We start from the raw sequence: 72089 nt of genomic DNA on the forward strand, positions 1-72089 counted from the left end.
TTTCCCGGAAACGGTGTCGATAAAACACCGAAATGTTCAACTTTCCTTAGCGAAGTCATGGAAAGCGAAATATACAAGTAAAAACTCATTCTTTAACCGTGGTAAGAACAGGTGGTTTCAACATTCACATCGATCAGATTCTGTATTCTCATGAAAGCTCAATGGTTTCTCGTTCTGACTGAATTATTTAATTAAACTATCTGGTATCACAACAACAAAGGTCATCGACACCGAAAAACGTGTTAGAAAAATCGAATATTTTATCCTATAAAATGGTAATAAAATACATCTCATGTTCAATCAAAGTATTTGGTAGAGCTGCATGATAACTTAATAAGTTATTATCATTTACAAAACACCATATACAATATATGTATGTATATAATATATATATATATATATATATATATATATATATATATATATATATATATATATATATATATATATATAATGCAGATACATTCAGAAGTTCCATGAACTGAGGTTTGATGTTACGTTAACGAAGTAGTTCGAAAAGTGCGCTACATAATGGGACTCCATCAAGTACAGTCTATCCTTTTTGCTGTGTGTATGTGCGTAAACTATATAATATAAATAATATATATCATATACGATACAATATATATTACATATGTGTATGCATTTACACATCCATAAATTATAAAAAATTCACGCATAACAGCAAAATAAACAAAATCAAATTAAAACAAATGAATGAGTCTTAAAACATAAGCCAATTAACGTCTCCCACATGTGCCACGAGATCACAAGAAGATTCCAAAGCCTAAAATACCACAAGGTTTGAAATGAAATCGAGACACAATGCTACATAACTAAAAATTCTGACCAGCTCAATTCCTTTACAATCATTCCTTATATCGCATCTATACATGTCTTGCTTCTGAAGTTTCTTGTTTTATAAATCTCATAAAATGAAAATGAATTAACTCACTCGACAAAAACTAACTAAAAATACTGTTCACTATGCGACGATGATGTCAACTATATTAGCTGTAGCAGTTCACAATTCCACCACAAAGTGCAACAAGAATAACACACTTACCTTTGGAAGGCGTTCACATCTGTGGGAGAAATAAATAGGAATCAGACACTGTTGTGATGAGTGACTACTGCACTATATAATATCAATGAGGGTGTTATTTTAATAAACCTTTTTATTATAGTTACAACTATGTACACTATACTTAAAACTTCAATTTGAGGTTAGCTCGAACTAAAATTTAGCATTTGACTGTCAAATTACCTGAAACAAGACTATTATTTCTGATTTAAAAGGCTACCGGAATTACCAGGTAATTTTGATAACAAGAAACGACATCTGAAGAAGTAAAAATCCAAATATGGAAAAAAATTTTATCAAATTGCACAAAATATTTAGTGGTGCATAAGGAAATACTTTGTATACTGGCCCAAATTTTCTCTCTTAATACATTAATCTAAGAGACGTGACTTTGCAACATTTGAATTATGCATTTTAGAAATTACTGTACAAACACATGGCACTGACACGGCCAGAAAAACGTGTCGTACTTCAACCGTACATCATTCACGGTGCGAATTACCGTCAGAATAAATTCACAGAATACAATTAGCATTAAGTTTCCACAAAATCCAAAATAAATTCGTACAGATTTTTCTATTCGACCGTCTCAGGATGAATGGAGAAAAAATAGTATCTCTACAATAATAATTTTTACGGATATTTATTCTCGGGAAAATTCCGTTCGGGGAGTTTTCATATAAATTACTCTTGCTAACCCCGAGACTACTCATCACAAAACGTTCACTGTGAGAAAGAAATCGCTCGAACAGGTGCATTAGAACTCAACTTATGTTTATGTTGACACAAAAAAAAAGCATTCCCTTTAAAAAATTTTGCTGAACCTAAGACCTAACAATTCTTCAGGCTTTAAGGAGCTTCCTCCACATTACGTTCCTGCCGTGTTGCAATTTTGAGGCCAACTTGGAAATTCAGCCATTCTATTTAAGTAAAATTCCGAAAAAGAGATGAAAAACGCTGTTTTTATAATAAAAAAAACTAATGATTATTAAATCGAGGAACACATGATTCTATTGCTTGCAGTATTGAAACTTCATCTTCGAAACTGTTGTTGTAAAAATGTACTGAACAACAATTTCAATCAAGTACCGGTAAATAGTTACAGTAAAACAATTATGAAAAGGGCAACCCATCTGTGCTCATAATAACCGTACAACTCGGTACTACAATTTCGAAATTAACAAGGTAACGGCTTTAATGAAGGAACAACCAAAAGGTATACTGAGTAAAATGGCTGTATAGCTAAAATGATCAGACATCTGCAAGTACTCCGTATCATGAATCATCATCAATCTGGTTTAATGGGATATAGCAGTGAAAATCACTCGTTAGTTCTCCATTTAAAACGTTCGCTATGTATTGCATGGAAAGTGTATTTCTACAGTAGCGTTTTCATGTTCGATCACTACGGTTTTTCGATAAAAGTACTGTGAATGGGAGGTTCCCTCTGTGCGATGCGAATCGATATGGAGTCTGTTGTCGCTTTTATTTATTCCTCCATTCGAAGACCCCCAAAACAGAATATAGCGCCTTTTCTCCCGTCTCCTCCATTTCAAAACATGAATGGGCATGTCATTAAAATACCGATAGCCACTAACTGGATGCAAATTATCACAACACCAGCTCACCGGTAAAATAAAAATAAAAATAAATCGGGGAGAAGCTAATCCAGATTTATTTGACTTCTGCATAATTACAAGCTGCATTGAAATCTCCGCATTAAGCCTTAAACTCCAGAAATCATATTCAAACAACGGCAGGCCTTTGAAAAGAAACCACAAAATTATAATTCCCGTAGCAGTTACGAAATATATTTTAAGACCACATAAATATTGAGCAGTCCGAGTCACAATGTGTAGGAAGAGAATGTATTCCAAAATAAGAAAACAAGCTAATAATATTTAAATAGAAAACCGGGGAGTTGACATTTGCAGATATTTCTCAAAAGGCTAAACAATACCGGTAAGAAATTTCAGAAGGATATTTTTTTACGTAAATGCTTAACTAAAACAAAAGAAAGAGGGACAGCAAGTAAAATAACTAATGAGAGAAATAGTAGAAATTAGCTTTCATGTACGACAAAATCCAAGTAACAAGATTAAAATTATACATGACAATCGATACATGAGAGAGAAGAGAGAGAGAGAGAGAGAGAGAGAGAGAGAGAGAGAGAGAGAGAGAGAGAGAGAGAGAGAGAGAGAGAGAGAGAGAGAGAGATTCCGTACAGATAATCATCTGGAAGAGATTAACTGATTTATGAAATTTAGGCTGTCAGTGCTTGGGACAGTGAGAAGAGGGAGTTGCAGGGGTTGGACAGCAACGTAAAGAGATAAAATAACAAAGAAAAGGAAGTGCAAAGCTCTAAAGATGTAACTGGGAGAAAACTCTACACTTGCACAAAACTCTACACTTACACAAAACTCTACACTTGCACTAAGAAGTAACAGATGCTGGACAGCAAGACTGAAGAAAGGAAGCAGGAATGGAAGTAACGTACAAGGCTAAAGGTGGATGAAGCCGGGGGCCGAAAAGACACTGCAAACACCCTTTAGTAACACCTCTGTGAAGTGCACTGGCGGCACTAAACCGTCCCCCCAACCGCCACCCGAAGAAGAAAAGCTTAAAACATCCAACTTGCAACAGCCTTCGTATTTTATAAAATATTAATGTAAAAATATCTAATTATTATATATATGAATAGATAAACTTTACATTAAACCATATACAAGAGGAAACTGACTTACCACATCAAGGAGTCTTGGGATCCACATCCATTTCGACAGAAGCACAATTATTTAACATTCACAAAAATAAACACACTAACCGTACGACGCACCTGTCAATTAAAAAAATGGCAATTAGTTAAAAATCAGGAGGACTTTCAGCATAGGTTAGATATTGTGTTTTAATATAAGGGTTGTAAGACAGGTTAAATAACAGGTGTTAATGCAAGGACTGTACGGGTAAAAAGAGAGTGCACCGGTCCCGGGTGAAAGGTCCTAGGCATTTCTGTACGGTCCTGGAACAAACAAGTGCGATAGAGAAAGTTTTGGGGAGTTTGAATCGATTTTCCAATCTTCCTTTCCTCTGCCTTCTCTTCTTAGTCTTGCTTCCAAGAATTACTATTAAAAATAACTATTAAAATAATACCATTTTGGCATTAGCACTAATGAACAATATGAAAAATCCCCTCTTCCTGGCGTCTGAAAAACTGTCATTACTTATACCGTACCAGCAAGTGCCCGTTAATCTTGACAAAAAGTGCACAAAACGTTTACAAACGGCTCATCATTATTTTTTCCACTTACGCGCACTCAACCACTTACCTCCACTGCACACATACGTTTACGCTTGCTGGATATAAAAACCCTCATGTTCCAACACCTCTGTCACAGATCTCCAAATGACATAGCCTACTCTTTTCTTATTTCATACTTTCCCTCTGACCAAATCACCTTAAAACACTCCGATCCATTTATCCTTGTGTAGAACATGTTTTGCACAACTTTGTAAGTTTGCAATATATTTACATTCCTATCCCTCTCAAGTCATATTACTTAATTATCATAAGTAAGCTAATTATCTCAACAGCTACCATCATTCACATTGATAAAAACAAGTAAAAAATGCGCCGAAGTTTCTTCGGTGCAGTCGAGTTTTCTGTACAGCGTATAATGCTGTATGAAACTCTCAGCCGCGGCCCATGAAACTTTCAGCGATGGTTCGGTGATGGCCTGTGTTGTTGGCACCTATAGCGATGACAGACGCACGATCACAGCTAACTTTAACCTTAAATAAAAACTACTAATGCTAGAGGGCTGCAATTTGGTATGTTGGATGACTGTAAGGTGGATGACCCACATACAAATATGCAGCCCTCTAACTTCACTGGTTTTCAAGATCTAAGGGCGGACCGACGAACAAAGCCTGACACCTTACAACTAACCAAGATACAACCATTCTGCTTGGGAGCAGACTGTGCTTTCACTTTCACCTAACTGGATGCCAAACTCAAATGACTTATTCTTCAACACAGGAAAAAATCTAAAAATTAAGTCTTATTAGTAATTTTCATTTATAAATTTTTCCTAAAAGCAGTGCTGGGTATGGCGTTGCAAATATTTATGTATGTATACATACATATAGGCCTACACACAGTATAATACACACACATATATATATATAAAATATAGTTATATACTTATATGTATATATACACATTATATACATATGAGTGTATATATATATAAATATATATATATATATATATATATATATATATATATATATATATATATATATATATATATATATATATAGTATAATGCGTATATAAATATTATAAATATAGAAAAGATTTGTATATTTATATATATTCATATATATATATATATATATATATATATATATATATGTATTAAATATATTATGCAAATATATATACATCTATTTATATACAAAATTACATATATATATAAATATATATATACACATATATATTTATATATATACAAAAATCTTTTGTATATTTTATCTTTATATACGTATATATATTGTATTGTACACACACACACACACATATATATATATATATATATATATATATATATATATATATATATATATATATATATATATATATATATATATATAATGTGTGTATGTGTATAGCTACTTGAATCTTTCTAAAGTATATTATATGTACATATGCAGTCTATGTATATTATTATACTCACACATCTGTCTGTCTATGTAAAATCGTAATAAGTAACTGGGATATATTATACAGTGTGATTTGAATTATAATGACCACATAATTTGGGCAAGAAGTAAATTTTACGCTAATTCAGCATGATCCTGAGAAAATTCTAATTTTGCAGATAAAGAGGTGAAGATATTTCTCTTTGAACAATACACGGCTGGGGAATGCGGTACGGTGGTTCGTACTCAATGAACATACAGAAGTTTTGGTGCCGGCTACCATAAGGCAGTCAAAAAGATTTTAAACCTCTAATATCATGAGAGCAACCATTATCCTTTTCAAGAGGCACAGGTTTAAACTATCTAGCATATTACAAATAAATCTAAGATTATGTCAGCCTTGCGGTTGCTAAACAACCCATGTGATTTCATTCAAAAAGATTTGATGCTTTTTTCATATATCTTTTTTAAGGAAGTTTACGGAATTTTAAAAAATATTTTATGATACAGATCCTTTATTTTACAATTAAAAAGATGCTATTTTAGCTAGAGTTTGTTTTGTTCAAAATAAGGTAAAGCACATGAGTGAATTTTATCATGTATATACGTAATTAATCTAATCATAGTTATGTTGTATATTATGCAATAACTTCTGTTGGCTGTCAAGGCTATTACAAGTTTCCTTCTGACGTATCTAAAATGAAGAACGTAAATTTTAGAAAGTTAATATGGCTGGAATGTTCTGGAAGTTTTGAGTAACATCCGGTTTGTTTATTTGTTTTTTGCGTTATGAAGATATATGCACCAGGGTAATTATTCATGAATTTTTTGTTTAAACATGTATATTCCAACTTGAGTGTATATCACCAAGATTTTTTATCTATGTATCTTAGATAAGAAATAAAGATGAACTGAACTGAGCTGAACTGTCTATCTAAATATATATATAATTAAATAAAAATAAATATTATATATATATATATATATATATATATATATATATATATATATATATATATATATATATATGGTATGTAATATGTGAGCGCGCGTGCATGCAATTTGCAATCAATTAATCCCAAAGAAGACAGCAATAAGAAGTTAAAAAAAGCAATACTTGTGGTACGATTGCTTTTAGCGGTAATTGATTTCTTAATGTTAGTAAAACTTTGATCCAAAACTGTCCACTTTATTAGACGAACGTACCAGCACGGTTTTGTTTTATATAGTCAATAACATAAAGAGGCAAAAGGGATGGTACGTTAGTTTCCTTCAAAAAAGATTTTGTTAATCTAAGTGGACTGAAAAAAAAACATTAAAAAATGCTGACAGAGAGATCTATTTCTAAATAATGTTAAATCTTAAAAGATTATGCATCAATTAGTGGGCCTTGTGCCTTAAGTGTTGTCGTTATATCCACCGTCAACTATATAACCCAACAAAGTTCATTATCATCAAAAACTCTGAAACAAAAGCTTCTTACCAAAAAAGTAATTTCATTCTTCAAATGAAAGTTGTTTACTTTGAAAAAAGAAATTCATAGTGAAAGTGCATAAACTAAAGTATTATCTTTTGTTATTTGAAAAAATCTCTGTACTGCAGCTTATTCTGAAGTTGACGGGGGAACGCAAAAAGAACATTTGACCGCAAGGATGACTAATCATCAATACAAATATAATTATCAAGCCAAGTAACGAACTAAGCAACAAAGTATACGACCTGCAGCGCAACTACTGCTATTCAATTTTGGTTACACCCTCTAAAACATACTTCTTTCAGCCCTTTATGTTACGTAGGAAAAACTACTATTTCCTCGGAATTATCCTTACTATTCGGGACCAGGTAAACGGATAGGGTCGAGGCCGGTGCTTGTCAGGATATGAGCGTGCAAACTAATAATTATTACACATCATGTTCTAGGTGGACCCTTGGTAGCAACTCCTCATTCCGCCAACCACCCAAAATGAGATACTTGCATGTATTAACACAATTTTGTCCAAACCACGCCTTCTGTGCGAAGGGAAGAGCCGAGGCCTCAGAAAGACGCGCATTCCATTTAGTCTAACGTAACGTATGGCATGCCGTATGGTTTAAAACACTTAACAAGTTCCCTTACTTATTCCTTGAGCTAGTAGTGGAGGATGCGTATACTAATCTACAACACGTACAGGACAGAAGGCCGAGATGACAGAACAGTAAAAGCAGTGATATGGTCAATACTCATTAAATATAAAAAATAAAAAAAAAGTGGAAAAAAACACACAAGAAAGAAATTTACATTTTGAAAAAAGTCCATTCTCAAACTACTTACATGAAATCACCACATATATAGATGACTACTCAACTAAAAAAATTATCCCCATAAAAAATGTATCATATATAGGCCTACACATCGATAACGTTTAATAAATGCAAGGAAAAATACAAAATAGCAATCAAACAAAAAGAATTTTCTTATGCAATCTCGACAGAATGCCGAATACTTCCCACTAGAGGGAAATGCATCTAAGACACCCAGCTCCCTACTGTTGGACTAATCATTTCCTTGTTTTTTCGCACAAGAAGTGAGAGGTTGGAGGAGGGAAAATGTGCAAAGTAATCGGATTCAACTAAAAATGAATTTCTTAAAAATTACGTTTTAATATAAATAGCCTATTTTTAATTTACATTGTGCATGAACAGCTACTCACGAGGGAAAGCTTCTTATCATATAGTAAATTGTAACCAAGCGCGCATGAACCCGAGTGAAGGGGTTATGATTTTGGAAAGGTATTTTATTGTTAGATCACACTTACCCAACCAACAAAATGTAGGTGTTCGTACCCCTGAGAACACCTAAATTTTACCTTGAAGGGTAAAATGTATGAGAAGGATAAGGTAAACTGCTGAAACTCAAATTCCCAAACATCAGTTAATTGCACTTAATTGCTCAACAATTAACTTGTCGAGTTACCCCTGGATCATCGACAAGTCGGTTGTTCAAAAGTTAATTGTTCCATTGTCTGTTTTCAGCATTTAACACCAAGAACTAAAATTCAGTTGTTCTGCTTATAGCACAAAGAATAAAGTCAGTTGTTTGACAAATAAGTACTCCCTAAGAAGGAACTCCTCCACTTAATGTTTCATTTTATTGCTCATCTGAAGTACAACCATCAAGATGAATTATCATAATGATTTTTCTAAAATCAATTTTTTAGGTACTTACCCTCCATCATTAGCTTTATCTGCGGCTACTTGGCTCTGGTTCGATAAGTGTTAAAATTGAAGCAATCTTTAACGAGCGAAACGCTCCCAATAATAATGGAGGGTAAGTAACTAAAAAGTTTATTTAATCATAAAAATCATTATTTTTGAGGTGACACTCTCCATCATTTGCTAACTCCAACATTGTGTGCTGGAGGGCCAGAAATTTCCCTATAATCAGATATTAAAAATATCCTTATTGCTGCTTACCTGATGCATATGATCCCATGGCAAGTTCTTGCCAGAGAGGATCTTCATCAGGTGAGGTCCACTATTGCAAGGAGGTGGAACGTGGACCCTGAATATAACCACTGATTGAGAATGTGAAATGCAAAATGGCAAGTTTGGCCTCTGTGCCTCAGGCTGGAGAGTTAATGGGAACTAAAACCAAAATTAAGCATGATCCCCTACCTGAGTTTCTGTGGCATCTCACAACCAAATGAACACCACCAATTTCTTCCTGAAAAAGGTGGCTCTAGAGGAGCTCAGGGTGGCTTTCTCCAATGAGGAGTAATGGCTCTGCAACAGAAGTCCAACATTATTTACTCTGATGAAGTTCGTTTGTTCCTACCTATGAGAAACTGAGCAATTACAATAAAGCACAATCCTGCAGTTAAAACAAAGTAGAGTATGATATTACCATGTACAAACTCCAATACATAAGATTCCTCACTTACCCAGGATGGGATCAACAGAAAACCTATACCTGTTTGTAATATAAAAGGGGAAGACTAGTAAAAATCTTCCCTGTCACAACTATAGATGCTAGTGTACAGCAGCCCCTGCTGGGTAAAGATGACTCTCAAGCAGTTAGAAGAGAACAGAGAGTTACACCTCCACTGTGCAGCCAAGACTTGACAGTCGAGAGAGAGAAAGTAGTTGTCGTTCGGACATTGCACTTTAACCAACAAAACAATTCTCTGGAAACAATGCACAGTGTGCTTCCAGGATTAAGGATTAATAAAGAAAACCATGGTATCGAAGACCTAGGAACCTAAGGATTTTTGATGGTGCAAAATAGGTTCTTACACTTCTTCCTTAATGGCTAAGATGGGATGTATAAATCCCTATAGCCCTGACAGAGCATCAAAGAAACTCCTTTTCCAGGAGGCAGGGTCTCTAAAGCTGGGATACAGAAAACTCATCATCTTAGCATGAAAGGATGCCTAAAAAAATAGTTCTGTTCCAGTAAGTGAACAACCTACCAACGAATAAATCGCATGTAACCCCCCAGAATGCATGTTCTATGAAAGAGCCTTAAGAGAAGCCTTTCTCTGGGGTAGAAAGGAGGGCCGCTAAGGAGTCTTAAGCCAAAGACTAGGTTCCATAAAAGCCACTTAGCAGAATTTCCAGCAATCCAGCTGAAAAGCAAGAACAGTTTTGTTCAAGTCAGCACAGATTATAGCCTAGGTGTAGGAAACGGACAATCCTTTGTTATTTCTCAAGAAGTGCAGACCTTAAAACATTGTTAATCTTGTTAATATAGATACAGCTCCAGCTACACTGAACAAGAAATTATTATACTTATCTTTTTGTCAGAGAAAAAGAACCTAGATGACTAATAAAAGTCTCTGGCGCTCAGAAGCTAGACAACAGTTCCGTGAGGTTAGTTAAAGCATTTCGATATTTCCGCAAGGCTTTCCCCTACCCCGCCTGATGAAGCAGATTACTATGGAGGTAATGCCTAGGAACTCTACTGAAGTGTGGAGGGACTGGGAACCAATGCATCCTCTGCCACCAAAGTGCAATTAGAAACCTGGTGGAGTTCCTGGTAGTCCTCAACCCTGGTCTTTCCATTCATTGAAGAATAAGTTTGTATAAAGCTTGGAGCACATGGGCTTGGAGTTTGGAATGGCTAACAACCAGCACTTCCGAGGTCTTTGAGTTTTGAGCATATCTAGTTGCCATGGCCTCTGAGGAAAGATAAACGCAGGAAGTACCTCTCCCGGATGACAACATGTCTGAGCATACAGTCAGCCAGAAACAACTAGACATAAGTACAATATTCCTCTTCACTATACAGAGGCTAAAGATCTGATGATGACTCCCAAGGTGCCAAAATTATGCCCCATGCCTTCTAATATAAGCTAGAGAAGGCAAGCCTAAGGGGACAAATTACTTAAATCCCTTCTGACTAACCAACAACTCCTTAATGAGAAGACTCGTTTCAACTGGCAGCAACACCTTGAAGCAACCAGTTCCTGATAACCAGAACCCCCTCCTCACCTGAGGCAGCTACATACGGTGAGAGGTCTGGGTTCGAGGGACCTAGGGACTTCCCTGAGGGAAGCAAAACTGAGGTTAACGACCAATGAGGAGGAGAATACTCTCATGATTAACATAAGATCGTCTACTCAAGCTTGTGTCCGAAAACCTTGAACAGAACAGAATCAATCCCCATGCCAAGGTAGGTCATTCTTTGCGTAGGTTAGAGAGATGACCTCAGACCTTTTAGTAAGCATAGGGCCTTGCCAAGCCCAGTACAGACTCTCTTGCCCTCAAGCAAACCCTCTGGACATCACAAAGATACTGAAGTAACTTTACTCCTAATAAGAAAATATACATGAAGGGTATAGCACCCCAGCAAATACTTGGGGCAAGGAACTGAGCCCGAAAGCAAGAGCTCGACATTGATACGTCTTTCACCCAAAGAAGTTGGTGAACGAAGGCATGGAAGTGTGCATCGTTCATGTACCCCATAAGCATTCAAGTCCTTTCTCCAAAGAGGCTAAAGACCATGGAGGTTGACAACATGGAAAAAAGAGAAACAGTAGGCCACAGTGGTTGAGCCTGTACAAGTCTAGGACCATTAAAGACCATGGAGGTTGACAACATGGAAAAAAGAGAAACAGTAGGCCACAGTGGTTGAGCCTGTACAAGTCTAGGACCATCAACCAAACTCCTATGCCTGGCACTAGGAATAGCCTGTGTAAAAAGCTGTTACTTCCTCTAATGCTGCCTTCGGTATTATTTTATTTATGGACATTAATAATGTAGCGTATTTTAACTTAGTTCACTATGTTAAGGAAGTGTTTTGTAGTATTTCTGTATAATATTATCTGTCGCAAATGCCTAGTTCTTATAAAAATCAAGAAAATGCTAGTAGTTCACCTGAAAAAGTTTAAAGTCAAATGTTATTCTTTTTCATGGGCACGGCAGCTCTGTAAAATCATTTCTACTAGGTAGTGCTTCGTAAATCTCATTCTAGTAGGTGGTAAATTTATCTTCTCAATACGTCTATATAGAACCAATCTGTTTTGGTTGTTGTCCACCTTTCAACTTCTGTTATTGGAAGTAATTTTATGACATCTTAATATTTGCCTTCTACACCAATCATCAGTATCCTGAGTTTTTTCATTTGTTTATTTGTTATCGACCACCACCAAATCACCTGTTTCATCTCTTGTCGCTTAACTCTTATTGATTTTCAGCCAATAACAAACGTTTTTGGAATTACGTAATACTTTTGACGTTTTGCCATTCGAAGACAGGTGCTTCAGGCCACTGTTTCGACAATTAGCCAATCTACAACTGCCATCTACAGATACCCGATTCTCTCCAAAATACTATGGTTTGCTGGTCCTCAAAGAGATGATGACGTCAATTGTCACACTTTATGTAACTGGCTGTCAATTTATGACGTTTTCATTGTTAACCAATCAGAAACAATACGGTTCCAACAGACCAGGATTTTCTTTTCCGCCATCAGTTTAAAGGTATGGATAGTGAAATTCAGTTGTGTGACTCTTGTGAGCTCAATTATTTTGGGTAATAGGCAAATATCATGGTGGTATATCCTGAACATGCAAAATATGCATATGATTTTTTCCGTCAACATTCTGTGTTACCTTGGAGTGTTCAGTGTCCTAAGTGTCAGAAACCATTACTTTTTAGGAAGATAGCTTATTTGGGTATTGTAGTTCTACTGTGGTGATTGCTAAAACAAAGAAACGCCGGCGATGTGGGTATCAAGTTCAGATTATAAAGGTACCTTTTTTAGATGGTACTCATCTTCCTGCTTGGAAACTATTATTATTTATTAATCATTGGGTCAATAATTGTAGGAACCATCATACTGTAATAGATTCTCTAAAATTAGTAGAGCAACCAGTGTTGATTGGCATAGTTTTTGTTGTGTTGCTGAATATTATTTTGATAATCAAGAACCAATTGGTGGTGATGGTGTTATAATAGAAATAGATGAATCTCATTTGGCAAACGTAAATTTGACAGGGGCCGTCCTCTCAGTGATATTTGGGTTTTTGGGGGATTGAGAGGGAATCCAAGAAATTTTATACTGCCTTTAGTGGAGCTTTTGCCTTGAGAACGCTCAGCTGAAAATCTTTATCTCCTTTAATTCAAATATATTAGAGTGGCTCGTGTATTAATAGCGACAAGTGGCATCGTATAATAAGCTGTCATCTCTTTAAGGTTATATACATAACACGTGAATCATTCGGAAAACTTTGTAGACCCTGATAATTCATTGGTGCATAATGCATAAAATGTTTGAAAGATTGGAGGGGATCTCAAAGAGTGGATCAGGGCCTGGAAATCGCTCACAATATTTTAAGCAATATATATCTCGCTATTTATTTCTAAAAAAATACCTGAAAATCAGCGAATACATTATTTTTGTAAAGCTGCTGCATTGCCAGCCCCTCCTCAAGGAGAGAGGCAACGGCCCAAGAGGCCACAGGAAGAGGAGGAGGAGGAGGAGGACCAGCAGCCCCATTGTTCAGGCTTGTAAGACTGAGAGTAATGGTGAGTATAATATTTATTTCTGTAATATTAGGTACCGATCCATCAGGTATTATTTTAGTTATGGACATTAATAAGGTAACCTAGTTCTTATACAACCAAGAAAACATTAGGTTAGGTTAGTTAGGTTAGGTTAGGGGGTGGGGGGCCTTGCTTTCCTTTTGTGGCGAAGCCCCATACATCCAGGTGCAGATATATTCAGTGACAGGGTTAGGGTCAGAAAAATTAAGGTTAGTTTAGTGTACAACTACAATGTGACAGGCAATAACTAGTCATACTAGTACATTTGTATGCCATTTCTCATCATGTAAAATTCTTGGCTGTAGTTTCCATTTCCAGTGTTTTATGTATTTCCAATTCAGTGTATAGCTGCATACCGGTCCATTTTTATATGTTTGAGTGTTATATTTAGGTTTTTTCCTCCATTTTGCCTCCTGTTTTTATTTCATACTTTGTCTCCCCACCCAAACCTCGCTTCCTAAGGAGTGGTCCCCAGATTGTTATCTCTAGGGGAGTGGGTAGAAGGATAAGTATTCATTTGCGATGGAAATAAATTCCCAAAATCATTCAAATCACATCATAATACAACAGAAAACCTATATTTTATGTTGAAAGCAATTAATGTCCATAAGTAAAATAATACCCTTGTCTTCTAATGGAAAAAAGACTTACTGATCAACACCTGTCTCTTCTCTAGGATGCTCTATATGACTGAAAGGTCAAATAGGCAGTGAATTCCTGAAAGGAATGCAAAACAACCTTCCAAAAAACTTCCTTCACCAGGGAGTTCACAACAAGTATTCCCTCACTTGAGCGAAGAGGTCCAATCTGGAACCACTAGCACAAGGGCTCAATGAGCTAATCAGATTTAGGAAATGTGATATAGCCTAGTTGAGGAAATGCACAACCCCCTTTGGTAGAAGAAAACTGGATCCTCTCTGCCAAAAAGGACACTTTTTCCCTCTTGAACCCAGAAGGAAGACTGAGGAAGGAGGTAGAATTGCCCAGAGTGCGCTTATAGAAAGAAGAGGTGGTGACTTCCCTCAGTGGACTGGGAAAGGAAGAGAAAAGTCTGCAGTGTCTCCCTGCCTGTCCCTGTAGCTATCGAAAACAGATAGCTTGTTGTCTATTACTTCCCATAGGATAAGCTGAGGCATGAGCTGGTTCATCTATCCCATCCCAAAAAAGACCCTGTTAAGGAAACAAAAACCTTTAGGACTTATCAAGGAGGGAGTCCACCAAACTCTTACAAACACTAACAGTATCCAGCACAAAGCACTGAAGAGAATAGCTTCAATGGCGTTAGCCAAATTTAACACATATTCTTGGGCTCCTGAAATGAGGAAAGCAGCTTAGCAGACACAACCGCACCTCTCTCGGCTGGAAAAACAAGGACCCTAACAGCTGGATCAGGAAAACGGAGACAAAAAAAAAAAAAAACCCAACTCGAACACCATAGTCCTCCTAGCAGACGGCAATGGAGACCAGACAGGCCTTTCAAAAGGAGAATCTTTGGCCAAACATTCCCACTGAGTCCCGTCTCCTAAGTACAGAAACAGATAAATTAAAGGAAGGAATGAGGAACTTTTATAAGCACAACTGAATTAATTCCTTAAAACTGACGGGATAGACTAAATGTTCCCCTTCCTGAAAAGGAGGCAAAGGAGAATGCTAACAGGAAGGGCAAGGACAAAAGTAGCCCTAGAAATAAATGGTCTCCCAAGATCAGGAGCTGAAATTCTCCTAATCCAGCTGACAGAGAATTAAAGTCAAAAGCTCTCTCATTTATAGGTCTCACACACTCCTTATACAGACTCGCTGAAGCATCACGTGGATTCAATGAAGCTTCGGACTAGCTAATGCCCATGCGGAGTCGCTGACATAAGTGAGGACTTGCAGGCAACCGTTAGAACTCGTTGGAAGCCATTCAGACTTGCAACCAACCATGCGAACCAGCTGACACCCGAGCAGACTCTCTGCAAGCTAAGAGGCACCTGCTGACTCGCAGACAACCGTGCGGATTCGCCTGACAACTTTGTGGACTTGCCGCCAGCCATGTGGACTCCTGAGGACTCTCAGAAAACCACCAGGATTCACCACCAGCCATACGGACACTCGTTGACTCACAGACAACTGTGCGGACTCGCCACATGCCACCCAGACTCACGCAGACTCGCATACAACCATGCGGACTTGCCACTGTCCCTTCAGACTTGTTTGGACTCCCAGACACCCATGCTAACTCTCACTGTTTGTCGGAAACTCAAGGACTAATGAGCAAAAACTAATAACTGGCACACTTAGCCTAAGCTTGAAAACTAACATAACAGTGGCCATGTCAAAACAAACTTGGACCATCGGTGATAAAAGGGGAGAACTAGCACGAACACTGACTCTGATAGCTAACTACAGACTCAGGACTGCTAGCAACGGAAGCCTGCGCAATGCCATGGGCGCTAGCAGGAGCGAAGCCTTGCGCTAGCTGGCATGGCGCCTTGCACCCTGGTAGGTGCGGCGCCTTGCACCCTGGCAGGTGCAGTGCCCCTTGTATCCTGGCAGGCAAGGCACCTCACATGCTGGCAGGAGTGGTGCCTTGCATGCTGGCAGTACTCACAACGGATCGCGATCGGTTATCTGGCTCATACGAATCACTAGAATATCCGGTGGACAATGGGGTCAAACACAAGATCTAGACCTATAATAACTGTCCAATGCAACCACGATCTAACTCTGTCCATGGAGGACTGAAACCAAAGGCAGGAGACAGAGGGCACAGTCCGAGAACATCCTGGGATGTTAGTCCTCATCTGGAAACACCCGGGACTACCAGGTCTGTTGGCAGATGGAGCCAATGGGACAGGGCAAGGTTGCATCCGCCGAATGGCCAAAGGAACAAGGGGACACTGTCCCTACCAATGCAATGGACACATACATGTAACAACTCATATAGTTATATACAATTCAATTCTGGATTAAACCAATCAATCTAATTGCATTAAATCTAGCCTACTACCTGAGCTGATATTTGGGTGTAGACGGATCAATATCTGCTAAAGAAGAAACTATAGACTTCTCTCTCTTCTTGACCAGGAGTTAATTCTGAAGAAAACCTAGATTCAGGACTATTCTTTTACTCTCTCCTAAATCTATTTTTCTCTTCTAATTTCGCAATTTATTATCTTTAACCAAAGACCAATACATGCAATGATCATGAAGGTTGTCAGAATTGTAAATTATCTCTCGATGATCATGCAAGTTCGTGCATATGTCAATTAATAAATACACACGTCAATTACCGATCTTGCAATGATCATGAAGGTTGTCAGAATCGTATAAAACTTCTCAATGATCCATACAAGTTCATGTTATGTACATCAATTACCAATCTGGCCTTGTAACTTACTTTACAAAATCTAACAGATTTTGAAAAGGAAGACAGAGAAGAAGAATCCACATTGCCAAATACAGACCAAAACCATACGATCCATTGTTAACCCAGAAGACAAACACAAAGTTTAGAACACTTGTCCAAACTACTGGCCTCATTCACTGACAAGAGACGACTGATGCGCCAAAACACTCACTGTCTCTCCCCCTCCCCCTAAAGGGTGGGGAATAACTATTGGGAGAGTTCGCTTGTTAATGACTGTTTCAATTTTAACACTTGCTGAACTGCGCCATGTAGCTGCAGATAAAGCTAATGATTGAGGGTAAGTTTCACCTCAAAAATACAGCTAGTAAAACAGGCAAGAAGAAACTGTTTGGAATGGTTCCTGTATATTAAAGACAAACAATAAGATCTACTGAAAATTTTAGATATGTGAAATGTTGTTTAGCATCTGTGGCTGGAATGGAATAATAAATACGTACAACAGCAAAATAGTAGTGATATCATGCAGGAGATGCAGCAAATGTTGGGGCTCCATAACTGTCCCCGAAGATGAGAGAACAAGCAAAGACTAATCGCAGCACAGCACAATAAAAGAAATTTAATTGGGTATCCCTGAAAAAATGGCAATGCTGCAGCAGTGAAACTCCATGACAAGACAAGAATCATAAACATTATATCCACCAACTAAAATGTTGAACCTGCCCTCCCAGTTATTCCCTATGATCTACTATGAGATTCAGGGCCTCTGTAACAGTTTTTTGGACTTTGCTCCTTATCAAAGCATCGGATGTAGCTGAGAGTTGACATATGTATATTTTACAACCACACACAAATTTTGTCAGCATTATCAATAACCTAAACCCGATAGTTTTAATTTTTATAGAGTAAAAATTATCTAGCCGACGCCACGGCCAATGATTACGAGCCAAGAGTCGAAAAACATTCATTATGTAAGCAAGGTAAACAATGTTTGACGAAATGTTGCCCCACCCATCCACCAGACAGAAACTCATTCACCTTGTTCCATCGGCTCTGAAACCCATAGCAGTCAAGAATGGCTAACAGGATTTGGAATTACTGTATCCCCGTGGATTTAAAACTGCATTTGTCTTACGACTTGCAACTTTATACAGTCAAGATAAAGCCCGTGGCCATACTTACTATAGCCTGAATAGGTAATTATTCAGTTTCTAGTTTAAATCCAATGTTTATGGTCTGATTTGTATTTAGCGTAACGTGATTATAATACTTGTAATGTCATTCAGGATTTTGAACATTTCCATTAACTATTCACTATGCCACCAAGAGAGAGAGAAAGAGAGAGATTGTATGTAAACAGTCTTTATATAACTATTTTTGTTAAAATAAGATTTTTATCCAAAGTAAATACAAGCTTATATGTGCCAAAATCTCCAGCAGACCAACGGATCATCCGATATAATTTTTTTTCTTTATCTTCAGCTTCAACATCGGCAATAACATACCCAGTTGCCATAATTTGTTAGCTTAATGAAATAACCTATCATCTAATGTTAAACTTAATTTCTGAGGAGGCCATGGCTTATTGCACAGTGAAAAACATGACAAAGACGTTGCGAATGGCGGAACGATACATAGATGTGGGTATCTGTGCTAGCGTAGTAATACTACTGTAGCAGCAGTGCCGCAACAGTAGTAATAGCAGCAATATACATGAATTAAACGTTTAGGCTAACTGCTGGGATCCTTGAGGATCATTTAGCACTTCTTACAACTACTCAAGAAATGAGTTTTTATAGCCAGAAGTTAAATTTTCTAATCCAACAACGCCCATGATAGCCTTCAGTGTTATCCTGAATTATAACGAGGCCAAAGCGGGTGGAGTTCTCATGAAGTCATCATTCTGACGATAATTATTGGTGGAAGGTTTAAAGCCAAAATACAGTACCGGCTATTTTGTTTTTTCAGCAAATAGGTAGATAGCTAATAAATAAAAATTGCTTGACATTGATATAGTAGTTATCAAACCAAGCTTGTCTACTATGGTTTTGAAAATTACCAACTATTCCCTACATCTTGTTAATCTGATTGTGACCTTAAAGTAGACTGTAATTTTTAGAAACTTATTTTTGGGAGTTAGACTAATAATCGAAGTATTTTTTGTATTTATTAACATATTTTGTTGGTTTGTTCATTATGACAATTACCAGTGGAAAGGTTTCAGAGCTCATAAAGGTGTACTGCTTTGCTTGTATTTCAATTTTTGTCATTGTTGCCAGAGGTCTATCCTTCGTTATGTATAGTCAATCATCCACCGAAAAAGTGGGAAGAAATGTTGTCATAAGTTACGCAACGAGTGCCGAAACCTTTTCTGAGTATGTTGGCCTGTCTTTCAAAAAAAGTCACTTTTACATTACAAGTACCAAATTTATTCAACCTACGTAATGCAGAATACAGTCAAAATTTATGAGTAGATATAATGTGTATTCTGAATAAGCGTTATATTTATGAAATGCATAGATAAAAAGTTATTGCGAAAAAACCGAGTTACAGAGGCCCTGAATCTCATAGTAGTCATCCCTAATTGCAGAAAACAGTCAAAAGGAAATGAACATGCACAATCTGGGATCACACACATGATGAACAAGAAGGTAGCACCTACTCTTTTCTGCACACAACAGCAGAGGTAGGAACAGGGGAAGAGCTCAAGACCAGCCTTGTGTTTCAGATGTAAAAGGGCAGAAACTAGTTTACAAGCAAACTCCCACCCACAGGTGTGCAAATGACATTATCAACCTCCAAAGAAGGAAAGGGTTCACTCAAAGTCTGATTGAATTTCTTGTGAGAGGGCTTCCAAGAATTCTTCCACCCCTGAAAGAAGGGCCAGAAGATATCAGACGATATGCACTTGCATTTTTTACCTTTGTCTGAGAGTTTTACTCTTCTCTACTAATGTATAAGACATCACAGCATGAGGCAGCATTGGACTTTTTCCCATACCCACCTATCTCTTCTGCAAACCTAATCAGGAGTATAAATGTGAAGTCTGGAATAATCTTTGTGGCTTGGCAGTAAACTGAGACACTGAACCACAGGTACACTCAGAGAATGCTATCAAGTCAAGAAACGGTCTGGAGAGCCATCATAATCACAGTCTCCAACACAGCTCCTCAGCTGTGATGAAGGTAGCACCCTCCTGTTATAAGCTCTCCAATGAAAGGTAGTTAGTCAGTCCACAGACTGACACATCCAGCGCCATAGAGTAACCTCCGTGTCTTCTGGCACATAATATCTCATCTGGAATGAAAGCAACTGGCAAGGAGTTTACATGATCTGCTTCTGGTGGAGGTGAGGAAACTTCCTGACCCACAGATAAGGGCATTAACCTCCTCCAAAACACCACCTGTCAACTGTGACCATGGTAACGAGACTGAGGGTCATGCCTCTTAAGTACTCCTGAAGGTTATCTGTCTACTACACTGTCAACTGTATGAAGCCGTAGTCGCCTCACCCAGGTTATTTCATGAAAAATGGGCAAAATCATATCTGAAAACTGCTGCTCTAACTCTGCTGGAAGAGGTTCAAAAGGAGGAGGACTGTCCAGTCCCATTACATCCCCTTGGGCATGAGCTCAAGGAGGAGGAAGTCAAATCCAACAATGAGGACAAGGAAGATGATGATGAAGGGTAAGACTGACGCCGGCACCTCTTCCCTTCTCCCCACTGGTCACACTTGCTTTACACACCATAGGGCTGGTTCAGACAAGAAATGTAGTCAAAATCTTACCCACCTGAGGGTCCACTACAGGGAGAACCACCACAATATGAAGATCCCCTACCTTCACAGTGGGTGAAGAAGGTGAAACACCCATGGACCCATCAGAACTACCTCTGCCAAGGGCTCAGGTGTTTTGACTCTCCTCTTCTCCACCAGGTTGTCCAGAAAGCAGTGAGAGATGGACTACCCAGGATGTTCAAGGTAGGCCAAACTTTCACAGGTATATTTCAATGAAGATGTTTTCCTATGGACACTGGGAGCAACAAAGTTATGATCACAGATATCAGAGGGTTACACTGCTGATGGAGTATCTCCCTCATCAGCTGCTATATCCTCAGGCAAATGGTGATGGTCAGGTTTTTCAGGCTTTGTACTACCCACCCTCACAGGAGTTGCACTTAAAAAGGGAAGAGGGATGGAAGAAGGGGTAAGAAGGAACTAAAAGGTTCATAGGCATCCCCAGAGGGGGGTTTCCTATCAAGGAAGACAGCAAGAGCACCTTTTATCGTCCTTCTCTTCCCAACCCTAATTCACTGTGATGAAACCCAGTAACTACATTCCTTGCAAGGAGAAGCCCTTGAGCACGACTTTCTCCAGCAAGAAGCACATACAGAGTAAGGATACATCATTACAGCAACTAGCCTATGTCCTTTGCAGCAACATTCATGTTTTTTATACATTTAAGTATAAAACAAGAAACAAGAAAAAGGCACCAAAGGAACACAACAACACACACAAAAAAGACAACGGGCAAAATACTCATCCACTCCAAGCTTTCAACCACCAGTCAGACAGAAGAGTAAAGCAAGTATTCCATAACAGGCCAAAGACAACTGAGTGCAACATTCAGTGACTCAACCCCATCACAGGCTGACCACCTGGTTAACTTCTGTACCTTGTTGCCAAGTTCTGACCAGCTTCCAGTTTGTACTGAAAGATATTCCTAGATAAAAGGACCTGGTTTGTATTCCCATATGCCAAAAAATCACACTGAAGCTGGCCACTTGGAATGGTCTAAGCATCTCTTAAACACATCATTTCATAGCTAACACTACTTAGGCTCTGTGTCCATTTGCTGTGAAACTGTAGTTTTCTATGTGTTTTCTCAGATAAGTAGTGCTATTTTGTTTTACAAGTGGCAAGCGACGATCTGTTTGCAGTAGTAATGGAAATGGTGTCAAGTTCCCAAAAATCAATTTCTTTGGAAGTTGAGTTAGAAGTGATGAAGCATGGTGAGAGCACTGCATGGTTCGTTACTTTAGGTCTTTATGACAGCTATGTCATACAATTTGCGGCAGCAGTAAAAAATTAAATCGTGTCTGGTGTCCCTTTAATGCTGCTAAACATCCTATATAAAATATTTTCATAATAAAATAAAGTTTCGTATATATTTACCAAGTAATTACATAGGTATAGTTTCTAACTCGCACAGCAGCCTTTATTTAAAAAATCGTGGAACCACTTTGATATTTTAAGTGTAGGTGACAAGCCCCGCCCACTAACAGGAGTATGGAAATGACTTAGCAGAAAACCTCAATCCTTTTGTGCCCTAATGTCCATGAGAAGGGAGGAGGGTAGGCTCCAATTCTGTAATTGCTTGGTAAGTATAAATGAAAGTTAATTTTTATTATGGAAATATCATTTTCATATAAGTAACTCACCAAGTAATTATATAGCTGAATCTCACACAGAATAGGGGTAGGATACATGGAAATATTCTAATCCAGAACATGAATACTGCATTGCCTCTGGTTGGTGCACATCTTAACCTGTAGTGACATGATGGTAAAGCCAAGGGATGCCTCTACTTAAGTGGGAGCTTTGCAGTGAAGGATAGGGACGATGGCTAGCAAAGCATATATAAGTGCCCTTGCCTTGCCCTGGGCACAGTATACCAATATAAAAAACAACCAGACTACACTGTTACCTACACTGAAAAACACTGGGACTGATGGGTACTCCAGGTACACTGTACCACCTGGCTCCCAAACATTCAACACCTTACTTCAAAGGTGAAGAGATAGTGGGAGAAAAAGAGAGATTCCTATGCTTCCTTCCTCAATACCATGCCAGCCACTGAAAATGGCCCCAAGGTACTGCAATTTGCAAACACTGTTATAATTTCTTTCAAATAGTGAGACGCGAAGATCAGTAATACCTTAAACCCCTAGCAAGACAAAGAACTCTTTCTTCTTTCTCACAGCCAAATTATCCGTTAAGGTCTTAATGGAGAAAGAACAGGGCCAGGGCTTGGAAGGATCCTCGTTCTTGGCTAAAAATCCAAGGGTAAAGTAGCAAACTGCTTCTCCTTGTAAAAAACCTACCCTTTATCAATGGCTTGGATCTCACTAATGCGCTAGCAGTAGCCAAGGCCACTAGGAAGAGAATCTTCTGAGTAAGGTTTCTGAGAAGAGAATCATAAACAGAAGAGGACCTGGTCAGCCACTTAAAAACTATGACCAAGTTCCAGGAGGCCAAGTCTTCCTTTTTGCTAGACGTGTCAAAGGGCTTGACAAGGTCATTAAGATCTGGAACTGATGCAAAATTCAGGGCCCCTGTGTTTGTACACTGAGCTAAACACAGCTCAACATCCCTTAATGGTGGACGATGAGAGATTCCTAGATCTCCTCGGACAAAGAAGGAAAAGAGCAATTTGGGTCACAGATGTCTCAGAAGAGACACTGAGTCTGAGACACCACCTTCGGAAGATCACCCACTCAGCCTGGAAGACGTGGCTAGGAAAACAAAGCCTGCATCTTGCAATAGCCTCTGGAGGTGTCTTGAAAACCATTAGGCTCTGACAAGATTCCAGACAGTCTGAAGCCTGTCAGGGCAAGAGCAGACAACTCTTTGGTATCTCTTAAAGTGAGGTTCTGAGTAGACACGGTTTTTTAAGGGAAAGTGTCTTGGAAAGTCCACCCGCAACTGTAACAGGTCCTGGAACCATTCTTTCATGTGCCAGAAAGGGGCTAGGTCTGGGGCCCGAGAACAAAAGAGAGGAAGGCGATGGTTCCTGGAGGTGGCCAACAGGTCCAAAGTCAGCTTGCCCTACAGTATCGCAGATTCCGATAGACCAGGGGTTCCAAGGTGTGAAAGACCTACTTTTCGACGGCTCAGTTTGTCCACCCTAATACTTTGTTTGCCTAGTTTGCCCTGAATAAATCGAGTGACTAGACTCACTTGATTTGATCTGTCCACAGTAGAAAGTCTCTTGCTGTCTGGCAGAGAGAAATTGAGTGAGTACCATCTCGCTTTTGTATGTACGTTAGGGCTGTGGTATTGTCTGAATGGGCTACCAGTCTTGTTGTGAACTAGGGTCAAGAAGCACTGAAGCCCTAAGTGAATTGCTTTCAGCTCTCTGACGTTGATGTGAAGGTTCTGTTCTTCTGGTGACCCCGTCCCTGAAATAGAACCAAGGAGTCTGAATAAAAGTCTAGTTCTAGGCTCAGAGGATGAAGGGCTCTCCTTCCGAAAGTCTACATTTGGACCACCACCACTGCTGGTCCGACTTGATCTCCGGGTTTATGGGAAAAGCATAGGTGTTTGGCTGTGTTTCCCTGTCCCAGTTGGCCTTGAGGAAGAATGCAAAACTCTCCTCAGGAGTATGCCTAACGTGACAAATGTCTTGATGGACGACAAAGTCCCCAGTAGGCTCATCAACTGATGGGCCGAGCAAGACGAAGGGGTTAGAAACCATGCTTCTGCTGACTTAGAAGCTGTGCTGCATCATATCCTGCAGTCCCAAAGATGATCACTGAGGTGGGGCGTAATGAAGCCAGATAATAGACTCTGATGAGACGGGCCTTTACTGGAAAAAGAAGCTAAACAGACTTACATCTTAAATAAAGAGAAATGGCATTGGGATTTATGGCAATGAAGGATTGAATACTGTTGATGTTTTGGGTCAACAGAGCAGAACATCATTTGAAACCTGTGGCAGTATATCGCACCTTAACAAACAGACCTTGAAGGAGATGCACCAAAATTACATATCTCTGCATCAAACTGCAAACACAAGAGGTTGTATGGCATCAGGGATGTCATACAACCTCTTGCAAGGTGTACGATGAACTAGAAAAATACTGCATCTCAAAGGGCATCCCTTCTGTATTCACATAGCCCTGAACAACGATGCTAGCAATCCACCAAACCTTGCTGACCATAGCTCCAACTTCAAGGTATGGTTCTTGCCTCCCAACACAATGTCCCTCATTCAACCACTGGATCAATGTGTCATAAAGTCCCAGTTTTGGCAGGAGGTGTCAGTGCAGTATGCAAAGTCTTCATGGAAGAACCTTTGTTCTGATATAGCCCAAACTTTTCCTAGCTTCAATCCTACGGAGTCCACTTAATAAAAAAAAATAAAATAAAATAAGCAAAAATAATCCATCCAAGGCCTATATGTCTGCACCAAAGGAACCATGACTAAGAACTGAAGCCAGTTTTTTCAAGCAACCCCTGAATTAAAAAATCCTTCCTGACTGGTGAAACTTGGAACAAATGAATCTATAACGTTTCAGCATTTTCCATGTACCCACATTTCCACAAGAAAAGGACAAAATACATTCCAAATATGCTAGCCATCCTGTCCCACAATGCACTAGGGCATAAAAACATGATTGGGAACCCCAGTCAATGAAAGTCGAAACAAAGTACTTACGAGAGCCCAAATGGGTAACAACTATTGTAGTTCCAAATGGATAACAACTTTTGTAGTTCCAAATGGGTCACAACTTTTGTAAGTAAATATCTTAGTAACAGTAAATTTCTGATAGAACTGAATATGATTTTTGTATAAGGTATATTACTGAGACTTAAGAATAGAGCAAAAAACTCCAATATCAATAACTGGTGTTAAAGTAAAATAATATCCTAGATTCTTTTAGCATAGTCAAGGAAGAAGTTACCTGTGATTGGGCATGAATTTAAAATGTTTTCCAATAGTTTTTATGCAGTTTTGATGAATTTAAAATGTTTTCCAATAGTTTTTATGCAGTTTTGATAAATCTGACTTTCATTTCCATTAGAAACAATTAGCTAATCCATTCCAATCACATCTTTGGTATAAAATAAATGGATATCCTGAGTGAGTAACCTAGGATTTGTGAAACACAGGTATGCACACTCACTTAACCTTTCAAAGAGCAACTCAACCTGGGTAACATGTCCTCCAACTTGTGCATGGAGGGTTTGTTCTGGTTTTATTGTACTTTAATGTCAGCTTCAGATATTGAGTTTATTTTTTCTTTGTCATTAAGTCTCCTTGATATGCTTAAAATGGGAAGCATACTGAAATCCACTACAAATTTAATGTTATCGATATACTAGCCAATAAATGTTGTTGCTTACATAACTTTTTTTAAGTCTTTTGTTTACTTACTGAACATTTTTTGAAATGACAACACACACTTTCGTGAGTAAGAACCCGGTGACCTTGGCTATGTTAGTCTGAGGGTGAATCCCCACAGCCAGGTAAGCGCCTGGTGTCCTATGTTACATCAGGTTAATTTGCAGCCCTGCAAATTTTAACTGACAGTGGTCTGAGGTTACGTGGGTGAGGGGTCCAGAAGTGAAACTCTCCCCACCCCACACAAGTAAGGACTCAGCATCCATTAGGTTATTTATTTGAATTTCCAATGCCCTAGATTAGGTTAGGTGGGGTGGTGGGTCCAAGACAGTTTTCACCCTCTCCTGCCCAGAAAGAACCCAAAGCTCTAGGTTAGGTTAGGTTAAGTACACTCTTGTAATTACCCATTTCTTGTTTTCCCCGACCCAAAAAATCCCTACTTTCCCACAGTGGTCCTTCATAATTGTAAGATATAAGGGTGGTCCTGTCTATATAAACTACTTGTTTGTAATGAAATGAACATCAGGAATGTTCAAAGGACACAATAAAACATAGGAAAATCATATTTTCAATTCTAGAAGGCAATTGTGGTTTCAAGTAGATATTTACAGTCTTGATAATATTTTTTAACCATTTCATTATGGATTTAAAGGATTTAAAGGTATTATTTTACTTTAAGCCATTGCTTGAGGTTGGAGTTTTTTATGTTGTGATCTTAAGCCTCTTTAATATCCTTAATACAAAACTGAAGCTCACAACATTTGCAAATTTACTGTTACTGGAGTTTTTTCAGCCAATGTTTTCTTACCTGGATTTTTAAAGTTTTTTGTTTATACTGACACTGTCATGGGGATGGAGCTCTTGATCTAATTTTGTTTGCCCACGTGCATTGTGGGTAAGAATGGATTACTTATCAGGAATGTCTTCTCTTGGAACTGTGGGCCCATGATAAACAGCTGTAACATGATTGGCTGTCTTGTTTTAGGTTTCTGAAATTATGTTGGATTTTGAAAATCATGGATGCTTATGAAAATCCACCCTCAGTTCACAGTCATGGCACCTCTGGTTCAGCTGCGTACTACTTGCTCTAATTCAGAATAAGGGAAGTTTATGGAATGTTTTCAGAGTAATACTATGTACTAGGCTATGGACCTGGTGCCATAAGTTAAGAAGTGTGGTTGGTTAGGTTGTAACATCATTATTCATTTTCAGTACCCTTGGATAGGTTAGGTAGGAGAGTCCAGGGGAAAGCGAAGCCCCTCGGCTAGGTAAGGACACGACCCAAGGTTAGGTTAGGTAGGGGTCTTACCCTAGGTTAGATTAGGTGGACAAGTCTGAATGTTACAAATATTTAGAGTGCACAGTAAATCATGGGAAAGTAATATTTTCAAGTCTAAAATGCAATAATAGTTTAAAGCATAATTTTACCATTTTAAGTCATATTATTTAGACATAAAACATTAGCAGAATATACAATTTAGGCTGAAGGCCAAGTGCTGGGACCTATGAGGTCAATCAGCACTAAAAGGATAATTGAGGGTAAAAAGGTTGAAAGCTGTAGGAATACCTCTCAGTTGCACCATGAAACAACTGTTAAAAGAGGGCGGAAAATAAAATCGAAGGAAAATATGAATGGAGGTACAGTAAAAGGAATGAAAGGGGTTGCAGCTAGGGGCCGAAGGGATGCTACAAATAACCTCTAACTATTGTCTACAGTGCACTGTGCTTTAGGTGCACCGTCGGCCCTAATCCCCTACGGGGTTAAAACACTAGTAACCCAAATTAATAGTCTAACTCTAGCCCGGGGTAGACGACCCAACATACTTAACTCGTTAGCCTAACCAAGAGATGCCAGTTAGTATGCCCAACTGGTCAACTACACCTATACTTTTGTATGGATTTAATAACTTTGGTATCTCTTAAAAAAAAAAATATTCAATATACGCTTTGTGAGGGGCTAATCTAGTATTGTATAAGCGTTGTTTCTGGGTCTCTGGCTTCCTGGCGTTTAGTTCCAATTCTTTAGTCACGCTAAATTTCGCTGTCATAGACCACCTAAACCAATACTCTTGGTTACTTGCAATGACTGACGTAAACACGCAAAGATGACTGTGCGTTCGTACATCGAGAATTTCTACTTAAATACTGGGCTAAACCGAACGCCCTTCGACATTTAATGGTTGGTCCCTTCTGCCAGCAAATGTAACGAAGATGGCCGTACGAAGATAACGTTTATCAATAGAATTTTTTGGCTAAACAATATCGAAAAGGCCGTACCTAAAGCAGTACGGGTGGAATCATTTGAGAAATTTACCGAAATAATGAAAAATTCGCCCTCTTTTGTTAACTTTTATTTTTTTATCCTGGCCGGGGTGGTACTAGGCTATATACGGTGTCTAGCGGTGCGTCCTACATACTTTTTTTATTATGCCCTCTTGAGATGCACTAAAATAAAAAAGACGGCAAATTTCTCATACCTTGAAAATTTCTTACATTATCTCACCTGTGCTGCATTATACACACCCTTTTCGATACAGTTTAGCCAAAAATATTGTATCACACGGTATCTTCGTCCGGACGTTTCCTTAACTTCTACCCAGGTCAGGTGTTCCTATGCCTAGGCCCTAGACCTATCGGCAAACTTGCATTGCTGCCGTAAGTTACAATCGCTGACAGAATTTTCGTAGTCCAATCTTATAACTACATTGGGCGACGAAAGTCAAAATTATGAAAGGGATAATCACCGCATAACTCACCAATAACATATGTCGTTGCAGTGCACGTTATTCGCATTAGTTCACCGAAAGTATTGAAAAAAAAAGTAACACGCGAAAGAAAGAAAGATTTTCACGAGGTCAAGAATGTTTACACTGATTCAGGGGTGCCAACCAAAGAAATGTAGCTTATGTTGCCAGACTGTCGCGGATAAGAAAAATTTAATGGTCTTGTGATGTAACATGTGATGTGTGGACTTTCAAGAAAAGATAGAATCAGAATTTGATTTATTAGAGGAACAGTTAAGGTTGGGGAAGTATCGAAGAAGGCCCAATTAATACTACAGTGGTTAGGTCATGTTATGCAGAGATATAATGTGTAAAAAGGGTTATGAGCATGGGGATGGAGGGAAGGAGAAGAGTAGGGAGGCCAAAGTTCTGATGGAGGGACGAAATAGCAAATAACATAAGAGAGAAAATTTTAAGCAGTCAGGATGCACTGGACAGTGGAGAAGGCTGATAGGAAACAGCCACTTTATATGGAAAAAGGCAAAGAAGAAGATGTAACATCGGCATCGGTAAGGTTGGTGCCTCTGAAATCTAAAGCGAGTTGTAACTTGGTTGTGTGCGCACGATATCGTATTAATCTGTGATTTTATAGTGATTCCATTTCAGTGGTGGAAACCTTTGGAGCATGAGCAAGGCAAACGGTGATTTAGATCACAAAGTAACGGTAACTATGAAATTTGTATATTTTAAAGATAATATGAATAACATTTCAGGAGCCTAGACTGCTCCAGTTTGCCAAGTGATGAATTATGGTGACATGCAGTATAGGCCTAGCTGCACAAGTTTTTCGTAGTTGGCTACACATCTTTGCTCAGCCGTAACAAGTATACTAGAATTTCTTATATATGAAGGTAGTGATATTAGAAACCAATGGTAGGCAGAACAGTAGTATAATACCAATTGGCCTTGCCACTGGAGACAGACATGTAGGTCATTGTGCCGTAAATATAAGTAAGTGTGCTATAATCGTTTTGAACTGCGTTTAGGGAGGAAAACCTAATTATACTTAATAAAATTCCAAGAAAAATAAACTTGATGCCTGGTAGGTTTGTTTCATGTGTATTGTGGGTACAAGAAGCAAATAATTTTGTAATAATATGAACTATCCTAAGCTTATACCTGATTTGAGTTATGTTTGATGAATAGCCAAGTAGGCTATCAGGATTGCCATTGAGAAGACATTTATTTCCATAGGCCGGCACATCTTCATGCGGTAATTCTAAGCCGGCTGTCCGCGGTGAGCTAGACTGTGGCAATTGGCGTTTTTCTATGTTATTTTACTTGCTTTTGAAGAATTTAAAGTCATATTTTGTCGGTCGGCTAAAATAGTATTGGATTCCTTTGAAGACTACATGATTTATAATTAATCGCTGGTAGAATTAAGCAGATCACGACATGCCTCATTCCTCCTCCATATTACGCAAAAATTGCAACCAGCAAACACCCCAGGGCAATGCTAGGTTGGTATTTTTATGGGGGCTTACTGGTTACAATTTGCCGTATTAGCTATGGAGGGTGGGGGCCGCGAATGCCGCCTAGACCTACCCCACGCAGTAGGTAATACAAGTCGTAGCCTCAAAGGTCAATGACAGCTTAGTTACAGCCGGCCGACAAAATATTACTTTAAATTCCTCAGCACAAAATAAATATAGAAAACACATCACAGTAGTCTAGCTCACTGCGACAGCCGGCTTAGAATTACCGTCGACGTCAATCTGTGCTCCTGCAGTCACACACGTTCTCTCCTCACTGAGGTTGCTGTCAAACAAACGTAAACAACCCGCCTCAGCCAGACGGGCGTTATAAATTCAAATACGAATTTTTAATAGAAACCAATCAGTACAGTGGGGCCGTATGTTAAATGCACGATAATACACAGGATGAAGACATCTGCAAAAAAAAACGTCTTTGGGTCTGGATCCTGGTTAAAAACGACGGGAAACGAGGTTTTATTACAGATTAGTAATTCGAACTGAGCTGCCAAGACGAACCAACCATGAAGAACTGATTAGATTGACGAAAAGAACAGATAAACTCATCTGTTGAAGTTAAGACATTTCACATTGAAAAAGCTGATACTAAAATGAGGAAAGTTGTTCTGCAGAGCGATTGCCCCTCACTCTTTCGTTATTTAGCAACAGGTAGGCTATGTTACTTTGAATTGTATATGCCTAGACTAGGCTAATCCATTCCAGACTTGGTGTATTAATTAGGTTATACATGAAAGATGCTGATCATTTTGTATCTGTACACTGTTCGCTTATGGGTTGCTATTCATGTTTGATAGATCCTTGTAGAAAAAAAGTAAGCTTAGTCTACGCTGATGTACACTGATTAGGAAAATGGACAAACAAAACAATACACACACATACACATACATGACATATATATATATATATATATATATATATATATATAATTTTTATAAATATTACTGTTGTTTGCCCCTGTAACATTTGATTGTAAATTGCATCAGCTAGAGCATCTTTCTTCAGTTCAAACTTTAACGTCCGTTGGAGAACGGGATAGAAACATTAGGCCTTTCACCCATAGAAAATTCCATATCAGCCTAAAAAATAGGTGGTCCTAAGGTCCTTTTTTCCTTTCTACCTGTCTCTCTGGTGAATGTTTAACAGAACGTAGACTTTAGGGCATGGCAGTCTGTTTTTGACCCAGGCCGTCAGGGAACAAGCAGAGAGAACCAAGCTAAGAGACAACACGCTCGGTTGGACCTCTTCCCTTTTCTTTGTCTATTATTCTATTAGTGAAGTGAAGAAGAATTGCAAGGACCTCGTTTGTCGTTGGAAAGACAGCGTTCATTCCAAGGTAAAGTCGCTTTTTGTTCAAAACTTCACCATTCTTTTATCTTTTTTCTGTATTTCGTATTTGTTTCCCTTTCAGCCCCCACTGACGGTATGTGTTCACGAAGTTCAGATTAAGCCAAATTATTATATTGTTAGCTTCAACCTTGTTATTCCAGTAAAATACCGAGTTAGCAAGCAAATCAGTTTGTCTCGATGCTTGTATGCCTAGCGTGCTCGAACGTTTGGGAGAGCCGTTGCGTTTTGAAATCTAACTAACATCTTAACGAATAGAGATTCTTGTATGCGCTCCACAGTTGGAGTGATCGTTCATCATAAAGTCTTTATTCCTTGAATATTTTTTTGTTAAGGTTAATTACCTCAACTGTGACCCTTACACTAACGTACTGTCTTTGAGGTTAACTTCTTGGCTTCAAGTGGCAGGTTACGGTAATCTTGGTTTGCAGGGCCGTGAAAAATTACGTAAATTGAATAATAATGATCAGCCAAGACCCTACACGAACACATGACCTTATGTAGAATCTAAAGTTTTTAGAGAAAGAATTGGAGAAAAGGAAATTAAATTACATTAATCAAAAAGATAAAAGTCAGATATTGAATTCCATTTCACTCTTCCAAACAAAGAACCTGTAGGCATGGTAATACAGGTGCAAAGAGAATAGTTATAAATGAAAGTATAGTGAGAAGTAGCGTAGGTAGAAAGGGTCCGTCGAGAACAGAGCGAGTCACAAATTGTACGTTTAAGACAAGGGCATTTTACTTCGGCTGAAAAGGGAGCCCATTTCCTGTACACAAAGTAATTTAGTAATCAATGGTACTCCATCCGATCGCTATTGTTTGCATATATGGGAATCAGTTAAACCGTGTCAGTGAAATAGCAAAACGAACTGAAATAGTAATTTTACAATAAAGGTACCATTCAGCAAACGTAAATTTACGCAGGTCGGCCAGCATTGCTTTTTTTCATTTTGTTTAATGTCCGGGTGAGAAGTACGATAACAAAAGACAACGTTGTTTGGTACTTGCTTTCCATCCTTAACGTAAAACGCCGCTATGCATGATTGGTGTATATTTAAAGTAAAATCTGGATACCTGCATTTGTTCTTATTCGTTGTTGAATTTGGTGCAAAGGAAATACCCGCCATTTGGAATCCTCCGCTGTGTTCGTGCGGGTATTCAGAATTGTTGAACTGTTGGGTGAGAGGAACCGCCATTTGACGCCCCAAGCTGCCCAAGGTTTGAAATTTAGGCCTAACGGACTTAATTGCCATTTTAAGACCTTTGTTATTGTGACAGACTCGGTTCCAGCAACTCTTGGGTCATTTTTTTCCGTTGGCGTAGCCGACCCACCTCGCAATATCTTAGCTAGACAGACTTCGATAGACAAAACCAAAAAGATAATTTAGGCAGGGAAAGATAGGCCTTAGTTAGGATTAAAACAATAACAAGTTCCTATACAAATACATGATGTAGAAATCATATAAAAAGAATTTAAAATTGTACGCTTAAAAGTTCAGACGTCGGCTCCCAGGAAGATTAAGATAAAGTAACCTTTGAAGCCAAGACGACGATATATCTGAGTTTATTAAGATCCATGCCATTGTGCATTTATAAAACTCAAATAAAAGAAACACCCTGTCCCACAGTAGATGAGGACAAGGTAAGAGTAATTACAATACAGTGATAAACTGTTTGTCACGAGGAGGCCTCATCCAGACCGAAGCAACAGTAGTTTTCTACCTCTGAAAGAAGAAGGGGTTAGCACTGGGTACTGGGACCAGCCACTCACGAGGATCTTTAAAGAAAAAAAAAAACCCAAATTGTACTTTATTCCACAGTGCCACAATTTGCTGCACTGTCATCACTTGAATAGCTTACTTCTCTCCCTCTCTTTACCTCCTTTCTCTCATCCAGTTGTTAGCACTCTGCAGAGGTGTAGAGTGCCTTTCCTCCCATATAGCCTAGTTGGGACTCAGTAGAGGGTCCCTAGGAACACATTACACCAGAAGTGCCACTCACAAGCATATAGGCAATAAATAAACGAAAACAAAAGGGGAACACAGAGAAAAGTTCTTCTGAACCTAACCTGCACCAGTGCCTAGGATACTGAGTGCCACCAGTGTGACCTGTACACGGCACACTCAACCCAGTGCCACCTTTGAAAGGGTGCCCACGTCACTGAAGAGACACTTCCTCGCTGCCCAAGTACGCCTGTTGACCTGTTACGCCTTCCCACCAGAACCATGGCAGCAGAAAATTATAAACCTTTCCTGGGGCTGGGACATGATGGTGGTCTCACCCGCTTGAACTTACCACTCCAAGTTAAGGAGCAAGTGGACGACTTGGCCAAGGGAGAAGGAAGAAAGACTCTGATGCAGAGGAGGTATGAAGAAGAACGTAGGGTGTATGAAGCCGAGCAGAGGGAGGTATGAAGAAGAACGGAGGGCGAAGGAGCAAAGGCAATTAGAAGAGGAAAGAGAAGAAAGAAGAAGACAGCATGAGTTAGCCTTCATGGAGAAAGAGCTCGAGCTGGAAAGAACGTAAAATGGAGAATGGCCGAAGCATGGCTAGACAGCAAACCTCCAGTCCTACACCTGCTGCATCAAACGCCCACTTTCGAGCACCAATTTAGTCCCCAAGGGACTGAGGATTTACCAGAAGCATGGCTGAGGAGATCGAGGCTCTTTGATAACTACAGCACCACGGAGACGAGAGAGCCTTAATACCAGCCAAGCATATGGAGGGAAAAGCTACAGCGTCAGCTCACTGGAGAAGAGCCAGAGAGCAACATGGCGGAAGTTCAGAGAGTCATTAACAAGGCCTCCATGAAATAACCCCAGAAAATGGAGACAACGGTCCGGAGGTCTTGCCAAGGAAGTCGGCTGGTCTTGGACGAATGGGCATGTCACAAAACCCAGTCAAGCACACGCTGGTTTGACTCTGGCCCGTAATGACGTTTGGAGGATCTTTTCAATCGGACCATGCTAGAAGACCTTTTCAATGTGTGCCTAGGCCCCTTGCTGCATATCTTAACGATAAACAGCCCTCCACACTTATGGAAGCTTGTCGCATGGCTGATTCGTGGAAACTCAATCAGTCGACAGCACCTTCAGAAGCGACCATCCTCCCGCCTACCTCTCAACTCCATCACCAAGAATGGACTGTCGAGCAAGACCATGTGCACCTATTGCAAGAAGGGGGCTACGCCAGTTGAGGCCGATATAAACTGCACTTAATAAGCAGCCTAACCCTACCAGCCAGAACTCCGCTCCTGATTCATCCGCCAGCCCTCTCCTTCAACAGTTACTGCAGGCCACCGAGCCCATCCAAGAGGCCCTGCAGAAACCTGTGGGGCTGCTAGCCACTACAATGTTGGATCCCTGGCCTGTCCACATCATGTCCCCACCACCAAATTTGTCAACCTCATCAGCACTTCATTCTCTGCGGCCGGTCCGCACTGATCCTTTACCCCCGAGCACTGGAAACCCAGTTCATCTCGGTGGGCTCCTCTTCAGAGCACTAGCCTGCCAGTGACCTTCCGGTCACAGTAGACACTGCGGCAGACATTAGCCTGATCACTAGGGCCCAAGTGCCGCCGATGCCATGGTTGACGAAGAAACCCGTGGAAATGAAGTGGACAGAGGGCCACCATTACCGTTCCTACTGGTCCAACTCCAGGTTATGACACCTTGGGGCACGATAACCCACCGCCGGCGTGGTAGGTGGAATTGGCCCGGAGTGGCTTTCTTGTTGGGTCGGGATCTTCTTCTGGAAGCCCGCTATAACGCCACTGCAGCCGCTACCTCCCCTCTCCACGGAGGCCCCATCTAAAACTCGGATAAGGTCATCAAACCTCCACCTTCCGGCCCCAAAGTGGTCCGGGAAGGGCCACAAACCAAACTGTTTCAGGCCCAGCCCTCCAATCACGAAGGGCTGCCCATCAAGAGTCCTCCTCCTCCCGAAGAGATATTCAGGAGGAGCCGTCGCTGCAGGACGCAAGCGGACAGACCACCCACAAATTGGGAGGGCTGCCCAACCAAGCAACGCCTTCAGCGGACGCCCCGAACAAAACTCGAGAGGCTACGATCTCCTGCTGGGGCAGGAATCTCTGCCGCAACCAGTCCCAAGTCGTCCGCGCAGGGTATTGCACCCTCCGACCCCTTGTCGTGAATGCCCTGGACTCAACTGCTGCCAGTGCCACTTGCGGTACCGAGCAGTGCCAGGCCCGGGCCCGCTGGACGCGAGCTACCAATTGAGAAGGCCCCTATGCCGGGTCTAATCGGGAGGCTAATCCTCCTCCGGGAGACCAGGACTCCCTATGCAGTTGATCATCGCGACTGAGAGCCTCCAGCACCCGAAACTTCTTTTGCCAAATCTCTGACTCCAGGGGATGAACCCCTGAGGATCGGATCAGGCACCCTCTTGAAGACCAGAACTGGCCTCGGACGCAGAAGTCGAGATCGCTCTCCGCCCGTTGTCGCAGCAGCCGGAGTAGGAGCCTCCTGCAGCTTTTGAAGTTGCCCCGACTTCCGCCGCTGCCAGCCCTGGCCTGTCCCGGAGTCATTGCCTCATCACCTCCTAGGCCTGCTACTGATAGGCCTTGAGGAACCTCAAGAAGAAGAAGAAGGGGCAGAAGAGAGCCCAGTAGTCGCCGAGCTATAAGCTCATCCAGGCACTAGTGCCCCCTCGGCACAGTGCCCTCACACCTTAGAGTGATCCTGGTCCCTTGCCCAGAGAGAGGTAGCCAGTGTGATCTCTTTAATTTGTACATATCCTAGACCGCCTTGGCACGGTACATCAATTTAGTAGCCTTGTTCCTTCCACTTACCACCGAGCCATGTAGTAATCACGTAAGTAGCATAACCACTCACAATCTTAACTATTGTGAAACGAGCACGATGCTCATGACACGCATGGCCTAAGACCTCAGTGAGGCACCCATTTATCATATGAGGCAACCCTCATGAATTAACTAGTAATTATTAATTGTATTAAACATAAACCAAGTTGTGATTTAGTTAGAAACATTAACTCTTATGTTGGTGCTAATGGTTAAGTTAGGGATAGGTTAGCTAGGGGAATACCATAGAATGTACCACTAGGCTAGGGTCTAAAACACATCATGATTGTAGAGGTAGCCTATAATAACCGTGAGCACCTATAGTACTATTAGAATTAGGTAAGGCAGTGATTATAGCTCATGTCCTATCTAGGGTTAGGTAGTTCTGTAGCTAGGTAGGCTGTCCAGGACTAATCTGCTCAGGGGAAGGAGAGAGTAACCTACTAGAGGCAAAGCTTGTTTAGTATAGACCTTCACACCCTGAAAAGGGAGTGAAGGCCTCTTAAGGGGGAGCTTTATAAATATTACTGCTGTCGCCCTCGTAACATTTGATTGTAAATCATATCAGCCTAGAGCACTCTTTAGTTCAAACTTAACGTCCATGGAGAACTGGATAGGTACATTTAGGCCTTCACCCTATAGAAAATTCCATATCAGCCTTAAAAATAGGTGGTCCTATGTCCTTTTTTCCTACCTGTCTCTCTGGCGAATGTTTTAACAGAACGTAGATGCCTAGGGCATGGCTGTAGGCCTGTTTTTGACCTAGGCTGGTCAGGAACAAGCAGAGAGAACCAAGCTGAGAGACAACACGCCTGCTGACCTCTTCCCTTTCTTGTCTATTATTCTATTAGTGAAGTGAAGAAGCAATTGCAAGGATTCGCTTGCCTGGTGCGCATAGCGCATGTCCCAAGGTAAAATGCTTTTTGTTCAAAACTTCACCCCATTCTTTTATCTTTTTTCTGTATTTCGCATTTCGTTTGTTTCCCTTTCAGCCCCCACTGACGGTATATGTGTTCACGGTTCAGATTAAGCTAAATTATTATATTGTTAGCTTTCACCCCGTTATTCCAGTAAAATACCTAGAGAGTTAGTAAGCAAATCAGTTTGTCTTGATGCTTTTGTATGCCCAGCGCTGAACGCTTGAGGAGCTGCTATGCTTTTGAAATCTAACTACATCTAACGAGTGAGATTCTTGTATGCGTCCGCAGTTGGAGGACGTTCCATCATAAAGTCTTTATTCCTTTGAATATTCTTTAAGGTTAATTACCCTTAACTGGCGACCTTTGGCAATTAACGACTGTCTTGAGGTTAACTTTGGCTTCATGGCAGGTTACGTGTAATCTTGGCTTGTAGGCTGAAACTACGTAAATTGAACAATAAATGATCAGCCAAGACCCTACACGTAAATAATATATATATATATAATAAACATTCTTTGTCTTGGCATAAGTTAGCCGGCCAAGCTTAAGATTTAGGTATTCATAGAATTGTACAAACGCTTACCCAGACTAGACTTAAACTAAAATGGGCAGGCATCAAAGTAGCCTAGACTAGTTAGTGCCATTATCAATCTCAAAAACAACTACCAACCTAACCTAGCAACGTTGTCTATTAATTGATAAACATAATAAAAAAATAGTGTGTTTACACAATTTATAAAAAAAAATAAATTTTGTGGTTGCACTTCATTGTTTTTAAACTTTATAGTTGATGACAGTATGGTTATTAATTAACTGATAATTCCAAATAACCTGTAGTACAATATGTCAAGGCAAAATGCAAGGATTACAGTATGTACATGCATTAGGATATATATTAAACTACTAAGGGAATTTTTCCATTTCAGGAGAATCACAAGTTTCCCTTGGGTATCACTCTCAGATTAGCCAAATTGGCTTCTTCCATCATAAAGAGACATGCAGAGCCATATACAACTTACTGAAAAGAATATGTAAAACTTCCATCAACTGCTGAGGAATGGAATGAAGTTGCTCTGCATTATTTCCAGCAATGGAATTTTCCAAATTGCATAGGGGCACTAAATGGGAAATGAGTGCTAATTGCAAAGCCCCCACATTCTGGTTCAGATTTTCATGATTATAAAGGTCCTTTTAGTATGATCATGATGGCATTAGTTGATGCATCTTATAAGTTCCTGTATGTAAATATAGAAGTAATGGAAGAGCCAGTGACGGTGGGGCTTTGGGATAGGTGTAGTCAGTTATAGCTAATAGGATAGTTAAGTTTTAAATATCCCATCATCATGTTGCTTACCTTTCTCTGATAGGTGCTCATATGTCATTGTTGAAGATGAGGCATTCCCACTTAAGCCCTGTTTGATGAAATCTTTTCCAGGAAGGGAATTAACAAAGAAAAACTTATCAGTTATCGGCTGTCAAGAGCAAGGCACATCAGAAAATGCCTTTGCATCAGTGTCAGTAGTATTTAAGGTGTTAATAAACCTATCCAAACTTGTCCAAACAATGTAAGCACATTTTGTTTGCTATAGTGGTTTTATTATAATTTTATCCGTGCACAATTTAAGAATTTGTATGCAATTCCCTGAAATAAGAGATAGGTTTATCAAACAGTGATTTGGATAGTATTCTGACATGGCGGATGTAGTACCAGTGATGCCCAAAATGTAAGAACACATTAATGGATTACTTTAATAATGAAGGGCATATCATTCCAAGATGAACGAGCCTATATGCACTGAGTGGACATTTTCTCCCATATGCCTTTGAATATTTGCATTTATATATATAGTAATCTTAAAATAAATTCATTATTTGTTCAATTGTTATTATTTACCTCAGTACTTATAAGAAAGTTACCAGGAAGAGTGATGTGGAATTTAAAAATGTACCCTGCGATACCTGGAGAAACAAACCCTGAAATTGCTTTAATCAATTTTATTACATAGAAAATGTTTAAAGCTGCATGATTACATAAAAAATGTTTAAAGCTGCATGACATCAATCTTGATTAGACTGAACTTTATTATATACAAAATGTTTACAGCTACAGGAACTTGATTAGACTAGAGAGCCTGAGATCTTACAGATCATGTATTTGAAATTCAAATTAGCACCAGAGATTAAATAATGACAGAATTTGAAACCCAAATGATAACTACTGTTAGCCTACTTTATCATCAGGTAAGTTTATATTTGAAGGGTTTCCAGGAGGATTTGGGAAATCCTAGCTGCTGCAACCTTTTGTCCATTTACTGGTAGGGATCTTATCCAAACCTCAACTGTTTTTCCCACAGTGAAACCTAGGTCATTAGGCGTATTGGTAAGTTTTCCAATTCTTTGAGGGTTTACAAGCATTCTTCCTCAAATGAATTTTGTAGCTTCCTCTTCTTGCTACTGTTACTTGTTTTTTGGTTCTGTACAGATGAAGTTGCGGGAGATGCTGGTGTAACAGACCGATCAGAACTTCCATTAGAAAGGTCAAAGCTGGGGGGACACAGGTTGAGTTAAAGGACCCGTACTTGACTCTCCAATTTGAAACTCATCAAAAGTGTTTTGAGTAACCTCAATAACTAGAGGATTATCTATAGGATTTACCTGTAAATAAAAATACATATATAATATTAATATACTATGAATATGTTGATAACATAAACTGCAATATAATGGATCAGTTTTAGGTAATGATGCATTAGTAATTCTGATGATTTAAGATTATGGAAGGGCAAGCATAATTCCCTTTACTCAACTAAAAATATTAGATTTTTCTGTTGACCTTACTGACCTAACCTTACACTTTCACTTACCTGGGCCTAGGCTTAGTGTGCAAATTTGATTCTTAAATACCAAGTAATTGTACCTATTATTAAACTGCTATGTAAATAATGTAATACACATATATACTCTTACTTGTTCATTAATGTCACTGGAATATGTACATTAGGTTGTGGAGCCACTGTATCATGTAAAAAAGACATCAAATCAAACAATTTCCACTTGGAGCTTGGTTTACCACCTGAACTACTTGAGCAGCCTGAATTTTTTTATATTCACGGATGAAGTATCCCTTCAAATTATTAAAATTTGCCCGCACTTGATCTGAAAGGGGAAGAATATATATTTAGCTTTATATAAAAATTATTAACTAATGAACTAAATATCTTTACAGAAATTATTTAGATATATTAAATGTTTCATGCCAGGTTAGCATGATGTCCTCTTTCAGGGCATGGGTTGCAGACTTGCCTACACGTTTAAAATCTGGGTTCGATCCTGACGTGAGTCAGAAATTTATTTCTGTTCCACACGTGATTGTGTGTTGATGATTTCTATCTTATTCACTCAGAAGGGATAATTGAATGAAATGTTGTCTAAGGTCATTGCTGAGTCGGGAAGTTGGGGAAAACTTCGCTGGTATGCAAGCAGCTAGCTTGCCCAGGTAATTCTTGCAGTTGCTCTCAGGTTCCAACTTCTTTAGACTTGTGTGGCCCAGTGGATAACGCCCTTACTTATCCAGATGAAAGAGACTGGGTTCGAATTGAGAGTCAGAAATTTATTTCTGTTCCACACGTGATATGGTGTTGATGATTTGGAATTCCTATCTTATTCACTCAGAAGGATAAAAGAAATGTTTATTTCATTGCTGAGTCGGGGAAGTTGGGGAAAACTGGTATGCAAGCAGCTAAGCTTGCCCAGGATGGTTGCTCTCAGGTTCCAACTTCTTTAGACTTGTGTGGCATAAGTGGAAACAAAACCCTTTACATTTTTTTTGAGTTACCTGTTGGATCTCAAACGTGAGTCAGAAATTTATTTTGTTCCACACGATTGATTGTGTGTTGATGATTTCTATATATATATATATATATATATATATATATATACATAAATTTATATATAAATGTAGATATATATTAAGTTTCTAAATTTACAATATACCAAGAATTAGTCATTCAAATACCATTCTTGAATAATTTGATTCATATGATATGCCATCAAATCTTTACAAAAAGTCGTAATTGTTGATGTTACTACGGCTAATAGTTCAACTTATAACAGTCGTAGGCCTATGTCTGCAAAGTCCGCACATATGAAGAAGATAAAACAGAAAGATAGTGATGGCCTTTTTAGTTGAAAATATTAAAGCATAAGAACAGTGACGACCTTTGACGTATTATAGTAACATCCTTTAATCAAGCATATTAGAAATAAATCGGTTTCAGGGAAACGGGAGGTAAATTCTTTGGCGCACCAGTATTGTCTGTGGTTGTTTCATGCTCGTATGACGGAGTTGCCAAATAGCGCCTGATGTTGCTATTGTAAGCTGTTGTCAGAAAAATTTTGAAGTATGTTGCAATACTTTTTTGAGTGACCGTATATTCTGGTGTGTTTGCCCATGCATAGATACATGCACCCCCACGCATATACTGTACAGCTATGCTCTTAAGAGATAGGACACGATTGTGTAGTATTTCGTTAAAAATTGACGAACTGGCAACTAACATGCTCCATATTTATTATTATTTCAGTGCGAAAACACGATTATTGTGTACAATAAGGCCTTAATATGTTTCATAAGAATGAAATCAGTCGTATATACATTTCAAAACTGTAAGGAAATGTCACGTATAGCCAAATTTTGGAAAAACGGTTACGAAGCATTTTCAAAACTTTCGGTCACTCATCGCCGATGCATTTGACAAATAAAAGCCATCATCAAACCTCAGTTCCATTGTTAAATAAAAAAAAAACGAAAAAATTTGTCATAACATTATTAATATTGCTTCCAATGCAAACATAAAATTTTAAATAGTCCTATTTGATTGTTTTTACGCCTCGACGCTGAAAAAAATGTAAATAAGTAAATACAAAAGTAGAATGCATCCACTTGTATCAAAAGGTGAGCAGAGCATGTGCGCAACCATGAGAGTGGCAGCTCACCATGAACCACCTGGTGTAACATAGGTCTACTCGACATTGAAATTACCTTGAAACCATTTATTTTATATTTGTTAGAGGAATATTTGGATTTTCATAAAAATAAAATGGTTTAAGATACATTTCTTGACCACTTCAAAAATTATGGCTTACCAGCAAATATTCGCCTATGTAGTTATTCCTTTGTTAAAGCCAAGATTTTGCTCCTAGGCCAAGGCGTGTTGGATTTCTTTACTTACAATAAATATATTACACTCAGCATTCACATCTCTATATTAACAATTTCTTGCCAGAAAGCGTATGAAGTTATCTATACATCCTTGCACTTCAAGTTACCTTATGAATAAATAAATTATACTCCAACAGCGAGCAGAAAGACTTTAAGAAAATGATATTTTAAACCAGAAAAAAGCAAGTGTTCCATAGGCCTTGACATTATTAGTAATAGATATTTCGATTAATACCATCTTTTCCATAGAATTAAAATCATCATTATCTTTTATTCCTCAAAGAACAGGTAATTCTACCAATAAATTCTTTTGGTAACAGAGATTACATCTCAGAAGGCTTAGATTATTTTTTTAGGCCTATAAATCATTTTTGCAACATACAGGCAGCTTGGCAACAAGTTTAAAACTTCAACATTCAAAGAAAACTTGTTGTAATTAATATTCTTATTTTGAAATGTTTTTATGACTGTTGAGCTTATTAGGTCTACTGTTATAATGCTGCAGAGGTAGTTGCGTTGACCAGCCCGAGGAGCATATTAAATGCGCTGTCATTGGCGGCACCGCTGACCTTATCATACCGTGCTTTGAGCTAAGCAATAAAAAAAAAAGTCACACAGGTTACGAATTATAACAGTGCATAAAAGGGATCATATATTTATATAACTATAGGGAAAATAGTGCTAGCTGTGAATTCACAAACTAGTCGACATGCATGTCATTAAAAAAAAAAGTTTAACTCTACTTGGCAACGGCACGTTGAATCCGAGATTTTGGACGATACAAAAAGAATCTTGTAGCCCCAGATTGAGCATGACTGCAGTGTACTGTGCATAATAGTTGCATGTATAACTGAATCACGAAAATATGGAACGTGATGAAAATATAAATAAAGACGAAATCCACGAAGGAAAGAGAAACGATGGAGTGCTGCGAGGCCTTTCGACCTGTCGTCCTTTACTTAGCAGACTGAAGAAATATAAAAATAAGTTTACAAAGAAAGCTCATATAAATGACAGATGGGGATTACAAAGAAAATAATATGTACCTGAAATCCAACACAGTTGAAGAATTTGTAGTAGAACTGCCAAAACGGTGTTAAATATTTAAGAGGGTTTACAAAGGATTAAGATCAACCATTCAGAAGCAGGGGCAGGACATTGAAAAGATTATACAGGGAGGTGAGTGACCACTAAAAAATGTTATAAAAGTACAACTCAATAATTCTCTTTTTTTTTGTAAACAATAACAATTTGTGCAAGATGAACATTTTTACAAATAAAAAATTATATTAAACATATGAATACCTACAGTAGAAAGTATATATAAGGTAACTAATTTGTAATTAAGTCCGTGATTTTATCTTTTAGATGATTCTTGAACATTTTTCTAATACAGGGGTCCAAATAATACATGCCAGGGATAAGGTTAAAATTACAGCTGGAAGTAAGCTGTATAATAGCGGATTGGAAAGGCCTCGCAGCACTCCATTGTTTCTCTTTCCTTTGTGGATTTTGTTTTTATTTATAATAGTTGCATATATGTGTGTTAATAAAGCACTTCATTACTGGAATTTCTTATTGCCTAATGAGTTATGTTTTTCATAGTTTCTAACTTCCCTAATTATTGTTGCAGATTAGCTCTGAAAGGAAGCAGCTACCTGTATCAAGTGCTACTGTGGAGGGTCAAATGTAGTTAAAATGCTATCCCAGTTCCTGTAACTAACCTGCAAGAAGATAAGGTTGGTTGCCCTTGTTTAGATTCATTTGACTTGAGTAACTGTTATCCATAATATGTTTATGTATAACACACACGTGGGCGCACACACACACATGTATATGTATATATATACATTATATATATATATATGCATGAATATATGTATTGTATATATATGTATATATATACATACATATATATACATATATAAATATCACATATAAAAATAAATGTTTGTATGTGGGTTTGTATGTTTGTGCGCTATAGAAATCCGAGCTGCTTGACTAAACTAGACAAAATTTTGTTCATGGCCATCATTTGACCCAACTAAGATAATAGGGTAGGTTTCAAACCTGTAACCCTGACCCCCTCCCCTTCCCCCATCCCCCGTACTCCTTCCCTATATAACTTACGTGGTAACCGCTTGACCGATCTAGAGAAAATTTGGCACATGGCCATCATTTGACTCATCTTACATAATAGGGTGGGTTTCAAACCCGTACCACCTTCCCTTTTGAACTTATGTGGTAACCGCTTGCCTGATCTAGACACAATTTGGCACATGGCCATTATCTGACCAAACTTTGATAATAGTGTGGGTTTCAAACTCGTACAACCTTCCCCTTCCCCTTCCCCTTCTCTTTGTAACTTATGTGGTAATTGCTTAACCGATCTAGACAAAATTTGGCATGTGGCCATCATTTGACCCAACTCAGATAATAGGGTAGGTTTCGAACCCATACCCCCCTCCCTCTTCCCTTCCCTTCTCCATCCCCCTTCTCTTTATAACTTATGAGGTAAATAAACTACTGGTTTATCATACCCCATTTCATGTACTTGATACCATAGAAATATATTATTAAAAATATTTTCTTTCCTGTGATTAATAATTCTGTATCAAGGTTTGTGTTTAGGTTTAGTGGGGAGGTGTTTAGCTCTAGAAGGGGGTGTGTTTAGGTTTAGTGAGGATGCGTTTAGGTTTACCAGGGTGTGTGTTTAGGATTAGTGGGGGTTGTGGTTAGGTTTAGTGGGGGTGTACTTAGGCTTAGTAGGGGTGTTGGAGTTAAGTGGGAGGATGTGTTTAGTTTTAGTGGGGGTAAATGGCACAGTCACCACAGTAAGATCTGGATAAAATGGACAGTCACCACAGTAATACCTGGATAAAAGTGACAGTCAGCACAGTAATTCTTGGATGAAAGGGACAGACAATACAGTAATACCTGAATAAATGGGACAGTCACCACAGTAGTACCACCTGGACAAAAGGGACAGTCAGTACAATAGTACATGGATAAATGGGACAGCCACCACAGTAATACCTGGATAAACGGGACAGTCACCACAGTAAAATCTGGATAAAATGGACAATCACAACTGTAATACCTGGGTAAAAGGGACAGTCAGCACAGTAATACCTGGATAAAGGGGACAGACAGAACAGCAATGCCTGGATAAATGGGGATAGTCACCACAGTAATGTCTGGATAAAATGGACAGTCACCACAGTAATACCCAGATAAAAGGGACAGTCAGCATAGTAGTACCTGGACAAAAGGGGCAGGCAGCACAGTAATACCTGGATAAATGGGACAGTCAGCGCAGTAATCACAGGCTAAAAGGGATAGTCAGCACAGTAATACCTGAATAAATGGGACAGTCAATACAGTAATTCATGGGTAAATGGGACAGACCACAATAACACCTGGGTAAAAGGGACAGTCAGTACTGTAATACATGGATGAATAGGAAAGTCAGTAAAGTAACGCCTGGATAAAAGGGGCAGTCACCGTGCAGTAACTTCTGGATAAATGGGACAGTCACCACTATAATAACTAGATAAATGGGACAGTCACTACAGTAATACGTGGATAACAGGGACAGTCAGTACAGTAATACTTGGATAAATAGGACAGTCAGTACAGTCATACCTGAATAAAAGGGACAGTCACCACAGTAATGCATGGATGAATGGGACAGTCACCACAGTAATATCTTGATAAATAGGACAGTCAACAAAGTAATTTCTGGATAAAAGGGACAGACAACAAAGTAATACCTGGATAAAAGGGACAGTCACCACAGTAATATTTGGATAAACAGGACATTCAGCACAGTAATACCTGGATAAAAGGGACAGTCAGTACATTAATATCTGGGTAAAGGGGACAGTCACTACAGTAATATCTGCATTAAAGGGATGGTCAGAACAGTAATAACTGGATAAATGGGACAGACAGTACAGTAATACCTGGTTGAAAGGGACAGTCACCAAAGTAATACCTGGATAAATGGGACAGTTACCACAGTGATACATGGATAAATGGACAGTCACTACAGTAATACGTGCATAAAATGGACAGTCATTACAGTAATGCCTGGATAAATGAGACAGACAGCACAGTATTACCTGGATAAAAGGGACAGTCACCACCAACATAATACATGGATAAATGGGACAGTCACTACAGTAATATCTGGATAAATGGGACAGTCATAACATTAATATACGGATAAAAGGGACCGTTAGTACAGTAATGCCTGGATAAAAGGGACAGTCAGCACAAGGAGGTGCAGGAAAATTTTTGTTCAGTCCTTCAGAGTTTTCCTGGGCAGCACTGGGTTGTTCAGGTAGTATATAATATATCCATATGTATACATATTAAATATATATATATATATATTATATAATATTTATATATAATCTACCTACTAGTTATTTAAAGTGTGTCACTGCTACATAGGGAAGTGAGCTTGGCATTACAAATCTTTCAAAATACTAATATTTGTAAAATATTACATACATATATATATATATATATATATATATATAAATATATATAGGAATGTATGCATTATAATATATTATCAAAATATATATATATATATGTAAAATATATACATACATATATATATATATATATATATATATATATATATATATATATATATATATATATATATATATATATATATATATATATATATATATATGTGTATTTTATATATATATATATAATATATATATATATATATTATATATATATATATATATATATATATATATATATATATATATATATATATATATATATATATATATATATATATATATACACATATACAGGTATATATGTAACCACCCTTGGAAACAGACTCAATATTCCGTGTAGGAATACTACGTAACGTTACCGATTTGGTCTGACTTCGGAAGGCAATGGGATTTCGACCCTTACCTTACTCCCTGACACTCACTCCCCCTTAGGCCCCACACCCCTTCTCTTTCAACAGCGAGTCTTTGGCTGTTTCATTTCAGCGTTCTCTCTCTCTCTCTCTCTCTCGGCACTCGCTTCGTCTCGCGCATTCCACATTAAAGAAATGAAATGGGTCATCTAAGGAAACGCAATCTTTCCTACAAAAATAGATTTATTATTTAAAGCAACCCAACAAGTAATGAACAAACAAAGCAAAGATTAAAATGCATCATAAATGAAATTATCAAGTAAGAAACATCTAACTCAAGATTTAGTCTCAGTCCAACTAAAAAATCTGATTGTGGCTAATAGCCTGCAAATTCAAAAACTCTCACATACTCTATCTTAGACATTGTAAGGTCTAGTCTCAAAAAGTCTACCACATGGGAAATTTAGACATTGCAAGGTTTGCATCTGTCTTTCTATAATCACACCACCATGATAACATCATCACCATGTTCTCACCACAATGTTCTCACCACCGACATCTGTCGAAAGAATTAAGCACAAATAATAACCTCCCAAAAATATGCAAGTGCAAAACATAATAATGAAAAGTCTAAAATGCGTGGATATATATTGGTAAAACATAGAACACAATAAAATAGAATATTGAAATGGTAAAAGGCTACATCCACTTCCCACACAAGTTCAAAAATGTCTTGAAACATGGTAAAAACATAAGTTCACACTTCACACAGAAAACGAAGAGTCTGAACTGTACCTTATTCTGCCAATTCTAAGAGATTGCAACACTCAAAGATAATGTCTTCACGATCTGCTCTAGCTCCGCTAATGAACGATCGGACTAATTTTTTGGGCAGAATTAGACACAAAATCTAGATTTCTAACGTACGAACTCATGTACGCACATACCAACTCGGTCATATGACTCACCAATATTGTGTGTTCATCAAATTAACTGCAGATGTAACGAAGTATTTGCTGAATGCAACGATTTGCAACTGTCTGTCGTGACCTACTACCACTTCACAGCTCTTTTTCTTTCATCACATCTCAACCCACGGTAATATTAAAGCGGCCGTATTTTCTGAAATATATATATTATATATATGTATATCATTTATATATATATACATAAACATACATAACTACATATATATACATATATAAATGTGTATGTATAAATGTGCATGTGTGTGTGTTTTACTTAGAGCAGTAAAGTAATTTCTCAGTGTTTAATACTACACTCCGCGTACTGGGATGAACTTCTACTATACAATATTCATTTCTTGACATTTACTTGCAACGGCTTTAAGGGTAATAAAAGGACGTTCCTTCTCTCTCTCACAATATGCTTCTTGGATCGTTCGTATGATAACTTTCACTTCTGTTAATGTGTAAATTTTATAGTTATAACTTATGGAAAACGTAATTCGCCCAATGTTGAATGGAGCTGCTGGAACTGGGAGGTAAAACGTGAAACTCGCTGGGAATTTCTATAATGATTCATGGAGTGAACCATTACATTAACAAACTGAAGATTATATAAGTAGAATCATTCATTAGTTGTTTTAATACGCATGTGACAATCTAGGTTTTTAATGGGTTTCCCTTGTTTTCATCCATGGCCCAGAGTGTGTGAGCTGATGCGTAAGTTTAGAAGCCAAGAAACTGAAAACTGCAGTTTATAATTTCGTTTTTTGGAACTTTTTTTTTCAGGTTAAAATTTTAATGGGCTGACAAACGGTAAATCATAGTAATAGCTTACAATCCGGTATATGACATTTAGATGAGAAAAGCTGAATTGAAAAATCAGATTCCCGGTAGAAAATACAACCTGTCTTCACTGCCATAGTGCTTTATAGGTGTGGAGCCTAAACCAGCCAGAATTGATTATAAGTAAATTGAATTTGTATAATTAACATAAATAGCTAGTGTTGACAGACGATTGTTAATACAGAATTTTATAATCATTGTTCCAGTATTGTAACTAATAAAGTTTAATTCACATTTCTCAGTTAATTTTTTGGTCGGGTCAGTCACCGCTGAGTATAGTGGCATTTATGGAAATACACCATAAGGCGTATTTATAGCTTTGTGACAGGCCTGATAACTGCTTATTATTGGCTGGTGATTGGCGATGTTTCCTTACATTGTGGGTTTGTTCATAGTTGACGATACAAAGACAAAGGACGACCATATCGAGAAGTTCACGAATAGACGCAATTCTCCATATGCGGTCTGATAATGTGAACTCTTCCTTGCTTCTATTTGCATCACTTTATACAATTTGCCAATAACTTTACATATTTTCATGAGGTTTTGATTTCAACATCAGCCAATTGTCCTTAATTGAAAAATATTTTATCACAAAAGTTAAAATTTGTTGTCTTTTTACGAAGCATCTAGGGAGGGAACAGTGAAAATTTTGTGTATTATCGAAACTCGAAAGTTGCGTCGGTAAAATGTAACAAATGTGGTCTTACGTCGATGTTGAGAGGTGCATCGGCGACTGAGCGTGTTTAAGCTTGACAAGAACAATTAGCAGTCATCCCAAGAGACCTGATTTTGCGGAAAACTCGTAGGTTTATTGATTACTTAAGGAGCTATTTGACAACCGAGGTCCAAGTCACGAAGATGGATAGACTGCCGCCGCAGTTAGAAACGGAACTTGGGAATCTATGGTTGGAGAGAGATTCATTGCCATGTGTTCACAGAATAGTTCAGGCATTTATTTCCATCACATCCTCGTTCACTGATAGTGGAGACAGGCTAAGGGGAGCTCCTCTCAGTGATAAGTCGTCTATTGCTAGAAGTGAAGACATTGATGGAGGGGATGGGTAATGTGTACATCGGGAATTAGTACCCTCTGAGTCTCGTGATGAGTGGGCACGATTAAGAGGAGGTGATCGTGGCATTTAGTTGCTTCGGTTGTTTTTCGGAGGACTTCAGGGCCTGATGTTATTCATGGGTTGTCTTTAATTAGCTGACTGAATTGATTTTCTGTAATTCTGACGGAATTAATGTTGGGAACATTTTTGTTACGTTACTTTACGTTAGGAAAATCCTTAAAGATTATGAAGTAATGGTAAGTCAGGATATAGATAGGTTGTAATTCAGTACTGAAACTGGCGATAGAACGTTTGTAACACTTTATATATTTCTGAAAGTGAGTTGACCCCTGATAGATTGCGTGAAGTATAAATTTGTTGTAGTAGTATGTTCTTAAATTTGAGCATGAAATCATATATTCGATGTATGTCTATGCGTTGAAGGTTTAATAGTATATGTTAAAGAATAGTTTTTTCTGTGAAGGGAAGGAATTGTGCAAAAGTGTTAAGAAAACCGGCAGAATTTCAGAACACGCAGAGAAGATCAAGAGCGGTCGTAGACTGCAAATCTCTGCCAAAGCTGAGTAATCCCTCCATCAACCACAGGTCTCTTATTCTGGTTAAGATCACCCGTAATCTCTAATCATTTGTTGCCAGTCATGAGGTTCACTTTTTACAATTTTTTTTTTCATAATAATCTTAACGTAAGTTCTTGCATAATTCTACACAAACAAACAAACCGAACATATTACGTCCTATGCTGGAAATAAAAACGCCGCGTTAACTTTTTCCTTTGGAGAGAAATGAGGATATGGTAAAAATAACATTACGGTATCACCTTTCAGAGATAAGGGCACGCGCTTAATTTGCAAGAGGATGAGAAACTTTGTGCTTAAAAATTTCTTGACAAATAAGAGCATAACACTTTAGCGGGAAATGATTGTAGGCAAAAGTCCATGTAATCTCGTCAGTGACACCTTGACTTAGTAACGTAACGCAACCCTCTGCTGTGTTGTTGATGTGAACAGTTAACAGCTCATTTCCCTGGGCACACCCTAATTCTCATGGCTTGCACTGCTCAGCTAAATGTAACCTTTCTCTCTCAGGTTAAGGGTCAGACCTCGTGGAATAATGCCGCCGACAATAAATATATTCTTAATTTATTCTATAACAATTCCTGAAGATATTGATTTACACATCTCGGCTTTTGGAGGTCCCTTTGATAACACGATACATATGTACAGTACATTCGAATACAGTACACATATAATTGTTAAGACGCCATTCAAGAGATAGATGGCATCTTAGTTTTACTGATACTTAAACGTTTTAAACGTTTTGAAATATATGGTATATATGTTTCATAAGAATCCTTGCATGGAAACAGACATATTGATATTACATTATTGGAATTATGCGATTGTAATTTTGCAGTATGCTAACAAAGCAGGACAAACTCAACAAATGTTACGCGATTGTTGGCATATGCCGGTACATCTAAAATTTTCCGTATAGGCTTATTATATGCAACCTCATAGGATCCAAAGATGCAAAGCCCAAAGGTATTCAAGCCGCTCGAAGATTTCTTATGACAAATAGAGTTTGTTTCGACTTCTTTCAAATTCCGTAGCGAAGATTTTATTCTGGAATGATATAATTAAGGCTTATTTAAATGTCATTCACGTTGCGTAGGGTACTTTGTTACGTGGCCAGAATTCTGGTAAGGAGTAACTCATATATATATATATATATATATATACATATATATATATTACTTATATAATATATATATATAGGCTATATAATTTATTTATATATTGTCACCTCTGCGATGGAATATCTCGGGTCTTAAGAGAATTCAACGTACCTTAACTTACCTTATTATTTTACCCACGAACCATTATTACTTAAATGATGACAAAGGAAACACTGCTCACGTATTTATATATATTATACCAATTAATCAACAATTACATAGAGTGATCAAAACACCATTAATTAAATATTCCACACTTTAGTTACAGCTTACGGTACTGAATAGCAAAAATAATATAACAATCACAACTGTCACTGTTTGTAGTGGGAAGTATACTCCTACTTCATCCTGATAGTCAAAATCCAAAGAAAGGTTTGAAAATACCAAAGCAAGGAGCACAGAGTGGAAGTAGATTGCGCGGTCAAGAGATGGCGCTGAGGCAAAAGAGACAAATACACATAGAGAAAAGGTACACCGTTGAAAATAAAAAATTATACAACATATGTATGTACAAAGAGGGAGAGTGGCAATTCGTCATAGTCCCCCCCCCGCTAAGATGGGCCCACTATAGTGGGACCAGATGGTTGTGGTGTTGAAGGCGGTGGAAGCCGCGACAGTGTCAGCGATGAGATTGTTGGTACCTCCGATCGACTGAAGTCGTAGATTGAAGGCCGACAATATATATGACCAACGAAGCAAGCTTGTTTCGGAGGCGAGAACGTTCGAGGAAGAGGAGTGGTCGATGGTCGGTATATATTACTACTCTGTGGTGTCCTTCCAAGTAGGGTTGGAAGTGTAGTAGCGAAGCGACGATGGCATAAAGTTCCTTCTCGACAGTGGCCCACCTGGTTTGGGCTCCTTTGAAGAAGCGGGAGTGGTAGGCGATGGGAAGGAGATGATGAAGTGGTGGTGGCGTTTCTGTGGTACTGACTGAGTAAGACTGTAGCAAAACAGCCCCATAACCTGTATTGCTGGCGTCAATCTGCATGAAAAATTCTTTATTAAAATCAGGAGCTCTTAAGAGGGGTTTAGAAACCAATATGCTCTTCAGTTGCTTAAAAATGTGACAGTGTTCTTCGGTCCAGTCAAACTTTACCTTAGGGGAAGTAAGAGCATAGAGGGGAGCAGTAATAACAGCAAAGTTCTTAATGAATTTAGCATAGTAAGAAACCATTCCTAAAAAAGATTTTAGTTGCTGTCTGGTGGCAGGAATAGGAATGTTCTTGATATTGTCTATATTAGCCCCTTTAGGTATAATTTCTCCACTACCAATGCAATGGCCTAGATAAATTACCTTAGCTTGACCAAAAGAACTTTTAGCAAGGTTGATTGTCAGCCCGACTTTTTGCAGGCGTTGAAAGAGTTCTTCCAAGGTGCTAAGATGTTCCTCCCAGGTCTTGCTGGCAATCACAAGGTCGTCGAGATATGCAAACACATCTTTAAGACCCCTAGTTATCTCTGCCATCATGCTCTGGAACGTTGCAGGTGCATTACAGAGTCCAAAGGGCATTACTAAGTAGGAAAAGAGACCAAAAGGCGTTACGAATAAAGAGATTTTCTTAGCTTTATCAGTCAGTGGTACCTAATAATATCCTTTTAGTAAATCTATTTGGGTTAAGAATTTGGCATTACCAATATTATCTAGAATGTCATTAACCCTAGGAAGTGGATAGGAATCTTTAACAGTCACTTTATTTAATTTCCTATAATCAGTGCAAAGCCTGAATTGCCCATTAGATTTGGGGACCAATATACATGGTGAAGCCCAAGGCGATGTACTGGGTTCTGCTAAATTATTGTCTAGTAAATACTGAACTTCCCTTTTCAATGTTTCTAGTTTAACTCCTGTGGCTCTATAGAAAGGTTGACGGATTGGGGTGGTATTTGGTTCAAGCAATATGTCATGGTGGACAGTAGAGCTACATTTAGGAATATCAGTGCTAATGTCTGGAAACTTTAGTAAGAGTCTTGTCAATGCCTGTTTTTGAGGTACATTTAGGTGAGAAAGATAAGCCTCTAAAGATTTTAAAATTTCAAAATTTCACTATTAGAAAAATCCTTAAATGATAAAATATTGGTTTCATCACCATCATTAGTTTCCTCATCTATTGTCAGGTTAGGTACCTTTGTTGCCTCTGCATTAGCTTTGGTTATCACTAAAGCAATATTAGACTCACCGTTTTGACTGGAGTGATATAGGGTTTAAGGAGGTTTACATGAACTAATTGAGTTGGTCGTTTTCTGTCTGGAGTGCTGATTATGTAGTTTACTTTGGAGGTCCTATGAACGATCTTGTAAGGTCCAGCATATTTTTCTCGTAAGGGAGCGCCAGGAATAGGATGATACACTAAAACTTGGTCGTCAGTTTTGAACTCTCTCATTTTTGCCTTCTTATTGTATATGTGTTGCATCTTCTGCTGGGAAGAAACTAAATTAGTAGCAGCAATATCATAAATGTAAATTTCTTTTTTAAATCTTTTAAGTAACTGGTAAATATTCGTAGTTTCTTCTGGCTTCCTCTGCAAAAATATTCTCCTTTACTGAACTTAATATAGTTCTTGGTTTTCGACCGAACATGAGTTCAAATGGGGATACCCTGTGGGAATCATGAGGTGTACATCTAAATACATACAGAGAAGATCGAGGTCCTCATCCCAGTGCTGTGATGTTTCACTGATATACTTCTGTAACAAACTTTTATAGTCTCGTGCATTCTCCAAGGCACCATTAGTCTGTGGGTATAAGCAGAAGAGTAAACATTATGGATATTAAATTGATACATAGCTTGCTTGAAAAGATTGTTAGTAAAATTGGTACCTTGATCACACTGTAGTTTTCTCGGGAAGCCTAACAAGGTAAAGGTTTTCAACAATTGTCCAACTAAGGGTTTAGCACACATTTTTAATGGGAAAGGCTAAGGGATACCTAGTGGTAGGACAAAGGACAGTCAAAATGTATTCATTACCCTTGCGAGTCTTTGGCAAGGGCCCAACACAATCAATAATTACCTTATCAAATGGTGACTTAGGTACTGGAATGCTTTGAAGTGGTGCTGGAGGTATTTTCTCATTAGGCTTACCAGTGATCTGACAGTGGTGACAGGAAGCAATGAACTCCTTTATGTCCTTTCTCATTTCTGGCCAATAAAAATCCTCAAACAACCTCTTGTAGGTTTTATTCACTCCAAGATGGGATTCCGTAGAATGAGCGAGGTCAAGCAAGGGTTTCCTTAAGGGCTCTGGAAAAACAACCTGAAAACAGTCATGCCACGAGTTAAGATGTTGGAGCTTTGGGAGACTTGTAATGGCGAAACAAAATATTTTTCTCCACATAAAAAGTACGGAGTTTTAGGTTGTCAGTAGGATCCACTACTTTATCCCAGAGTGCTTTCAAACTTGAATCCTTCTGTTGGAGTACAGCAAACTGGTCCTTATTTATATTAACTAAATCCAGAGCCTCTGTTATTCTGTCATTCTTTACCTTGGGAGGAAAATTAGTGCTGGGCATTTTACTAGAGATGATCTAGTGATTACCTGGGAGATTTTATCTGGCTTTTTGAGAGCTCATCTTTGATTACTACCTCAGGTGTTGTTACAATCAATTTAGGTTCAAGTACAGAGGATCCTGCAAGATCATTACCAATAATCATCTGAATAGGGTAACAAGGTAATGGTTTATGTAAGACAGCAACTTTGCCTTTACCTGTAAAATAAGGACAAGCAATATCCACCTCAGCCCCCGGGTAGAAGAGTAGTTGTGGTTAGGTCACTTACTGCTATGTACTCTTTTGTGTATTTTAAGTTGTCTTGACTGGCAGCCGAAATTATTGTCTGGGATGAAGCAGAGTCTCTCAGAGCTGTGACAGATGAATCATTAAGTGAAGCCTCACATGAATTCATTAAATGGTTCCAGATCCTGTGAAGGAACAAAAAGCATGACATGTTACTGCACCTTTAGTTTTCTTGGACTTACCACCAGTGCTTACTTCTGATCTCTGACATTTTGGACTGGGACAATTTTCTATGGAGTGTCCATCTTTCTTACAATAAGCACAACTAACCTGATGAGATTTAGGCGATGAGACAGTCTTTGAAGAATCTTTACTATTCTTGTAAATTAGATAATAGTCGTCAGCTAAGCTAGCTGGTTTTAGTACTTAAGTTTCACTTTTAAAATGTACATAAGTGGCAATATTAGAGGGAACTTTACGCAAAAATTCCTCCAACAAAATCAGATTTTTAAGAGAGTCTAAATCATTAACACCAGCTCTCTCCAACCATTTGTTAAACTGTCTTACCTTTATGTTACAGAATTCTACAAACGTCTGAGGTTGAGTCTTGAGTTTCTAAACGTTTGCCTGTAGCCTTCCACAGTAATGGCATATGCATCTAAAACAGTCTTTTTAAGGACTTCATAGTCTTTAACCCCAATTAATTGCGATGCAACATATGCAGCCTTACCTTTCAAGTGGTTGCGCACGAGTATTGTCCAGAAATTAGGCGGCCAATTTAATGACGTTGCTAGGTCTTCAAATGTTTGCAAGAAAACCTCTGGATCCTTATCGTTGAATTCGGGAACTAATCTGCTGGCTTTAGTCACATCGAATCCCATGGGAAGTTTTCCTTCATCCTCTTTAGCCTTAAGCCTGATAAATTACGACTTATCCAGTTTTTCGAGTTCCAACTCATTAAGCCTTTTCTGATGTTCAAATTCTTCTTGTCTTCTTTCTTGTTTCTCTTTTCCACTTCAAGAACTTTTAACTGAAGTTTCAGTTTTTCCACTTAAGGATCGACATTAGCACTGGAACCTGTAAGGGTTCTTAGTACTTCTACATCTTCATTGTCCTCTGTTATGACGTTTTTATTCACCAAGAACTGAAGGATGTCATTAATGATACGCGCTTTGACATAAGTTATATCTGTAGGGATTTGGCATTTACTCAAACCGTGAGAAGTTCCCTTTTCAGCCAAACGCAAGGTTAACAATTCTCTCTAGGATTAGCCAAGAATTTCTCTAGATTGAAGGCATGATTATTAAGGTAAGAAGGTTTATCTTTGGTAAACTTATCCTAGACAATGCTGATTAAGTTAAGGTACACCAAATACAGAATTACCGAATTTGTAGCACAAACCAATTACTTAATTAGGTCGTTAATAATCGGATACAATTATCGTGTACGAGTTTACGTCCGTTTTAACACAAAACGAAGTGTAGAAGCGGGACTGATAACCGCAACACGAGCGTTCAAAATGGTGATGGGCCAGGATGGCTTAAGTTTGTCTAATGATCATTAAGTGATGATTAGACCGATAACGAAAGCGCGATACCCATAAAAAAGGATTTGAAGGCGAGGATGGCACACGTCGATATCCAGAATAAAATGAGTTGGACCGGATAACGAAAAGCACGATGCAGAATTAACAGAAGGATTTCGCGAAAAATCCGAAAGGGACAAGTAGGCTAACGAATGACGCGAGTAACACAAAACTAGCGTATTTCGGATATTGCTTGCGAGTAACCCTTAATTGCGGCTCATGTACGGGGCGGGCAAAAAGAAAAAGAAGGCTGCAGTACCCAGCGGACTAGCTATTGTTGACAGCTATTCCTCCATTATTACCGATGCTGAGCGAGCGAGTGAGGAAGTATACTTCCACTATAACAACAAAACGTTAACAATGAACGATTGAGGGATTAAAGCAGTGTTACAAAATCTCTTGGGTTCGTATTTCACTGGTTCTGTGCGCGTTTGTAAACCACTAAACCATTCAATTCACTTTTCACGATTCACATCCCGGACAGGCCCCATTTTGTCACCTCTGCGATGGAATATCTCAGGTCTTAAGAGAATTCAACGTACCTTAACTTATTATTTTACCCACGACCATTATTACTTAAATGGTGACAAGGCACTGCTCACGTATTTATATATAATACAATTATTCAACAGTTACATAAACAGTGATCAAAACACAACATTAATTAAATATTCCACACTGTAGTTACGGCTTACGGTACTGAATAACCAAAAAATAATATAACAATCACCAACTGTCACTGTTTTGTAGTGGGAAGTATACTCCTACTTTATCCTGATAGTCAAGATCAAAAAGGTTTGAAAATACCAAAGCAAAAAGCACAGAGTGGAAGTAGATTGCGCGGTCAGAGATGGCGCTGAAGCAAAAGAACAAATACACAAATAGAAAAAGGTACACCGTTGAAAATAAAAAAATATACAATATATGTATGTACAAAGAGGGAGAGTGGCAATTCGTCATAATATATATAGACAAAATCCATGAAGCAAAGAGAAACAGTGGAGTGCAGCGAGGCCTTTCGACTTGTCTTCCTTTATTTAGCAATCTGCTAAGTAAAGGACGACAAGTCGAAAGGCCTCGCAGCACTCCATTGTTTCTCTTTCCTTCATGGATTTTGCCTTGATTTATATATTGATCACGTTCCATATTTTCGTGATCCAGTTATACATACATACACACACACATATATAAATAACACACATATACATACACACATACATACATCCTTAGTGATGGCATGATCTCAATAGAGTACAATATTATTCATATTGATCAAACAACCCTTAAAAAGCAGATAATTGAACATACATACATCCTTAGTAAATTAATGATCTTAACATTACATTATTATTCATATTGATAAACAACTCTTAAAAGTAGACAATTGAACATAAAGTGGAAAAAAGTGTAAGAAACTTTCAAGCTTCATGGAAACTACTGTTTCTTTCTCCATTTTCTTAAAAGGGGAATGCGAGTTGCTGATAAACTACTGTAGATAGTCAGTAACAACTTTACCAAAGGATCTTCAGTTCCCCGTTTTTTAGGGGTCTTTTTCAAAATGCGTATATTTTAACGCGGAATATCAGTAATATTTTTAATTTCCAGTTGCTGTTGTAGCAATTGTATTAGCCCCCGACATATGGCTCCCTTATCATTTGCTTACCTTGCCCAATTATAGGGTCTTGGGTCGATGTCAACGATTATTTGATGGTGACTGTAAGCGATAATGGTAAAATCTGAACAGAGTTAAATCCGAGCAGAAGAAGCAAGGAAGCTGACGAGAGATCATTGTGCAGAAGGTGTGGATTGAAAAACGTTTGTTTTTAGGATGCGAAATTTGGAATGCTTGAGGAAGGTGTTCATTAACGAAGCTGTATATATTATCGCATTCGGTTCCTCGTTGGACGGGTTGGTATCGTTCTCGGCTAGCACTCTGCTGGGCCCGCGTTCAATTCTCCGACCGGCCAATGAAAATTAGAGGAATTTATTTCTGGTGATAGAAATTAATTTCTCGGTATAATGTTTTCGGATTTCACAATAGCTGGGTCCCCGTTGCTAGGCAACCAGTTGGTTCTTCGCCACGTAAAATAAGTCTAATCCTTCGGGCCAGCCCTAGGAGAGCTGTTAATCAGCTCAGTGGTCTAGTTAAACTAAGGTATACTTAACTTTTCTAAGCAAATAAAAGATGGAAGATCTTGAAATAAGTTAACACTGTACTGCATGTATAGTGAGAAAGGTTGAAGGAATGATAAACATGAGGAAGATGTTGCGAAAGGTAGCGTGCATGAAAAGATTAATCACTGAACTTTTGAAATTGATTGAATATGTAGAGTGAATTGAAGAAAATGGGTTTGCAAACATGTCCACAACTCGTAAATGTTGAGAGAAGACTGCAACTTCTAGTTTGAAAGAAGCAGAAGTGTTGAAATGTAAAGACCTTAATTTCTACCGATGTGCAAGGGGGATTACTTGGTGGTGGTGAGCTAGGTGTATGAAGCAGCTGATGAGGAAGTCTCTTTGCAAGGAGACTTGATAAGACAACTGGCCGGGTTGTGTCCAGATGCTTAGTATCTCTGGCCAAGCCTTGGTCTCAATTTTTCAAGATCTTTGACTTCACGTTACAGCTTCTCACATCTGATTACAATTACCACTGAATCAGGATGGCATAAATCGTACCACTAGCACTTAATTGTGCTCTAAATTTTAGTAATGGAGAGATGGACGTTAGTTCTTGAAAAATAAACTCTGGTAAGCTTGGATGACGGTGATACTGAAAGAAAGAAGCTCAGCGCCTGTTCAGATGTGTTGTCATCCACTCACAACTCAAGCCAATTGGTGAGCTCTTTGTCGTTGAGGCAGCAGTTGGAGCAGGCAATCTCAACCTGGGTATGTGTGCCTTAATGATAAACAAGAAATCTTCAGAGGACAGGAATTATCAAAACATCGGTTTGCAAGTACTGCAAAGCTCTGGTTGCAGGAACAATCTTGGCGTAAAATTTATCATAATTTCCTTCTAATCTACAGTTGCAGAGGTAGTGTAACATTCGGTAAAGTTGAATTAATTGAGAAAATCCGGGGAGCTATATCGTCTGCCTTCACATGATGGTGCAAAATTTGGCAAGGCATCAAAAGGCAACAAAAATGCCGGTTTTTGTCACATCCAGTTCTTTAGTCACTACCAGTCTTGCACTCATCGTTCATGCGATGGTGACTATTCACAACTTAAATTCCATCCGGAACGCACCCTCCTGCCTGTTTACATCTGTCCAATGTTTTCTGCTGTGCATTCCAGGTTTTAGTTGCAGATTCATGGTTAAGTCGATGTTTTTTTTTTTTCGGTTTCTTATGTAATGAACTTTGGGCTGAAGTGCATGGTTGGTGGGGTGAGTTGTGTGTATGTAACAAACTGGCTATGTGGTATATCATTTAAAGTCCAGTATTTATGTAACGAAATTCATGTGCAGTTTCTTAACTGAATGTTTTTAACAATAATGTGAGTGTTGTCGAATCCTGTACGAAATGGAAGTGGTTTCCGCAAAAGGTTTTAAACATCAAGATTATATGTAGGTCTAGAAAACTCTACAGGGCATCTTTGCCCTACAGCTTAACAAATTCACTAAGAAAAGGAATTATTTCCATATACCCAGCCGCTTGTCTGTACAGGACACTTACAGAATATATGTTTCAAATAAGAATTTTTGCTTCGCCTCGCCTCGAAATCTACTAAACAATTGAAGATATATGTGAGACTTTTTTCAACGGGCTTTTTTCGAAAGCATGGTGGGGTTTACAACAGATAGAGCCCTTCCAGGATTCGGGGCTGGTTTCCTCGTGCGGATTCCAGCATAAAAATCTAAATGCAAGTAATATAGTTAAAATCCATATTGATGATGTTTTAATCATGGTTTACTTCATCAAAGCAAGTCCTCTGAACTCAGGGATGCTGTGTCCCTTCTGATAAGCAGCATAATTAAGGCCTAGGAAGAAACACCGCTTTACCGTGCACTTGCAAATCTACCTTTCAAAATGAAGTGAAAGATTTTTTTTTCAGTGGAATGGGAAGAGTAAAACAGGAAATTGTAAATAAACTGTAAAACAACGTAGGTTATCAGGGTTCTAATCTATGTAAATTGTATATATCTAGCGTCAGTGCTGTCGGCGAATCACTTTAATGTGCTTCTTCAGTGTTCGAATTGTCATTATTTTATGAGCTCATAGGATGAATTTTACTTGAGGAGGGGAGAAAAAGATGATGTGAGCGACAGCTTAATGTCACTTAATGAAGATAGTGGGTGAGTTCTCTGTCTAATCCCATTTTAGGGAAAACGGATATTCCTTGAAAAATATAATTAGCTTGTAAATAAATTTCCATCACAGAAAAAAGCAGGAAAAAAAGTATTAAGGGGTGAATGGTAACCTACACTTGCAGCTTTTCATTATAGGGGAAGGCCCTTTTTCACTCATAGAATTCATAGAATGCTTGTTGGGTAATTTTTTTTTTTTATTAATAAAGTAAGAATCATGATGATTACAGTAGCTCGATCTCCTCAGATAACGCGAACCAATAAAGTCCAGTAGTTTACGTTTAGTTTAATCCCAAGAATCCTACTCTAGCAGGGAAAAAATTTGAATAAACAAAGATTAAAAGGTTTACGCCTTGTTTCGTATTTTCGTTCTTTTGTATTCAAATGTCTGCACACCAAAGTGATATATTACAACTTTATCCTTTATTATACTCGCAATAACCTGTCACCACGATGCCACGGAGCTATTATCATTGATAAATTAGCACGAAGTAGAGCTTGCCCCTCTTTTTTTTTGTTTTGTAAAATATTGGGCCACTGCTATTATCATTTTTTGTCGTTCAGGTTATTGATGTTATTATTGTTGTGTATTTTATTACCATGAACGTTGTTATTCATCTACTCTGCCTTATTCGATAACAATGACAGCATCAACAATGTTCATTATGATTATTGTTATTTACTGGCGGAGCCTGCGTTCGTAATAATATTATTATTGATACTGGCAGAGCAGTGGTTGCTGATGATACTGCTGTTGTTGCTCATATATCAAACGTATATTACCGCACGACATGGCGTGTTGCATTTTCTAGTTCTTATCGAACGAGCTATGCAGGCTTCATGAGGTCCCTATATTCGAGAACGAGTTTCAGTCCATTTTTTCTTTTGATTGTTACTGGCGTGTGTATCTGACAGGGTCTTGATATTAGCGCTGGAAATGCATATGATGAGTTCATGCTTTGTTTTGTGGTTTTCTTCTTCTGAACCGTTCTGGCTTAAGTCTAATTTTGTGAATGTGTTCTGAATTTCGCTCCAGATTTCTTGCAAGTGTATGAAGAACCACAAAATTATTCTTTTTCTTCCATGAAAGTGTTGGATATTAATTATTCCTATTTTTTTTTAAATTTACATATGATTGCATCGGGTTTATTTGATATTTTAGGTAAACATTTGATCTTTTATTTTATTAGGAAAGTACATTCGTATGTTCAACTTATTAGCAACCGTTTCACCATAATGGAACTGAGACCATAGCAGATATGTTAACCCTACCGTCCGGTTTTAATTTTAGTCGAAGTGATTTATTTAAGCACACTCACACACATTTGCGCTTATTGTAACACATAAATATGCATTTATTAAAATTATACTAGAACTAAAGCCAAAGGCATTTTTTATGATCTAATCGATCGCCATTAAAATCCACACTCGATTTTATTGAAGTACGCACGCGCAGACACGAATGTATAATGTATATATATACATACTCTAGACGAATAATCTTCATGCAGTAGATTATCTCATAAATCTATCCATGCACAAATATATGTATATGCATATGTATATATATATATATATATATATATATATATATATATATATATATATATTATATATATATATATGCATATATACATATATTTGTGGATATGATAGATTTGCGAGATAATCTACACTATAAATATTTGTCTAAATATCCAATGGTCTCAGTTTCCTTGGACTTGTTTAGACTTAGTCAGCAGGACTATCAGTCAGTCGTCCTCTACAATGAATTTGATTGCGATGCGATAGAAGTTTTCTCCCGATTAAAGTCTTAAGTTGTTTGTACCCGAGACTCTCTTCTCCCTCACCCTACCCCCTTCCCCTTCCCTTTAACGGAGGTGTAACCCCATTAACATATTATCATAAAGAAGGTTTCCTTCGTAACAATGTTCTGTCCCCAAGGCACTTGGAGTCCATTAAATTTCAACAGAATCCACCGACGACTAAGAACGACGGTCAGTTTTAAAATTGCAAATAGCTGGCAGTTCTACTGATTCATCAATATTTTAATTTTTTCTAATTTGGCCAAGTGTTTGGTCCTCATTTTCATATCAGATGATTGTCAAAGATAATGCTTCCGAAGTTTATTAAATATATTTATGAACTCTCTCTCTCTCTCTCTCTCTCTCTCTCTCTCTCTCTCTCTCTCTCTCTCTCTCTCTCATCATTTTTTACAAGTGCTTGCTGCGGTTTCTAATTCACATTTCGGTTACCTTAACCCACACAGCCATCTCAGATGAAAGTTTTGATTTTAAAAAATTACTTGTTGATAAAACGACATGGTACGTGTATGGACAAGACACCTACTGTCAATAAGAATCAGGTTATGAAAACCGGTACCCATATTCTGATGTCCTGGTAAGACATGATATGTGAAAGCTTATAAGGAAACAGCCATTCTGCCAGTAATAAATGGTATTTGTCGGTACTGATAGAAAGTTAGGCGAGTGCGTTCGAGGTTTAAGCCGCAAATTACTCTACTGTGAGAATTGTCACTTTTGAAGGTGTGTAGTTGAGCCAGAGTTTGGCATCTCAACGTTTCAGGAATTTATTACAAGGAGAGTTCATATTCGGGTCTTGTAAAGCAGGCCGGTTGGTACAATCTTCCTTTTATACTCTTTCTCTCAGCGTGGTGAAACTGCAATCTCTCATCTTGTTTTCAAGTCTAAAGATCGGTTAAACACTTAAAGTCTTCAAGTTTAAATCTGACAGATTTTCCATGAGGTATCCTTATTTCTGGAACGATTTTAGTTAAGAACATGATTCAGTAGTTTGTTTCACTACCTTCCTAACCGGCATTTGTATTCACAGCCTCTATACTCGTACAAGGGTGCATTATTCATCGGTTAGTTTTTTTTTATAACTGTTACTGCTTTCTTGAAGGATGACCTAAAAAGTCATGTTCAGTCAGCAACTTCGTTTTGAACGTTCCCGTTCAGGTTGGTCCGTTCTTAAGTGTCTAGATCCACAGAAATGACTACGCCAGGCGATATAATTCAGTCTCCGAGAATCTTTACCTTTTTGACAGAATTCCTCGAAGAGGTTTCCCTTTTTTTTTTATAGTAACTGAAATTAGGAATTTAGATCAATCGTTTGGGAATATGTTTGAGAGTTCTCGGCTTCGGCGCTGTCTTGGCGTTCGACTTTTTCGACCGGCCAATGAAAGAATTAAAGGAATTTATTTCTAGTGATAGAAATTCATTTCTCTCCTCATAATGTGGTTCAGGATTCCCACAATAGCTGTAGGTCCCGTTGCTAGGTAACCAGTTGGTTCTTAGCCACGTAAATAAATCTAATCCTTCGGGTCAGGCCTAGGAGAGCTGTTAATCAGCTCAGTGGTCTGGTTACACTAAGATATACTTAACTTTTTCTTTCGTGAGTTATATTTCCGCGGATCACTTCTGCAGTCAACTCTGGAAAGACGCGTGGTCCTCGTGTTTCTGAGCACAAGCATCTATATTCTGTTGAGGCGTCACGATGTCACTTCCATTATTAGAGAGGCCTTTTATTTCGTGTGCTTGAAAAGTAAGTAACAGTCTTCCTGGCAGTGTTAAGACGGCCATTACTCATAAGATTTAGAGAGGAGGTAATGCTACTGTAAAGTGCCATGAACCATTTCTTCGGCCTTTCTGTGCTACTCTAAACTACTGTTCATTTGTACGTTGTTATATACTCATATATTTATCTTCATATTACTCTACTTCTCTCTGCTTTTTTTTCAGTTGTCAAGTATTTATTTATTCTTTAGTATTTATTCTTTAGAGTCTTAGTTAACAACCCTTTTTCGGCTTGTCCCACGAAAATGCATGTGCTCATGTTGTACGGTAATAGTAAATAATATGATCTTCATTGTTATCCCACCTTTGATCGCAATTTGGCTTCAACACCCCAGTTCAGGTTCCTCAAGCCCACACTAACTCTATTTTTCCCCCCTGATGTGTGTGATATTTTGTCTGCCAATTCGCTTTAAAATTCAACCTGTTTTGTCGGGGATATTTGATACCTGGCAGAATTCAGTGACTGCGAAAAATTAAGTTGGTGTTTATATCTTCATTTACATATTTCTTTTACTGAGTTGTGATACAGAACTTCAGCCTGCCTTTTGTAGATACTTTCAAGGGTAGAATTAAATCTGTGGAATGTAATAATCTAGCATCAATCTCCAACACCCTCCTTGTTGTTAAGCAGTTCCCTATAATTCTTGAAGTACCTGTGTAAAGGGCAGTTCATAGATCTTGGCACAATCATTTCGTTCGTACAGTTACTCACGATAAAATATATATAGACAGAGGTTGAATGAATGGTTATTCGGCATGGCAGTTGCATTGGGTATTGACGTTGAGGAGAGAGATAGAGAAAAATAATGGTTGTGAGTGAACAGTATTTCAAAATATAAATCATCATAATTGTGATTAAACAAGTGAAAAATGCGCTGAAGCTTCTTAGGCGCAGTCTAGTTTTCTGTACAGCGTATAATGCTGTATGAAACTCTCAGCCACGGCCCATGAAACTTGAGCCGCGGCTCGATGGTGGACTGTGTTGTGGGAACCTGTATCGGTGCCAGACGCACGATCATGGCTAATTTGAACATTAAATAAAATAAAAACTACTGAGACTAGAGGGCTGCAGTTTGGTATGTGTGATGACTGGAGGGTGGATGATCAACATACCAATTTGCAACCCCCTAGCCTTAGTAGTTTTTAAGGTCTGAGGGCGGACAGAAAAAATGCGGACGGACAGGCAAATAGCCAACTCAGTAGTGTTCTTTTACAGAAAACTAAAAAGTGCCTCGATGAGGTAATCACTCCCCCAGCGCGAAACAATTTATCAAATTATTTCCTCATCTTTATGCCCTTGTCAGATATGGACAGATATCGTCAGTCCTTTTTTTCATATTTAGAAAATGATACCGGTAGGAAAATCTTGGGGAAAAATGCACAGTTTTGTGTACAAATGCATTTGAATATTATGGATGGTTTGTAGATACAAAAAACGCCACAACAATAAATTACCAAATACAATGGAGGAAATTGCTTCTGCCTAGTGCCCCATGTTCTGTCGTTTGCCACAATAATAACTATCCCTAAATCATCGAGCCCAGTCATAAACGATCATATATATACATATATATATATATATATATATATTATCTAGATTTTGCTTTAATTTGTGTGTGTGTATAACATTGACACTTTAGCATCAATATGTACCTTGCAGAATCTTTTATACAATCTATGCACCTTTGCATACTTTCTCATAATCAGATTCGTAAATCTGACTGCCAAATAAGTCACTGCCAGCAGCAATAAAATCGCTTTCGCCTGACCCTAGCATGAATTTGTCTAAATGTAAACAGAAACGCAATAGTGCCTGTTGCTTCACCCCTGACAAATAACATCGCACCACTACTGAAACGGATAGGTAATATACTGTCGAACCATCATCAGATTGGGTCTTAACAAGGGTAGCAGTGGCAGTGAGTGATAGATGGGTAAATTAAAAAAAGAAAAGAAAAACGTATTTATTTCAGTGAATGAAAATTATTCATGTCATCTAACTTATTTGTATAATTCAAGTTTACTAGTTTTAAATGATGATTAAGGAAAAAAAAAACTATGGTGTCGGCATCCACACAATTGGGTTTCATCAATGCATTTGGAAAGAATACAGACAAACACGCCGTGCGTATAAGGGTCCTGCGTTGATAGCATTCAGTGGCATTGTATGATAATGGCTTGGAAAAGAAAATAAATATAAATCAGTATCTCCAGTGACAAATGGATTGCCCATCAACCGATCCTTTAACGGGTAATGATGTAGCTCATATATTACTTGCTGACTCAGAAACGAAGATGTAGTGACTGAGTAGAATTCTAGATTTCAATAGCTGCTGCCTTCCCGAGGCGATCGATACGTCTGGTGGAAAAGGTTCGCAAGTTATGGCATCACAGCGAAGGTCGCTGTTACTGTGACGAGTATGTCTCATGGTGCTCGGCTTTTCTAATTTGCCTAAGATATATAACGAATAAGAATGTTAATGTTTTCTTGTTTCTCATGACCGATCCTTTATTATACCAGCGTCAGTTATTACTAACTCCATCACATAAGAATATTGCTTGATAGTTCGAGTACGGTGCTTTGTAGTAGTTGTTGATTCAGTGACTTATTCTTAAAAGTCAGGGATGTGTTATTGAAAATTCTCCTTCCGATGCAGTGTTTCAAAACTCGTGATTGATTTTGGATCTAAGTGGTCCTTTTCATGTGATAACTATAATAAATTATAGTAAGTTTTCTTCATTTGAGAGACTGTTTGCCCTCTTCAGGTTTTCTGAGTTTCTTTCCTCAGTTCTTGCCTCATTTAATTACATTTTGTGAAGGGCTGGGCTAGGAACCAAGAAGTTGATTTGAATGTGAGGCGGATGCTGATCCGGGATGTTTTTCATGGCGCTGGCTGAGTTACGCCTTTGCCTAGTGTTTTAAAGTTTACAATGCTCTGCCATGGATTTTGAAATATGCATTTCTCAATCTGATGGTTTATCAATGCTAGCCTTGTTTTAGATACGCAATTGTCTGCTGGTTTAGAAGAGAGGTACTTATAAGTCAGGGTCGTATATTCGTACCCTTAGATGCTATATTTGTACAGTTGCAACTAAAAGTAGGAGTTAGGAATCTGAATGAAATGAAAAACAGCAGAAACAGTCAGTAGTGAGACCAGTAAAAACAGGTAATTGGGTTATTGAACTATGAAATAAATTAATTGGGTTAGTGAATTTTAAAAAATATGAATTGGTTTTGTGAACTTTTATTGTAATAGGTCTGTAGAAACTTGAACAAGGAAATAAAAAGACTCGGGAAACATAGAAGGAGGTAAGAAGTTTGCTATTAGACAAGCGATTGGAATGTAGATCCTGTAAGTACAAACCTGATTAGGTTCACTTTTTACATGTCTTGGTTCCGTTCGTATTAAAGGTTCAAAACTATTAAGCCGCTAATTAATTTAAATTTATTTGTTCATTGAAATTATTTACTTCTCGTATTCTGTTAAGTCCTTAAATCATCTCAGCTTCATAAATCTCAAGAGTTTGCTGACGGGCCATACTTAAAAAGCATGTTATTGTTAGTTATTTTATCGATAAATATAATGTAGCCTAAGTAATTGCTTGCTCGTGGAGCGCATTTCAATTATCCAGTGGTAATATCACAGTAAATAGTATGTCCGTTTTGATCCCACAGTATTTAAGTGACGAATTTACATAATTATTAATAATTGCAGCTGTATTGATATTAAGTAGGGTTGAGAGTCATATTAAAACTGATTTTTTTTTATTATCTGTAATAACTATTATATACATATGTATGCCAGTATCTATCATTGACTACGATTGCTCATATTTTTAGAATATATTTTCTCGGGAATTAGGCCATCAGATAGATATCTACAGTAAATAAAATCCCGTTGTATTTAGGAAATATATTAAAAAACGTTAAAATTCACCACAGTTTCAAAACCAACTGATCTCCTCTTCAGGTGGTTTAGAATAATAAAATAAAAAGGGAAAGTTACAAATGTTAAGAAAGAAAAAAATATAAATAGCCACCTTCGGTCATTTCCGAACTGCCACTATAACAACAACTTTCCCTTTTTTATGTTATTATTTTGTAACCACCTGAAGAGGAGATCAGTTGGTCTTGAAACAGTAGTGAATTTTAACGTTTATAATATATTTCCTAAATACAACGGGGATTAATTTATTTTTACAGCACGACAAGTGTGCGTATTATCTTTTAGAATATCTACAGATATTTGTCACAATAAGTGCACGTGACTAAGTTAAAAAAATCAAATGCATAAGAGATGCAAGTATTCGCTTTAGTATAGCACATTACTTCAATTTGTCTTCGAGGATTAGTATTATCAGACATCAAACCTTGTTATAAAAAAAAAAAAAGGAAATTTAGTTTTTATGATAATCGACTTTCGGAGAAATTACTTCGTCAGATTTGACTGGAAAGAAGATACATCGATGAAGGAAACCTTATACTTTGTTTTTTATATAGTAATTGAGATTTATGGCCGATTGGCGGGGTAGGAAAGGGCTTAAAAAGTTTTCTTTTGATTGACGAAAATTCTTACGCCTCATTTACCCGGTTTCCTTTTCTGCTTACAGTAGGAATTGGAGTATTCTGTAAGGTTTGGTCATCTCACAGTAAGTGAAATAATATTCAGCTTTGTTGAGAATTTTTGATTGGAGAAAGTTGCCTTCAACTGCAAAGCGAAAATGCTTGTGGTTGACGATTAATTTGTCTTTATAAAAGTACATGGCTTAGCGTACCCAAGTGGAAAAGTTATTGTGTTTTAAGGAAGTATTTCAGTGAAGGCTGTCACCAATATATTACGGTAGCTGATCAAATATTTGTCAAGCTGTTAAGACGGTCATTGCAAATATAGGACACACGACTTCTGATTTCTCCCGTATAAACTATATTTCCGATATTTTTTTTTTGAGCTCTTCGTTGGGTGAGTCGGTAGAGCTGCGAACTGTCACTCCACGATGGGCCGGGTTCAATTCCCCCGGCCGGCTGATGAAAAGTTAAGAATTTATTTCTGGTGATAGAAATTCATTTCTCGCTATAATGTGGTTCGGATTCCACAATAAGCTGTAGGTCCCGTTGCTAAGTAACTAATTGGTTCTTAGCCACGTAAATAAGTCCTAATCCTTCGGGCCAGCCCTAGTGGTCTGGTGAAACTAATTACTTAACTTTTTCCAATATATTTTACATAGTTACGTGGCTATTGATTTATAGTTTTTTCTAATCACAACAGTGAACATTTTGATGCACCCACCGATATGTATACACACACACACATATATATATATATATATGTGTGTGTGTGTAATAATATATAATAACAATAATGTATACACATTATATATATATATATATATATATATATATACATTATATATATATATATATATATACAATATATATATATATATATATATATATATATATATATTCGTTAGTTAATAACTTTAAGGTATTGATTTAAACTGATGAAGAATATGAACAAGCAAAATGAAGAGCATGATTAAAAAATAGTTTAAGCCGGCAGATATTGTACTAAATAATTTAAGAATTGTTTGTATGATTTTCTTCTAGATTTCTTTTAGGTATGGGGAGCCCCAAGTGACATGTAGACCAAAGATTAGTTGCTGGGCCAGTGAATTTTAATAATCCACTGCACAGATATAGTCTCAAGGAAATTCTTATCAGCGATGCAAGGCTGACCAATTAAGTGTATAGAGTCATAGCTGTGTGGGAAAGAAGAAACAAAAAAGGAATTTGTAATTAACAACGATGTGATCGATTCATTGAGAGAAAAAATAAATTAGGAGAAGGAAAGATTGCTGTGCATCCATACACCATGTTACACACGTTCACTACACTCATATAGGTTCTCTTGTATAGTTCGATTCCCTACCGGATTCCAACTTGTAGACCCAGTTATGAATGGTTACCAAAGGCAGCTGGGACCAAGAAAGGGGTATGGGCTACCAACCTCATTCTTAGAGATGGTGACGACTACTCCTAAAGCAAGAAAGACATGATATATATATATATATATATATATATATATATATATATATATATATATATATATATGTAATGTGTGTATGTATAATTTTTGTCAACAGTATACTGTATATCTCATTTCCTCTAAAAAGGGTGGCTCTGAAGGACGAACAACACAGCGATCACTGACATTTTTATGATTTAACTGTTCACGTATGAACCCGTATGTAAAAAACTTCCACAACAATAGCTGGTTAGTACACCTACAATGAGAGCTCGTCAGTAGTCTATCGAAACCTCTATGCACTGTAAGCCATTCACCAGTACCCTGGCGTACTTATCCATCATTCTGTATACATGGCTGAGTCAATTAAATCACTCTGGTCCATTATTTAGCCTTTTACTAATTCTGCTTATTTTACATATTTCTCGTACTTTCAGTTCTTACGCCACATAGATTA

The 72089-nt window shown here is 38.1% G+C and overlaps 2 long non-coding RNA genes across 2 annotated transcripts in view; one reads left to right on the forward strand and one right to left on the reverse strand.

Annotated features, from left to right (window-relative positions):
* Positions 1-585: 585 nt before the first annotated feature.
* LOC136825772 (uncharacterized) lies at positions 586-29181 on the reverse strand. Its single transcript, XR_010849453.1, has 3 exons — positions 29040-29181; positions 3829-3920; positions 586-1085 (listed from the first exon to the last, which is right to left on the reverse strand). It is a non-coding gene; the product is annotated as an uncharacterized lncRNA (long non-coding RNA).
* Positions 29182-44499: 15318 nt separating this feature from the next.
* The window catches only part of LOC136825776 (uncharacterized), a 478081-nt gene continuing 450491 nt past the window's right edge, over positions 44500-72089 (forward strand). Inside the window, exon 1 of the long non-coding RNA XR_010849454.1 lies at positions 44500-44608. This is a non-coding gene — a long non-coding RNA (uncharacterized lncRNA). The remainder of the gene's footprint in view (positions 44609-72089) is intronic.

The sequence above is a fragment of the Macrobrachium rosenbergii genome, chromosome 3 (genome assembly GCF_040412425.1).
Source record: "Macrobrachium rosenbergii isolate ZJJX-2024 chromosome 3, ASM4041242v1, whole genome shotgun sequence".
Classification (NCBI taxonomy): Eukaryota; Metazoa; Arthropoda; class Malacostraca; order Decapoda; family Palaemonidae; genus Macrobrachium; species Macrobrachium rosenbergii.